Source organism: Bufo bufo, chromosome 8 (assembly GCF_905171765.1).
Source record: "Bufo bufo chromosome 8, aBufBuf1.1, whole genome shotgun sequence".
Lineage (NCBI taxonomy): Eukaryota > Metazoa > Chordata > Amphibia > Anura > Bufonidae > Bufo > Bufo bufo.
The window spans coordinates 186,961,016-187,033,104 of record NC_053396.1 but is presented as its reverse complement, the minus strand read 5'-3'; the positions used below and the strand labels follow the sequence as shown (position 1 = coordinate 187,033,104).

The 72,089-nt window shown below is 43.7% G+C and overlaps 2 protein-coding genes across 3 annotated transcripts in view; both read left to right on the top strand.

Annotated features, from left to right (window-relative positions):
• The window catches only part of LOC121009408 (cytochrome P450 2A13-like), a 210,177-nt gene extending 188,661 nt beyond the window's left edge, over positions 1-21,516 (top strand). For both annotated transcript variants that reach the window (XM_040442515.1, XM_040442514.1), the window contains exons 5-9: positions 2,604-2,780; positions 3,051-3,192; positions 12,167-12,354; positions 13,162-13,303; positions 21,282-21,516. In XM_040442515.1, the coding sequence (XP_040298449.1) occupies positions 2,604-2,780; positions 3,051-3,192; positions 12,167-12,354; positions 13,162-13,303; positions 21,282-21,466 (834 nt within the window). In that variant the 3' untranslated portion in view covers positions 21,467-21,516. The remainder of the gene's footprint in view (positions 1-2,603; positions 2,781-3,050; positions 3,193-12,166; positions 12,355-13,161; positions 13,304-21,281) is intronic.
• Positions 21,517-37,594: 16,078 nt separating this feature from the next.
• LOC121009409 (cytochrome P450 2G1-like) lies at positions 37,595-71,012 on the top strand. Its single transcript, XM_040442517.1, has 9 exons — positions 37,595-37,819; positions 38,759-38,921; positions 44,107-44,256; positions 44,905-45,065; positions 56,789-56,965; positions 57,239-57,380; positions 64,033-64,220; positions 66,682-66,823; positions 70,559-71,012. Exons 1-9 carry the CDS (start codon positions 37,640-37,642, stop codon positions 70,741-70,743), a joined length of 1,488 nt encoding a protein of 495 aa, XP_040298451.1. The 5' UTR covers positions 37,595-37,639; the 3' UTR covers positions 70,744-71,012.
• Positions 71,013-72,089: the final 1,077 nt, after the last annotated feature.

Genomic DNA, 72,089 nt, shown 5'->3' with positions numbered 1-72,089 from the left:
GTTTATCCATAATGAGGGCAGAGTATTCTCCAGTTTTGTTCTCTACTATACTTTGTAGATCTGACCACGTACACCCATATGTCTTGTATATTTGATCTAATTTACGGTAAAACGGCATGGGGTGGGTCTCGGGGTCCGGCAACTGACTGACAATTGAATACAGCTGATTTGGTGGAATGACACATATCCTCCTCCTCCTTCTTCCCGACCATCACTTGAACAACCTGCTGTGGCAGACTGAATGTGCCATCAAGATTTATCATGGGATAGAGTGCTTGAACTTGTGGGCTTACAGGCAGGACGGAGGGATCTGGGTTACCGGGGGTTAACAGTCCAGCCGTTGGCGTCGGCTGGGAATATGACGGTGTCTCATTCAGAGCTGTGGGTAGGAGGTACCAGGGAACTACAGGAATGTGGCTATGTGGGTGTGAAGAACCACATGCGAGGCACGTAACAGGGGAGGGAGGATTCTGTTGCCCACATACGGCACAGGTCTACCCCCCGCTTCTTCTTGATGACACAATTATTATAAGGTAGCTGCCCAGGCATACAGTAATATCTACAGTGGAGCCACACCTCCACTGCACTTACTATCTTTTCATCAGTAAGTTCTTTGCTTCTCATTTAACAATGCTCTCCATGTATCAACACAAAGAGTGCCACCTTTCCACATCTCATAATATTTCTCCAACCTGGGTAAACACTTTATGAAGCATTTCCCTCTCTTGTCCGCCAGGTACTGCTCCGGTAAGCAGAATCCCTTCGGGACACTTTCAACATTTCCCATAATGTAATATCTCCTGAAGACATCTAGTCCGTAACCTGTGCTTGCACCCTGTGTTCCTGAACTACCTAAGTTCATCTTTGAGTCAGACACTTAGTACACCTTTAGACCAGTTCTGACCACCTCCTCCCCTTCTACTATCCGGACAGACGCCTCTGACTGTACCGCGATGTAGGTAAATGAGGTAGGCTTCCTTATTTTGTAACTCTGTAGTTTATACACAGGTGCTCAAGGTCATAACGACGCCAGAACAACACATAAAACACAGTGTATCAAAATCTCATCAATTACTGTGGGGTTCTTACTTACGTGCCCTCAAAGGCACCGCAACTGCTGCCGCACCCCTTCCTCAGACAGATGACAAGAGGCTACACCAGAGGACACAGTATAGGCAAGATTACTCGGTTTTCTTACCTCATATCACGGGTAGCAATCCTGGTGTCCGTTGGTGCGCCCCTCCTACATCTGATCTCCGGGGGAACAGGAACAGGGGGGTCCAACCTTCGAGCCCCACGCTGGGCGCCAAAATCTTCTGGTTCTGATCAATGGTCAGGTAGGTTGATACACTGCTCCAAATTAGATAGCTAGATACGTGCATGCACAGCGAGAGAAATAACACTGACACTCTATATAAGGTCAAAGCATAGCTCTAATTTATTAGGTGGGGGATTCACATTATATACCCTCCATATTAGTGGGAGGAGTGGGCTCACATGATTGGTCTTTTAGCAAGAAGGAATGTAAACAGGCATATGTATGATAGAGGAATTCCTGACAGTTTCAAGTTTTTGCTGCAAATAGTTTCAATCATAGAATGCATACTGGGGGTTGTCTCTCAGACAGACACCATTTTGAAAGTGCCAAGCAAGTGTCCGTATGTCTGTGAAGGTTCTCATTCATCCAGGTCATGGTATATCTGTAAAGAATAAATCAAGGCAACTGGACTTACTGTAGATTTTCTTGAAAACGTTTCACTCGTTCTTCCAACGAGCTTTCTCAATTCTGAGTGACTGTACAAGAATTCTCTGGGAATAAATATGTAACTGAATCAACATCTAGTAATTATACCCAGCATGGGGTCAGAGGTCATTATACCCAGCATGGGGTCAAAGGTGTTGATTCCATTACCCTAATTTGAGTCAATCACCTACTGACTCCAATTAGGATACTGAAGGTTAACATATGCTTTAACGCTATCCTGGAGCAGCGATTTTCAGTTTTTTGCATTTTTGTTTTTCGCTCCATGCCTCCCCAGAGCCATAATTTTTTATAGCCTTATGAGGGCACATTTTTTGCAAGACAATCTGTAGTTTTTGATAATACTATTTTTGCGTGTGTATCATGGATATTAGCTGGAGTTCCAAACAGTGGGCCTCTGGCGGCTATGGCTCTCGCTCCGCAGCTGATGCCATCTTTAAAGACCTGACATCCGTCATTCATATACGGTGGATGTAGAGAAGAATTTAAAGTCAAGTTTAAAGGGAGTCTTTCACTAGGAAATTCACTGATAAACGAGGCACATAACCTTGTAGGCGTAGCTCAGCTGAATGCAATGATATCTTTCACTTGGCGATCCGTTGCTTCATTCTGGAGAAAAATGTGCAAATGAGTATTTAAGTGCCCCAAAGGTGGGCCCAAGCCTCTCTCAGCTGAGCTAGTCCTACAAGACGTATGTAGTACCTGGTTTATCTGTTGATTTGCTGGTGACAGACTTCATTTATAATGTCAATTTATATACTAACACATTTAAATATGACACTTAATTAACAAAATAATACTGATGCTATGTTTTTTTTCTGTTACTTGATTTCTCAATTAGCTCTATACCACATTCCCCTCTGTAATGCCCTACATTCCTGGTCCTCACCAGAAGATGTTCAAAATTGTCGACAACATGAAACAGTTTATAAAGGATATGGTGAAAAGCCACCGAGCCACCCTGGATGAAAACTGCCCTCGTGACTTCATAGACTGCTTCCTCATGAAGATGGAAGAGGTAACATATTTATAGGGTTCCACATCAGCAAAAAATTAAATATCTTCGAAAAAAAGATGTCTAAAGCATTCATTCTATTGGTTGCCATGGGCAACACTGCGTTTTAATGTATTAAAGTCCTAATGTATTAAATCAGCGACGAGTGTGTGGGGATTTGATAATATTTGAAAATTAAAATAACAGCAAATTATATATTTTTAAAGAAAATAAGAATCCAAAATTGGTAACAATTGATCATTAAAATAATGATGGAATTATTATTTTTTTTAGGAAAAAAAGAATCCAGACACCGAATTTCATGATGAGAACCTAGAGGGGACAATATTCGATTTATTCTTTGCTGGAACAGAGACTACAAGTTTGACATTGAGATATTGTTTTATTATACTCTTGAAACATCCGGAAATACAAGGTGATTAGTGTGATGTATTTTTATTTAAATAATACAGTACTCATACATTTGTGTGGCTATAGAAGTAATGCTGCTTTCACATCTGCGTTTTTGTTTCCAGTTTTGAGATACGGCAGAGGATCTCAAAACCAAGGGAAAACGCATCCGTTTGAAAAATACAACCAGCTGCATCCGTTCAGAATGGGTCCGGTTGCATTATTTTGAAAATGAACATGCCGGGTTTGGCATCAAATACTATTGTAAGTCAATGGGCGCCAGATCTGGTTGTTCGTGACTGAAAAAACGGATATGGCACCATTGACTTAGGCACACGACCGTAGTTCTGGTCCGCATCCGAGCCGCAGTTTTTCAAATACTATTGTAAGTCAATGGGCGCATGATTCGGTTGTTTGTGTCTGAAAAAAATTGATTTTATGCCAGATCTGGTATGTTTAGTTTCCCATGCCAAACACAAAAACACTGCTTGGGATTGCACGGCTCCCCATCATTGTACCCCTCAGATGCCGCGTTTATACATGATCGCAGAATCTGATATTAATAACATAGTGTAAAATGTAAAAAAAAAAAAATACTTACCTGATCCATTTTCTCACAATGGGCAGGCCGCCGCCATCTTGCTTGAAGATCTGGCAAAAAATCTTTCACGGCCCAAGATGACATCTACTTTGTGGACTTCAATTCGCTCATCACTATCTATAATAAACCCGGAGGTCCCCCATAGAAGTAGCGGTACTGTCACGGATGTTCCCGTGGCAGGTACCAGAAGATCAGAGAGACTGGCAACACATGGGTTAAATTGACAAGTTCGTAGTGGATCTTATTGTGTCTGTGTTTTGGCAAATGCCACACCCCTTGCTTCCGGTGTTGCTTGTTGGTAATTTACATTCGCCATAAGTAGCCGCTTCTCACTCATGGAGGTGCGGTTTATAGATATTCTTCCTGTCTTCTTACTAGCTGGTCGTTTGTACTCTGTGGTGCCTCTGGAGTTGCCAGTTTTCTACTTTAAACTAAGTCTTGTGTTTTCTTTTTGTATTGTGTTTGTTATTTTCCTTGTTGTTTGTATCTGGGCCTAAGACAGAGACTTCCATTTGTCCATCTGGGGAGGAATGGGTTGTCTCTGGTCCTAACCTTATTCCAGGGCCTTATAGGGAAATAAGGGACTAGGTATCCTGCATATGAATATTCCTACCTTTAAGGTCTAATTCATATTGATAGGTAGTTAGGGATTAGGGTTGTTTAGGAGGTGACCTGTTCTTCCCTAGTTTCCAGGCCCAGTTACTGTTCCCCTTCCCTCCTGTGTTAAGTGTGGAGTTTTTCCCCCACACTGATTGTGACACAAATACTGTCCCAACAAGTTTCCCCTTATAAATAATCAAAGGTTCATCCGGAGACCAACAGTATCAATATGGTAATAGTATGCCATATACACAAAATACATAACTGATGAAACATAAATCACTGGAGCGCCCCAGACCAGTAGACATCTGTGATGAGGTGGAGGGACTACATCAAAGATAAAGTACTTTTAACAATGTGCACACGATAATGTACTTGATATATACTTAAAAAACAACTTAGCTGATACAAGTCGATACAAAGACCAATCCAATCCTCTCACAGATGTAGGATACACGGCTGGGGGGCTCCAGGGGCAAGTAAACAGCTCCATTTTGCCAGAGACTCACATTGCTCACATTTAAATCATAAGATAATTGGCGGGTTAGCCCTCAATTCGTCAGCTCATTCCTAGGCTCCACCCCTCAAAATCCCATGACCAGAGTACAACACAATTATTGGGGAGCAAAATGAAACAAGCCACCCCAAATATCTCAACCAATAGTCCTCGGACACCACGCGTATGACTCACATGGGATCATGATAACCCCTCCCCAAAGCTTGTCAAGCCTCTTTTTGGGCATGGGAAAGCTCAACGAAGATGGTGATGCGCTCCACCTACGGCGATCATGGAGAGCATAGTCACGTGATGCAATTCGCGATCACGTGGCTCAATCCAAAATGGCTGTGCGTTCCGTGCACGATGACCGTGGAATGCATCAGGCATTTATTAAGTCTGTCTAGAAGCGCTAACCACGCATCCAGTGGCTCGAACACCATGGTACTGTGTGTCCCCCCCTACATCCATACCATCCCCTAATACACTATACATAGGGGTAGCAGGGGATGCCATATTTAGTAGATTCATGGTATTTAGAGCCATTATATGTAAATACAGACCACCAATCCTGCACATTGGGGACAGAAAAGACACTCTGTGAGGAAAATTATGTGACAGATCAATCATTCTATTTAGTGATTAGACCTCCATATAGGTAGCCACCATTAATATACTATACAAATGCAGATATAGCGTGGCAGGGTATAAACTGTGGGGGAGGAGATGCAGACCGGGCGAAAGGACTGCGTATCCCGATCTCCCCAGCAGCGCGTATATGGTCACCAGGATTACTGGTACAGTGGGAACAGGAATTAACAAATAGTTTGCTTAGGCTCATGAGTTTACTTCTTAAAGGAAGAAAAAGTTTTCTTTGAAAAATCATCAGTGAGATTAAAAGAACTAATTGACCTGGCGTTGTCCTTTATGGCTGACCCTGACTTTAATAAAAGAGAGTCTTCCCTACAGACTGCAGTAGAGAGCTTTCAGGGCCTGATTAAGGAACGCAAACACAGGCAGTTTAATAAAGACCTCAAAGTGTTCAAAGAAAACAGAGCAAACCAGCTTGATAATAAGCCACCACCCCTTATGAATCGGAGATATCATCCTAAGAACTGGAATTCTCAGATTTAGAATCCACCCATTTTAGACGTAGAACCAACTATAGATGTGGTCAAAGGGGTGATGGTAGAGGATGGTTTAACAACAGGAGATGGCCAAGGTCAGGTGGTCAGAGGGTAAGGGGGGGCGAATCATCGTCATCTTCCTCTTCACCCATGTCTTCCTTTACTACCTCTACACCCAGCGCCCGGGGGGATTTTTTAGCCCAAGGCACTCCCTACCAGTTACGGGACTGAACAATGGTGGGGGAGGAGTAATAGAAAGGGACAAATTACAAATAATTAAACTCTCTTCCCGCGTACTCAGTGAGACCTGTTAAAAAAAGGGAATATCATTTGTTCCCACGACTAAATTTGACCCTTTTTCTTGGATTAAAGTTCTTCATTTGTTTTCAAGAAAATTAAAATGGCACAAATTCATGAAATATAACAATAAACTTACGTGTGAGCAACTTGGCATTCAGGATAGTGAGTTTGCAGATCTTAAGATATTTGTGGACCTCCTGGAGGAAGGTACACGGAAACCAGGACATGGCCCTTTTACGGACCTTCGTCCAAAGAGTAAAAAACTCCCTCCCCCTATGAATTATGACTACATAGATATCCTTCTGCAAATGGGTGCTGCGGATATCGAGAAGCTATCCTTATCTGCATCATTATACCATAATCTCTCTGGTTCTGAGACTGAGGCCCTTATGAGTTTAGAAAAAGAATCTTCGATAGTTATTAAATCTACTGATAAAGGGGGTAACATTGTTATTATGGATTGCAATCAATACAGACAAATGTGCGAATGTTTGTTGAGTGATCGCGACTGCTACCGCATTTTATCATCTGACCATACCGAGGTCTTTCTTAAACAACTTGTGTCCATTCTTGATGAAAGCCTTAAAATAGGTGTCATCAGCGAGGATGAATACTGTAACGGGGTTCCAAAGGTGCACTCGGTCCCCCATTGCCCGCAGAACTGTTGCTTAGCTTTGGGAATGAGGATCTGTGTTTGACGTCATTCCCAGGGCGGCTTTACTGCTGGGTGGCTTCCTGCTCCTAAGTCTGCCTTGAGCGCCGAGCTGATCACTCAGTGCTCAACTGGTTGGTCTGTCGGTCATGTGACGCTGGCCACGTCACATGACCCTCACTCCCCACTATAAATACAGGCAGCCTGCTAGCCACAGGTTGCCTGTTAATTTCTAGGTTCCTGGCTATTTGTTGGACTGCTGAATACTCACCTGATTCCGTTCCCTGACGATCCTTTGCTTGCTCCTCCTGTACTGCGCATCCATCCCGGTATTGTGACCTCGGCTCCCACCTGACTACTCTCTTAGGACTCCTTTTGTACTTCTCTACTCTCCTGTTATTTGACCCCGGCTTCTCCTGACCATTCTTTGCTTAACCCTTTGTACTGCGTAGCTCTCTTGGTTCTGACCCGGTCCGTTCATGTTCCGTATTTTGTCTTGTCTGTCTTCCCTGCACGTATCCTAAGTTAGGGACTGTCGTCCAGTTGTCCCCTGTCATCAGGACTCGTGAGGCAAGTAGGCAGGGCCAGGGGTGAGGGTGGAGCGCAGTGGTCACTATCCTTCCCCCTGTGTGTGTGTGGACGTGACCGTTACAAATACCACTTTCTGAGGCCAAGTTAAATCCAGATAGTTACTTTTTATGGATTACCCAAGATCCACAAGGGTTTATCTCCCTTGAAGGGTCGTCCTATTGTATCTGGGGTGGACTCGATAACCCAGAATAGTGGTATTTATATCGATAAGATCCTTAAAGGGTTTGTTTCAGCCCTTCCATCCTTCACGAGGGACACAATGGACTTCCTAAGGAAAATTGAAACCATTAATCTAGAACCATCATGCTCCCTTGCGAGCATTGATGTATAGCTCTATTCCTCCTTCTAAGGGGTTGATTGCGGTAGCAGATTTTTTAAAGACATGGGCAGTCTGTTATCAATCTCATAATGAATTCATGCTGACTCTCCTTGAGTTTGTTCTGACACACAATTTTTTTCTGTTTGATTTCCATTTCTTCCACCAGCTCAGGGGACAGCTAAGGGGAGCCCCTGTGCCCCCACTTATACTAATCTCCTCCCGGGCTGCTGGGAAGATAAAGTGGTCTTCCCTGATAATCAAGTTTGGTGGTGTGACAAAATTGGCTTCTGGACACGTTACATAGACGATGTCTTTGTGATCTGGAATGGTGACCTTGACAAATTTAAATAATTTGTCAGGATGTTGAATAAGAATGAGATTGGCCTGGCTTTTACCTTTGAGTTTCATCCAGATACATTAATATTTTTGGATGTCAAGGTCACCGATGAGGTAGACAGATTTGTCACAATTACTTTTAGGAAGACCACTGCTAAAAACAGTCTTCTTCATTGGGACAGTTACCACCCTACGAACCTAAAGAAAGGGATACCCCGTGGTCAATATTTGAGGATAAAAAGAAATTGTTTAGACCCAGAGAGCTTTTATCATGAATCAAGGAAGCTCAATGACAGCGAGAGGTTATCCCCAATATTTCTTAAGAGATGCATTCCAGAATGCTGAAATACTGGAACAAATTACCCTCTTGGTCCCCAAGGAATCTGATTCCGGAGTGGGGGGTCATTAGGATTATATCCACGTTTTATGTTGAAAATCGTAAAGTAGGGAAATAATTGATAAATACTTGCCAATCCTCCGAATGGATCCGGATGTGGCTGATGTACTGTTACTTCGTCCAAGTATCACATTTAGATGAGGTCAATGCTTGCGAGACCGCCTGGTCCACAGCCACTTTTCATGCCCAGTTCCGACAGGGACATGGCTAGACAGGAAACAGTTTGGTATTTTCCATTGTGGGGCATTCTCAGCCTGTCGTTTCGTCAGAAATACATAGATAAATATATGTCTGTGAAGGTTCTCATTTATCCAGGTCATGGTATATCTGTAAAGAATAAATCAAGGCAGCTGGACGTACTGTAGATTTCCTGAAAACGTTTCACTCGTACTTCCAACAAGCTTTCTCAATTCTGAGTGACTGTACAAGAATTCTCTGGAAATAATTATGTAACTGAATCAACATCTCGTCGAATTCTTGAGTATGTCAATGACATCAAGAAAAAGAACAATTCTCCTGTGGCAAATCACATCTGGCAATGTCATAATGGAGATCTTAGGTCTGTCTTTTTCAGCATTGGAACTTATAAGAACTTTCCTCCTTGAAAAGGTGACTGGGACCGTAGAATCCTCCAAAAAGAAACAGAATGGATATACAGGTTCCGGTCTCAGGCACCTTGGGGATTAAATGAGAGACTTACTTATTCCTGCTATATTTGAGGCTAGCTCCTTTCTGTGTATAATCAGCTTTAACCTCCTTTATGAGATGGAAATTATTATCGATGCATGAATGTCACGGTGGGAAGTGGGGGGAAGTCAAAGTCAAGTATAAAGGGGGAGTAGCTAGGCCAGGACGCCGGGATCAGGGAGCAGGTCACCTCCTATTGCGTCCCTAATCCTCGCCCTAACTCCTAACCGTATGAGCAGACCTAGATGGTAGGACGGCTCATACCCTGGATACCTTTTGCCCTGAGTCGCACTGAGAATCCCTCACATAGGAGCAGGGGAGAGATGACCTGTTCTTCCCAGACACGGAGGAACAGGAGTCTCAAAGGGCCTAGCTGCAGGGAAAAGTGGAAGACTGAATACAGCAACAGAGTCGACAGGTAAGAACACCAGACAACACGCTTACCTGCCGCTGCCTCCACGACTGGAACCCGTGCATACGTACAGGAGCCCACACACCAAACAGGACTCTGTACCAACAACACCACACACAGGTATCCAGCACACCTGATACTGCCTGGGCCAAATACAGCAATGTGCATGGCAGCCCCAGGCAGCACTGCATACAGACTTATGTTTCACCCCTCCGGGAAACCAGCCCCCTTATGGAGGTAGACAAGTAAATGTCTAGCATACATGCTGGATGACAACACCAAACACACCAAACATGGAACAATAAGCTAGACATAACACACCACATACCTTACCCCACACCAAACATACACCACATGTAAGAAAGGGAAGACATAGCTGGAGAACCCGGGAACACATCTCAGATGACATCGATGTCCTACAAGGTGGCCCTCAAGGACTGGGCAGAAAGAACACCCTGGACTGGAGCAGAGCTCCAGCACCAATGATGGCTGGAGTACCACTGACTCCAGCCAGGGAGCCACAGGTAATAAAACCCAAGTGACCACACCCAGTCAGGGAGTTAACCCTTCCAGAACCAGACAGAGGGAGGAAACCACTAAAAGGGGAAGTGCACACACCAGCAAACAAGCAATACGTTACCACAGGCAACAGCATGCGTGGCAACCATGTCACGGCGCACACAGCAAAAACCGAGACACTGCCACCACATGCCATAACAGCAACACATTGCCCAGGGCAACTGCAAGCATGGCAAAAGTGTCATGGCGCACACAGCAAATGCTGTGACAATGAAGCGTCATTATTCTCATTATTTAAAAATGGTACTTCATCTGACCATTATTTTTGTATCATATTGGATATACTTTTGCAGTCATGTGTTCTGCCTTGGATGTGGATTTTACATGTGCTACATCTTCTGTATTTCTCAATAAGCATACTATTTTCCCCAAACAGAGGTTCAACAACCATTATAGAACAAAATTGGGGTTTTCTTTCCCCCGGTCTGCATTACCTCCGCCATGAATTATACCCTGCAGCACTATATCTGTATTTGTATAGTATATTAATGGTGTCTACCTATATGGAGGTCTATTCACTAAATTGAATGATAGATCTGTCACATAATTGTCCTCACAGAGTGTCTTTTCTGTCCCCAATGTGCAGGATTGGTGGGCTGTATTTACATATAATGGCTCCAAATACCATGAATCTACTAATTATGTCATCCCTTGCTACCCCTATGTATAGTGTATTAGGGGATGGTATGGATGTAAGGGGGACAACATGGTACCGTAGTGTTCTAGCCGCTGGGTGCGAGGTTAGCGCTTCTAGACAGGCTTAATGAATGCGTGGTACTCCCTGCCTGATGCGTTCCAAGGTCATCGCGCGTGGAACGCACAGCCATTTTGGATTGAGCCACGTAATCGCGGATTGCATCACGTGACCATGCGCTCCACGATCGCCGTACGTGGAGCGCATTACCATCTTAGTTGAGCTTTCCCATGCCCAAAACAAGGCTTGGCAAGCCTCATCATCCCATGTGAGTCTTAGGACGCATGGCGTCCGAGGACTATTAATTGAGATATTTGGGGTGGCTTGATTCATTCTGCTCCCCAATAATTGTGTTTTACTCTGGTCATGGGATTTTGAGGGGCAGAGCTTAGGAATGAGCTGACGAATTGAGGTCTAGCCCGCCAGTATCTTATGATTTAAAAGTGAGCCCATGTCTCTGGCAAAATGGAGCTGTTTCCTGGCCTCCTGGAGCCCCCAGCCATGTATCCTACATCTGTGAGAGGATTGGATTGGTCTTTGTATCGACTTGTATCAGCTAAGTTGTTTTTTAAGTATATATCAAGTACATTATCTTATGCACATTGTTAAAAGTACTTTATCTTTGATGTATTCCCTCCACCTCGTCACAGATGTCTACTGGTCTGGGGCGCTCCAGTAATTTATGTTTCATCAGTTATGTATTTTGTGTATATGGCATACTATTAACATACTGATACTGTTGGTCCCCAGATGAACCTTTTATTATTTATAAGGGGAAATGCAATAGAACAATATATGTTGTGTCAGAAAGTGATAGGGCTGTGTAAGGACAGGTTAGCCCAGGTACGTGGACAGAGTGCACCTACCATCTTGGTACATTTCTGGGCTGAGCAGTTTTGCAACGGCAAAAGTAGGGACAGATCTATTTTATCTTGATTTTCTGCCCCTGTAATAGAAATTGCCTGTAACCGTCCTTAATAATGACATCTTTTTGGACTATATTTATCATGGTCTATTCTGGACCTTATGTACCTTTTGTATTTTAATATATGTAGATTAAAGGTTAAGTTTTAGGGAGTTGCCCTCAGAGATTTGTGTTTTGTTACAGCACCTGTCTTTCAAATTATCCTAATACCTATTAGTGATTTTGTTAATAATGATACTAGTCTGAAAAATATGAGCAATGTTGTGTCTTTTATCTTTTTCAGAAAAGATCCATAAAGAGATTGACAATGTAATCGGGAAAGATCGTTGTCCATCAATAGAAGACAAGAGTAAAATGCCGTATACAGAAGCTGTAATCCATGAGGTTCAAAGATTTGCTGATATTGTCCCTTTAGGATTGCCTCATTCTGTCAGCAAGGACACAACCTTCAGAGGATATGACATACCAAAGGTATCTGGGGGAATAAAGCTACTCCTTTTGGAGACCGCAAAGTTGGACTTGTAAATCTTTGTAAGCCAGACAATCCTTTCTGGGAAAGGGGAAGCAGTATCCCCGCCCCCCCCCCTTCCTTCCCCCCCAATCTCTGGCAAAAACCTATTAAAAAGCTGTGTGCAGATGGGTTGCTTCTTCTTATGGAGAAGGTTCTGGTTTTGGGTTATATCCCATTCCTGATCCAAGTCATGATCCAAGGCTTCTTGAAAGGGCTACACATTGATATGTAGAGTATCTATCCTAGAGGTAGCACTAGGGAGCCAGCTTCTGTTCTCCTGCATAAGAGTTTATTATTATTCTAATCATATAACATACTCTACTACTCTTCTTAGGGCTGTTTCACATGAGCAAGTCGATTGCGGTAATCATGCTCCATGTGTGAGTGTGATCCTCCGCTCTGGACTTGCAGGAGTGCACGGCTTTATCATGATTTATAATGCTATGTGTCTCTGCTTGACCTTATTTCTACAGAATCATACTGACAGCTTTATGTCAATGACGTCATTGGCCCACAAGTAAGAAGCAGGGAAGAATCATGTGTTCGCTTCAGATGGAAAAAAATTATGAATATTCTAAAAACAAATATATAGCCCTATATTCTTTAGTTCTATATATTCATTTTTGATCCACGCCTGTATTGAGGCAGCCAGGAAATAGCCGTTTTTTAACTTGATTCGCCGCGAATATATTCGGATCAAACCGAATTTTTCCCAAAAATGAATACATTTGGAAAAAATTTGCTCATCTCTATTTACTAACTTTCAGGGTACCGTGGTGTTTCCAGTCCTGACCTCTGTGTTGAAAGACCCAAACCAATTCAAGAACCCAGAAGAGTTTGATCCTTCACACTTTCTTAACGAGAATGGTTGCTTTAAGAAACATGATGCATTTATGCCATTCTCTTCAGGTAACCTGATTAGTTGATCAACAGTTTTTAGCTAAGTTGAAAAAAAGTCTGTAACCTATGGCTGAGCTGGGTGAAATTCATATTAGGGCTTGTTCACACGACCGTGGTTTTGTTCTGTATCCGAGCCACATTTTTTGCGACTCGGGTGCAGACCCATTCCCTTCAATGGGGCTGCAAAAGATGCGGACAGCACTAGGTGTGCTGTCCGCATCCGTTGCTCCATTCCGTGGCCACGCAAAAATTATGAGTCATGTCCTATACTTGTCCGTTTTGCGGAGAAGAATAGGCATTTCTATAATGGGCCTCCTGTTCCATTCCGCAAATTGCAGAAGGCACACGGGTGGCATCCGTGTTTTGCCGATCCGCAATTTGCAGACCGCAAAACACGGTACGGTCATATGAACAAGCCTTTAACCTGGGTTTGGTATTGGAAAATATTAGAGGACGTTTGTGGTCGTGGATCTATACTGTGTTTTATGACCAAAACATTCCTTGACAGTGCTTAGAAATCAATTGCCTTGCCCTGTCTTTATAAAGACACATCATATTAATGTTACAACCATCATATGAAAAGGTCAGAGCTATTGTCCATAGTAGAAAGGTTCTTCTCATTGACATATCATAACAAAAAGGACAATGTCTTTATTAAGGCCCCTTTTACACGGGCGAGAATTCCGTGCGGGTGCAATGCGTGAGGTGAACGCATTGCACCCGAACTGAATCCTGACCCATTCACTTCAATAGGGCTGTTCAGATGAGCGGTGATTTTCACGCATCACTTGTGCGTTGCGTGAAAATCGCAGCATGCTCTATATTCTGCGTTTTTAACGCAATGCAGGCACCATGGAAATGAATGGTGATGCGTGAAAATCGCAAGCATCCGCAAGCAAGTGCGGATGCAATGCTATTTTTACTCATTGTTGCTAAGGCGACGAGGGATGAATTACCCGCCGGGACTCCATTTACTTTATTATTTTCCATTATACCATGGTAATAATGGAAAATGATAGCATTCTTTAATTCAGAATGCTAAGTAAAAGGTCCATTGTGGGGTTAAAAATTTAATAAAATGTAACTCATCTTATCCACTTGATCGCGCAGCTGGGCTCGTCTTCTTACTTCTTCTTCTTGCAGGACCTGGCTGGAAAAGGACTTTCGGTGACGTGGTGAGCGTGGTGACGTCAGTGCAGGTCCTGCTGAATGAAGATAGAAGGTTCTATTTCCAGCCAGGCAAGAAGAAGAAGAAAGAAGACGAGCCCGGCTGCGCGATCAAGTGGATGAGGTGAGTTAATTTATTTATTTTTTTAACCCCACAATGGACCTTTTACTTAGCATTCTGAGTTAAAGAATGCTATTATTTTCCATTATAACCATGTGATAATGAAAAATAATAAAATATACAAAACACCGATCCCAAAACCGAACTTCAGTGAAGAAGTTCGGGTTCGGGTCTGGGTACCACAGTCAGTTTTTTTATCATGCACGTGCAAAACTCACTGCACCCGCGCAATAAAAAACTGAACATCGGAACGCAATCGCAGACAAAACTGACTGCAATTGCATACCTACTCGCACGATTTTCCCTGATTGCAGACGCAACGCATCCGGACCTAATATGGACACGCTCGTCTGCAAGGGGCCTAAAGGGACCTTTCTATGGGCCGAGAATTGCATAGATCATTCAAAGTAATGCTCGTTAGGGATGATCTAGCAGTGTAAATGTACAGCCGATTTTCCCGATGAACGAGCAAAATGTTTTTTTATCAGGTAATTGAATAGTTTGTGCGAACACAAAAATCCTCATTTCCCGACAGCAGATTATGCTGTGTAAACACGATCTGCTTCCGGTATACAATGAGTCATGGGGAGTTATGGGGAAGAGGGATGGCGTTAGCGATCGTTCCTTACCATCTCTAGAGGAGATCGCTGCATGTAAATAAAACGGTCTCCTCCACCAGTAAGCAGCAGATTGTCAGTAAGGAATGCTTTCTTCCCAACAATCTGATGTAATATCATCCCGCGTAAAGAGACCTTAAAGGGGTTGTCCGGGTTCAGAGCTAAACCCGGACATACCCTTATTTTCACCCAGACAGCCCACCTGAGGCTAGCATCGGAGCATCTCATGCTCCGATGCACTCCCGTGCCCTGTGCTAAATCGTGCAGGGCACAGGCTTTTTTGTTTTCAATAACACACTGTCACGGAAGGTGTACAGCAAACTAAAAGACACAAAAGGAAGATCTGACTGACTGGATCCAAAACTAAGGAACCAAAGGGATAGCCCTGCAACAGACCTGGCTCTCTCCCTAACTGCTCAGCATATCCTCGTACCTCGACTGTATAACCCCTGAACACCCTATAATAGTGAGGGGACACGACCACCGGCTCCCTACACTTGATACGGAGGGAGTCAGGGTCACCTGGGATCCAGCAAACAGGAAAATACAAATGAATGAATAAAACTTATCTGTAGAAGACTCAGTAGTAGCATCCAGCATGCATACACTCCAGGAAGTTGTATAAACCGCAAAGTAATGCAGTATGGGAAGGGATTTAAAGGGATGCAATCAGTGCAACTACATGACAGCTGAGAGAGGCTAACGAGATGAGGAAACTAAAGCAAAACAAAAGAAACCTCAAGTGGGAGGTTCTGAAGAACGTCTGTCAGAGCTTCTCAGATGTCTGGTGGTGACAGTACCCCTCCTTCTACGAGTGGACTCCGGACACTCAGAGCCCACCTTCTCAGGATGGGACCTATGGAAAGCCCTGATGAGACGAGTGGCCTTAATGTCCGTCACTGGGACCCACATCCTCTCCTCAGGACCATAACCCTCCCAATGAAGGAGGTACTGGAGAGAACCGCGGACAACACGAGAATCCACAATCCTAGAGACCTGAAATTCAAGATTACCATCAACCACAATCGGAGGAGGAGGAGGCAAAGACGAGGGTACAATGGGTTGGACATAAGGTTTTAATAAGGACTTATGAAAAACATTATGGATCTTCCAAGTCTGAGGAAGATCAAGATGGTAGGCAACAGGATTGATGACGGACAAGATTTTGTAAGGCCCAATAAACCTAGGACCCAACTTCCAGGAGGGAACCTTCAATTTGATATTCTTAGTAGACAACCACACCAGATCACCAACATTCAGGTCCGGACCAGGCACACGTCTCTTATCCGCCACACGCTTATATCTCTCACTCATGCTCTTTAGATTATCCTGAATCTTTTGCCAAATAGATGACAAAGACGAGGAGAATCTGTCCTCATCAGGTAAACCAGAAGACCCCTCTCCAGAGAATGTCCCAAACTGCGGATGAAACCCATATGCACCAAAAAATGGTGACTTATCAGAGGACTCCTGACGACGGTTTTTTAAAGCAAACTCAGCAAGGGACAAAAAAGAACACCAATCCTCCTGATTCTCCGCCACAAAACAGCGCAGATATGTCTCCAGATTCTGATTGACGCGCTCTGTCTGGCCATTCGACTGCGGGTGGAAAGCAGAAGAGAATGACAACCGAACCCCCAAGCGAGAACAGAAAGCCTTCCAGAATCTGGAAACAAACTGCGTGCCCCTATCAGAGACTATGTCTGAAGGAATACCATGCAATTTGACAATGTGATCAATAAATGCCTGTGCCAGCGTCTTAGCATTGGGCAAGCCAGGAAAAGGGATGAAATGCACCATTTTGCTAAAACGGTCCACCACCACCAGAATCACAGTCTTCCCCGAGGAACGAGGCAGGTCCGTAATGAAGTCCATGGAGAGATGTGTCCAAGGACGGGAAGGAATGGGTAACGGAAGAAGAGGACCTGATGGCCGTGAATGAGGGACTTTGGCACGAGCGCAGGTCTCACAGGCTGCCACAAAACCCTCAACCGACTTACAAAGCGCCGGCCACCAGTATCTCCGAGCGATGAGATCCACTGTGGCTCTTGCCCCCGGGTGCCCAGCAAGAACAGTATCGTGGTGCTCCTTAAAAATCTTGTGTCTTAAAGCGAGAGGCACAAACAACCTCCCAGGAGGACAAAGATCAGGAGCCTCTGACTGGGCTACCTGAACCTCTGCCTCCAATTCAGGATAAAGAGCAGAGACCACCACACCTTCAGCCAAAATGGGACCCGGGTCTTCAAAATTCCCATCCCCCGGAAAACAACGTGACAGGGCATCCGCCTTCACATTCTTAACACCAGGGCGGAAGGTGACAACAAAATTAAACCTTGAAAAGAACAAAGACCATCTGGCCTGTCTCGGGTTCAGACGCTTGGCTGACTCCAAGTAGGCCAGATTCTTATGGTCAGTAAACACGGTAATAGGGTGTCTGGCTCCCTCTAGCCAATGGCGCCATTCCTCAAAAGCTAACTTGATGGCCAACAACTCCCTATCTCCCACATCGTAATTTCTCTCTGCGGAGGAGAGTTTCTTCGAGAAAAAGACACACGGTCGCCATTTGGCAGGAGAGGGACCCTGAGACAAGACCGCACCCACACCCACCTCAGAAGCATCAACCTCAACTATGAAGGGTAGAGAGATATCTGGTTGTACCAAGATGGGAGCGGAAGCAAAACTCTCCTTAATATTAGAAAAGGCCTTACGCGCCTCTACCGACCAGGAGGAAAAATCTACCCCCTTTCTAGTCATATCAGTGAGTGGTTTAACAACAGAGGAATAATTCAAAATAAACTTCCTGTAATAATTGGCAAAACCCAGAAAACGCATCAGCGCCTTCTGATTCTCAGGAAGCTCCCACTCAAGCACAGCGCGGACCTTCTCGGGGTCCATGTGAAAACCAGAAGCGGAGAGAAGAAACCCCAGAAATTGAATTTCTGGAACTGCAAACACACATTTTTCCAGTTTAGCGTACAATTTATTCTCCCGCAGGATGAGCAAGAACTGACGTAAATGTTCCTTATGAGTTTTGAAATCAGGAGAAAAAATCAAAATGTCATCTAGATAAAATAATACAAATTTCCCCATTAAATGATAAAAAATGCTGTTTACAAAATGCTGAAAGACGGCTGGAGCATTCATCAAACCAAAAGGCATAACCAAATTCTCAAAATGGCCCTCAGGGGTATTGAAGGCCGTCTTCCATTCGTCTCCTTCTCTGACCCTGACCAGGTTGTATGCCCCTCTTAGATCCAATTTGGAAAAAACTTTAGCCCCCACAATCTGGTTAAACAGGTCCGGGATCAGAGGAAGCGGATAAGGGTCACAAATTGTGATACTGTTCAGCTCCCTGAAATCCAGACATGGTCTTAAAGAACCATCTTTTTTCTTAACAAAGAAAAAAACAGCGGCAACAGGTGACTTCGAGGGTCGTATGTGTCCCTTTCTCAGACTCTCAGAGATATAAGCACGCATAGCGACCCTTTCAGGTTGGGAGAGATTGTATAAACGAGATTTAGGCAGCTTGGCGCCTGGGGTGAGATTAATAGGGCAATCGTACTCCCTGTGAGGGGGCAATTCCTGAACACCACTCTCAGAGAACACATCCGAAAATTCAGAGAGAAAAGATGGTACACCTGTTTCAGAGGTTTCTTAGTAGAAACCTCTGAAACAGATGTCGTGAGACAATTCTCTCTGCAAAAGTCACTCCAACCATTTATTTGCCTCGCTTGCCAATCAATGGTGGGGTTATGTTTAGTGAGCCAGGGTAGCCCCAACACTAGAGGAGTAGGTAATCCGTTTAGGACGAAACATGACACATCCTCAACATGAGTATCACTCACAATCAAACGTATATTGTGAACTATGACCTTTAACGATTTCTGAGAAAGTGGAACGGAATCAATAGCAAAAACAGGTATATCCTTTCCCAAAGTGCATACCAGGAAACCATGAGTTATAGCAAATTGATTATCAATAAGATTGACAGCTGCTCCACTATCTACAAAAATCTCACAAAAAATATTATTGCTCTCTAGCGCCACCCTGGCAGGTAGGACAAAACGGGAACTACAAGCAAACTGAAAACCTTCAATTTCCACATCAACCTTGCCAATAGTAACAGATGGAACGTTTTTAGAGGATTTTTTTATTTTTGTTACTTTATTACTCTCAAAAAACTGCCTGAATCTCCTAGAGGGACAAACATTAGCCAAATGATTTATACCTCCACAACAGAAACAAACCTTCCTATGAGAGCTGAATCCTCTATTGTCAGAGGCAAGCAAACCCAGTTGCATGGGCTCCTGCTCAGAGGGAATTGAGAGAGACTGAGACCCATGTGCACTGAATGAGACCGCCGCACTTTCCTTGGACTGAGTATGACAGGAAGGAGTGATCTCTCCTCTCTCTCTAAGACGCCTGTCAATACGAACAGCCCGAGACATGGCAGAATCCAAGGAGGTAGGTCTCCCATGAAAGGCAAATGCATCTTTCAATCCCTCTGAAAGACCATGGCAAAATTGACTTCGGAGTGCAGCATCATTCCAACCAGTATCAGCTGCCCATCTCCGAAATTCTGAACAGTATATCTCTGCGGACTGTTTACCCTGTCATAAAAGATGTAATCTAGACTCAGCCAGAGCAATACGATCCGGATCATAATATATCTGACCCAGGGCTAAAAAAAAATCATCCACTGAACAGAGGGGCCGTGCCCCCACCGGCAGTGAAAAGGCCCAAGACTGAGCGTTATCCCTGAGCAGCGAGATGATGATCCCCACCCTCTGCTCCTCATCACCAGAGGAATGGGGAAGTAAGCGAAAAGGGAGTTTGCAAGCCTCTCTAAAATGAACAAAATTCTCACTACCCCCGGAGAACGTATCCGGGAGCGAGATCTTAGGCTCAGAACAAACTCCATGAACGCAAGCTGAACCGGTCACCTGAAACTGTGAAACAGTTTTACGGAGATCTTCTACCTCCAATGAAAGACCCTGCATGTGTTCAGTCAAAAGTGAAACCGGATCCATGCTTGAAACGGTTTTGGCGGTTTATAATGTCACGGAAGGTGTACAGCAAACTAAAAGACACAAAAGGAAGATCCGACTGACTGGATCCAAAACTAAGGAACCAAAGGGATAGCCCTGCAACAGACCTGGCTCTCTCCCTAACTGCTCAGCCTATGCAAAATTCTCAATGATAGAAGATCGCATATCCTCGTACCTCGACTGTATAACCCCTGAACACCCTATAATAGTGAGGGGACACGACCACCGGCTCCCTACACTTGATACGGAGGGAGTCAGGGTCACCTGGGATCCAGCAAACAGGAAAATACAAATGAATGAACAAAACGTATCTGTAGAAGACTCAGTAGTAGCATCCAGCATGCATACACTCCAGAAAGTTGTATAAACCGCAAAGTGATGCAGTATGGGAAGGGATTTAAAGGGATGCAATCAGTGCAACTACATGACAGCTGAGAGAGGCTAACGAGATGAGTTAACTAAAGCGAAACAAAAGAAACCTCAAGTTGGAACTTCTGAAGAACGTCTGTCAGAGATTCTCAGATGTCTGGTGGTGACACACTGCCGGGCGGTAACTTCCACCCGGCAGTGTGTTTGGTGACGTCACCGGCTCTGAGGGGCGGGCTTTAGCTCTGCCCTAGCCGTTTTACTGGCTAGGGCAGAGCTTAATCCCACCCATCAGTGCCGGTGACGTCACCGGGGTTCCTGTCAGCCCCATGGAGAGCCCCAGTACGTCACCAGAACTCCTAAAAATGCCTTTTCCCTGCGCAATTTAGTGCAGGGCAAAGGAGAGCATCGGAGCATGAACTGCTTCAATGCTCATGTCAGGGGGGCTGTCGGGGTGAAAATGGAGGCATGTCCGGGTTCAGCTCTGAACCCGGACAACCCCTTTAAGTACACAGTACTAATGTAACAGAAATAAATATGTCCCTGGACTATCCCTTTTGTGCACTTATTGAGTTAAGAAAACTCATCAGATTTAGCTTCCCTAGAGTGGAAAACTACCAATATCCAATTTTGCTTGACTTCTTAATATGTATGCTGTATCTTCTTAGGCAAACGCTTATGTATTGGAGAAGGCCTGGCTCGCATGGAGCTCTTCCTCTTTATCACCACCATACTGCAAAAGTTCACCTTGGAGCCTACAACAGACAGAAAGAATCTGAGCATAAGACCTAAGCCCAACACCAACGCTTCAACACCTCATTCATACCAGATGAAGATTGTCCCTCGCTTCTGAGTTGAGGAAAAACTTCTTGCATAGAGGAAACCAAGAAGATCTAGAACATGCAAATAAAAGAAAGCTCTAATTTTTTAAGAGTTTTTCTGGGATTTTATAGGTCATCAATATCAGATCAGTGGGGGTCCGACACCCAGCACCCCCGCAGATCAGCTGGTTGAAGAGAAGGCTGCTCGCCATCATCAGTGCAGCACTTGCACCGCATGTGACCTTCTCTTTAACCAGGACCCCCGTCATTCTAATATTGATGAACTATCCTGAGGAAAGGTCATCAATATTAAAATACTGGAAAACCCCTTTAAGAATATCAATTAAAACACACACACACACACAAAAAAATATAAAAAATGTTAAAAAATAATATAAGAGACTACGGTACTTTCTGGAAAAATCCCTGAAAATTTATGTTGTTTTTAGTATTGGTCATGTCTGGATTATTGTACATAATATAATATAATTCTAATCTTCTTCATGATTTTTTGCTTTTGATTATTTAATTGAAGCATGTATGGTGCCTGGCTGGTACACTAAGCTAAATCATGTGTTTGGCTTCTTGAATGTGAATTATTTTGGATAAGGTTTCTTTGTGTATCTAAAGCTGTGCATACCTATGGTTAGGCCGAGTTCACACTTCAGTTATTTGATTCGTTATTTCCATTAGTTATTGTGAGCTGAAACCCATAGTGAAGCCTACTCAGAGATCAGGTGTAATGGAAAGATCCGCACCTGTTCTGTCTTTTTGACTCGCACCTGGATTTGGCTTACAATTAGGGTTGAGCGAACCAGAACTGTAAAAGTTTGTGTTCTAGTTCGATGTTCGGCGATTTAATCGTGCTTTTTGAAAGGCTGCAGAGCAGCCAATCAAGAAGCGTTCAACTCTTGTGCCCTTAGAAGCCATCCCAGCCATGCCTACTAATGGCATGGCTGTGATTGGCCAGTGCAGCATGTGACCCAGTCTCTATATAAGCTGGAGTCACATAGCGCTGCACATCACTCTGCTGTGCTTAGTGTAGGGAGAGGATGCTGCTTCTGTGAGGGAGAGAATAGAAAAGAATCTGTTATCAGAACTTGTTAACTCTGCGATCTACAGCGATTTTGTTTTGTGGGTGCAGTGCAACATTTTTGTACCCTGCCCTGAGCCCAGTGACACAGAAAATTAACTTTTATCCATCTGTTAGCTATGTGGGCGTCGGCGGCCATTTTGTGCAAGTTCAGTGCACCAGCACAGCATTTGTGCCAGGGACAATAATTTAACCCTGTTCTTTTAGTTCAGTGGGCAACATATACCCATTTTTTTAAGTGCACCTGCACTGCATATGTGCCAGACGAAGGGAAAATAATATAGGGAATCGTTCTGTGAGTTCAGGGACCCAGGGGGTGACATATTCATTGTTTTTTCTGTAAAGTACAATCCAAGTAAATCAATCTATTAAATTCTGTGGGGACAAATTATTTATTTTTTGCAAAAAAGTACATTTGCGCCCTGAACTGAATTTGTGACAGTCCAATACAAGCGTTAAATATTGTTGTTAAATTCTGGTTTTAAAATAACACCCATTTTGTGCAAGATACTACATTTGCCGCCTTTGCTGCATTTCTGAGAGTCCAATACAAGCGTTAAATACTACTGTTATATTCTGGGTTTAAAAAAACACCCATTTTGTGCAAAACCCTACATTTGGGGCCTTTGCTGAATTTGTGACAGTCTAATGCAAGCTTTAAATGTTGCAGTTATATTCTGGGTTTAAAAAAAAACACCCATTTTGTGAAAGACACTACATTTGGGGCCTTTGCTGCATTTGTGACAGTCAAATACAAGCTTTAAATACTGAAATTATATTCTGGTTTTAAAAAAAACACCCATTTTGTGCAAGACACTACATTTGCGGCCTTTGCTGCATTTCTGAGACTCCAATACAAGCGTTAGATACTGCTGTTATATTTTGGGTTTAAAAAACACCCATTTTGTGCAAAATCCTACATTTGGGGCCTTTGCTACATTTGTGACAGTCAAATACAAGCTTTAAATGCTGCAGTTATATTCTGGGTTTAAAAAAAAAACACCCATTTTGTGAAAGACACTACATTTGGGGCCTTTGCTGCATTTGTGACAGTCAAATACAAGCTTTAAATACTGAAATTATATTCAGTGTTTAAGCCCCCCTAGCTTAAACACCCTTAATTACCAGGCCACTTTTTACACTTCTGACCTACACTACTTTCACCGTTTATTGCTCGGTCATGCAACTTACCACCCAAATGAATTTTACCTCCTTTTCTTCTCACTAATAGAGCTTTCATTTGGTGGTATTTCATTGCTGCTGACATTTTTACTTTTTTTGTTATTAATCTATATTACACAATTTCTTTGCAAAAAAATGAAATTTTTCACTTTCAGTTGCAAAATTTTTCTCTAAATTTATTGTTCTACATGTCTTTGATAAAAAAAAAATGTTTGGGTAAAAAAAAAATGGTTTGGGTAAAAGTTATAGCGTTTACAAACTATGGTACAAAAATGTGAATTTCCGCTTTTTGAAGCAGCTCTGACTTTCTGAGCACCTGTCATGTTTCCTGAGGTTCTACAATGCCCAGACAGTACAAACACCCCACAAATGACCCCATTTCGGAAAGTAGGCACCCTAAGGTATTCGCTGATGGGCAAAGTGAGTTCATAGAACTTTTTATTTTTTGTCACAAGTTAGTGGAAAATGATGATTTTTATATTTTTTTTCCTTTACAAAGTCTAATATTCCACTAACTTGTAACAAAAAATAAAACATTCTAGGAACTCGCCGTATTTTGGGGTGTCATTTTACATATACCCATGCTGGGTGAGAGAAATATCTCGGCAAAAGACAACTTTTCCCATTTTTTTATACAAAGTTGGCATTTGACCAAGATATTTATCTCACCCAGCATGGGTATATGTAAAATGACACCCCAAAACACATTGCCCAACGTCTCCTGAGTACGCCGATACCACATGTGTGACACTTTTTTTGCAGCCTAGGTGGGCAAAGGGGCCCACATTCCAAAGAGCACCTTTAGGATTTCACAGGTCATTTTTTGCACATTTTGATTTCAAAATACTTCCCACACATTAGGGCCCCTAAATTGCCAGGGCAGTATAACTACTCCACAAGTGACCCCATTTTGGAAAGAAGACACCCCAAGGTATTTCTTGATGGGCATAGTGAGTTCATGGAAGTTTTTATTTTTTGTCACAAGTTGCCCACATTGCCCAACCTCTCCTGAGTATGGCGATACCACATGTGTGACACTTTTTTGCAGCCTAGATGCGCAAAGGGGCCCAAATTCCTTTTATGAGGGCATTTTTAGACATTTGGATCCCAGACTTCTTCTCACGCTTTAGGGCCCCTAAAATGCCAGGGCAGTATAAATACCCCACATGTGACCCCATTTTGGAAAGAAGACACCCCAAGGTATTCAATGAGGGGCATGGCGAGTTCATAGAAATTATTTTTTTTTGGCACAAGTTAGCGGAAATTGATTTTTTTTTTGTTTTTTCTCACAAAGTCTCCCTTTCCGCTAACTTGGGACAAAAATTTCAATCTTTCATGGACTCAATATGCCCCTCACGAAATACCTTGGGGTGTCTTCTTTCCGAAATGGGGTCACATGTGGGGTATTTATACTGCCCTGGCATTTTAGGGGCCCTAAAGCGTGAGAAGAAGTCTGGAATATAAATGTCTAAAAAAATTTACGCATTTGGATTCCGTGAGGGATATGGTGAGTTCATGTGAGATTGAATTTTTTGACACAAGTTAGTGAAATATGAGACTTTGTAAGAAAAAAAAATATATAAAAAAAAAACAATTTCCGCTAACTTGGGCCAAAAAAAATTCTGAATGGAGCCTTACAGGGGGGTGATCAATGACAGGGGGGTGATCAATGACAGGGGGGTGATCAGGGAGTCTATATGGGGTGATCACCCCCCTGTCATTGATCACCCCCGTGTAAGGCTCCATTCAGACGTCCGTATGTGTTTTGCGGATCCGATCCATGTATCTGTGGATCCGTAAAAAACATCCGGACGTCTGAATGGAGCCTTACAGGGGGGTGATCAATGACAGGGGGGGGATCAATGACAGGGGGTGATCAGGGAGTCTATATGGGGTGATCACCCCCCTGTCATTGATTACCCCCCTGTAAGGCTCCATTCAGACGTCCGTATGTGTTTTGCGGATCCGATCCATGTATCCGTGGATCTGTAAAAAACATACGGACGTCTGAATGGAGCCTTACAGGGGGGTGATCAATGACAAGGGGGTGATCAATGACAGGGGGGTGATCAGGGAGTCTATATGGGGTGATCACCCCCCTGTCATTGATCACCCCCCTGTAAGGCTCCATTCAGACGTCCGTATGTGTTTTGCGGATCCGATCCATGTATCCGTGGATCTGTAAAAAACATATGGACGTCTGAATGGAGCCTTACAGGGGGGTGATCAATGACAGGGGGGTGATCAATGACAGGGGTGTGATCAGGGAGTCTATATGGGGGGATCACCCCCCTGTCATTGATCACCCCCCTGTAAGGCTCCATTCAGATGTCCTTATGTGTTTTTCGGATCCGATCCATGTATCCGTGGATCCGTAAAAAACATACGGACGTCTGGATGGAGCCTTACAGGGGGGTGATCAATGACAGGGGGGTGATCAGGGAGTCTATATGGGGTGATCACCCCCCTGTAAGGCTCCATTCAGACGTCCGTATGTGTTTTGCGGATCCGATCCATGTATCCGTGGATCCGTAAAAAACATACGGACGTCTGGATGGAGCCTTACAGGGGGGTGATCAATGACAGGGGGGTGATCAGGGAGTCTATATGGGGTGATCACCCCCCTGTAATTGATCACCCCCCTGTAAGGCTCCATTCAGACGTCCGTATGTGTTTTGCGGATCCTATCCATGTATCCGTGGATCCGTACAAAACATACGGACGTCTGAATGGAGCCTTACAAGGGGGTGATCAATGACAGGGGGGTGATCAGGGAGTCTATATGGGGTGATCAGGGGTTAATAAGTGACAGGGGGGGTGTAGTGTAGTGGTGTTTGGTGCTACTTATTACTGAGCTGCCTGTGTCCTCTGGTGGTCGATCCAAGCAAAAGGGACCACCAGAGGACCAGGTAGCAGGTATTTTAGACGCTGTTATCAAAACAGCGTCTAATATACCTGTTAGGGGTTAAAAAAATCGCATCTCCAGCCTGCCAGCGAACGATCGCCGCTGGCAGGTTGGAGATCCACTCGCTTACCTTCCGATCCTGTGAACGCGCGCGCCTGTGTGCGCGCGTTCACAGGTAATCTTGCGTCTTGCGAGATGACGCGTATATGCGTGACTGTGCGCAGAGCTGCCACCTCCGGAACGCGATCCTGCGTTAGGCGGTCCGGAGGCGGTTAAATACTGCTGTTATATTTTGGGTTTAAAAAACACCCATTTTGTGCAGACCCTACATTTGGGGCCTTTGCTGCATTTGTGACAGCCAAATACAAGCTTAAAATACTGCAATTATATTCTGGGTTTAAAAAAACACCCATTTTGTGAAAGACACTACATTTGGGGCATTTCTGAGAGTCCAATAGAAGCATTAAAGGGGTATTCTCATCTTGCTCTTTCAGCCTCACCTGCAGTCACTCTGTTGTTCACTTCCTGGTTTTATGCAGCTAAGGCTGGGCAGGCTTAGGCTGTTTGAGTGAAGGCCGGCCACACATCCTTATGACATCACACTGAGCACTGAGTTCTTACGTGCTATTTCATGTGAATAGTATGACTCATCAGTCTGGCAGCCTGCAGTGTCTGAGGCCCCTCCCCCCTGCTGGGGAATCATCAGAGAGCCATGTGAAGTGAGCTCAGTGTACAGGAACATGTTCTGTCCTGAAGTCTAGGGGTCGATTCACACATCCGTAATTTGGGTCCGCATTCGTTCCGCAATTTGCGGACCCATTCACTTTCAATGGGGCTGGAACGGATGCGAATCCGCATTTCCAGGATCCGCATCTGTTTTTTCAGGATCTGTTTTTTCGGGATCCACAATTCCGTTCCTGAAAAAAATAGAACTTGTCCAGAAAAGGCATTTTCTATTATAGTGTCTGTGATGTGTGGTCCGCAAATTGCGGATCGCACATTGCAGGTGTCCGTGATTTGCGGATCCGCAATTTGTGGATCCACAAAACACTTACGGACGTGCAAATGGACCCTAATACAGTTTTACACATAGAACCTGTCTTATATTTTACAAACCCACTCTGTGCAGCTAAACAGTAGTTCACTACTATACATTAGTTCAAAAGCTTGTTAGCCAGTAGCCGTATGATCTGTGCTTTTGACGCCCATAAAACATGACCATCCCCCACTGACGCAGATTTTTATCCAATACAGCTCTACTACAGCTATGTATAAACCTTAGACCTTTTATCTGTAATATGCATATAAAGCTCTGCTCTGTCTTCCCTGAATCTCTTCTCTTACAGCTCTGCTACATCTGTATTATTCACCAATATCATCATTTTGTTGGAATCACTTCATATACAGCTCTGCTACATCTGTCTATTTCTCTCTCCCACCACCACTGTGCCTGAACCACCTCCTATACAGCTCTGCTACACCAGTCTTCTCTGAATCGCTTTATATACAGCTCTGCTACATCTGTCTTTTCCTCCCCCACTAGCACTGTGGTTGAACTGCTTCACATACAGCTCTGCTACACCTATCTTCCCTGAACCTCTTTATATAGAGCTCAGCTACATCTGTCGTCTGTGAGCCCTCGCATCACGGACCCATTCACTTCAATGGGTCCACGATCCGGGAGATGCGATGCACTGAGCGAAACCCCACGGAAGCCCCTCAGAGTGCTTCCGTGTTGTTTCTGGCCGTGCCTATGCATTGCAAAAAAGTAGTGCTTGCACTACTTTTTTGCGGAACGGATGGATCACGAACCCATTCAAGCGAATGGGTCTGGGATCGGTCTGCGGCAGCTGCACGGATGTTGCCCGTGCATAGGGTACCGCAAATTGCGGTCCCCAATGCATGGAACGGTCGACACACATTCATGTAGATGAGCCCTAACGGAGAGATGGCGGGGCATTTATCCGTGTAGAGAAAGCAGAAGGGGGGAATGGGAAATTCTTGCTTTGTAAAGACTCAAGTACACTCTTTGTGCCGCCATATGGTTTTATATAGCACCATAATTCAGAAGTATTCTCTCCTAGAACAGTCCATAATGCAATTAGAGGCATGCAGAGGTAGCGTATAGCCCCATAGACTTCTATTGGAGCCATATTGCAGTTCTGTTCTCTGTGTGCTGCCATATGGTGCCATTATATGGCACTATGATACAGAAGTGCCGCCATATAGTGCAAATATAGGACACTTCTATCCAGCAGTATTCTCCCCTAGAACATGTCACAATGAAAGCAGAGGCATGTGGAGGTGCAGTGTGGCCCCGTTGACTTCTCTTGGGGCCACATTACTATTTCATACAACTAGCAGCTTGTGTGGGGCAGTTGGACATCAGCCCATGCTAATGTCAGGAACTCCTGCTAATGTCAAGAAGTGCAAAGCAGGGGGCACCTTATCAGAGAAAGAGTGGGATCAGCTGTTATGTGACCTTTACTTCAAGGTGCCAGTGACAAGGGGACAGAGCACATAACGAGGTCTGCTCAGTGAGAGCTGGAGGACGCTGAGCACATTCTGTCACTACACGGCAGAGCAGAGTGTAATCGGTCACCACTCCAGCACCTCCTCGCTCTCTCCCAAGTCTGCACTGCAAACAGAGCATGCGCGGCACTGCAAACAGAGCATGCACGGCCCTGTTTCAGAAGCAGCACAAGGAAATGAACAGCCGGCCGTGCGCGTTCATGAAAGAAAGGAGAGGCCAGCCACTGGATCGATGTGGTTACTCTGCGCATGCGCGGCCCCTGCATTCGGCAGGCGAGAGGTGGCCGTAACTAGGAGAGACACAATGACAACACAGAGGTAGGAGGGGAAGGATTTTATCAAAAAGGGAGGGAATTGGCTAATACATTATATTTACAAAAATGATCACTGTTATATCATTAGCAGATTAAACAGTGATCATTGGGATGAGAATGCCCCTTTAAATACTGCTGTTATATTCTGGTTTAAAAAAAACACCCATTTTGTGCAAGACACTAGATTTGCGGCCTTTGCTGCATTTGTGACAGTCCAATACAACCAGTCAATACTGCTGTTACATTGTTGATTGACAAATTCACATTTTTTGTGACCGTGAAGTAATTGTATGAAATTCGCCTGTCACACTGCTGTGTGAAATCACAAAAAGTTTCCTCTTTATGACACCAACACTGCCTTACTGTCAGTGAACTTAATAGTTGACTATTGGCGGTTACATTGTCGCCTGACATAAACCATCTGTTAGTTTGGTGGGTGAACGCAAAGAATGAGGAAAGCGTCAAATAAGAGACGTGACCCCGGTCGTGGTGCTGCTGGTGGAGCTCCTGTTGCAGGCAGAGGACGTGGTCGATCTGTGCCAGCTACATGCACAAGTGAAACACCTTCCTCAGGTGCGAGTAGGCGACAGAACCTTCAACATTATTTAATAGGGTTGAATGCGGCACTACGAATGGTGAGGCCAGAACAAGTACAGGCGATAGTAGATTGGGTGGCTGACAGTGCCTCCAGTTCCTTCACATTGTCTCCCACCCAGTCTCCTGCTGAAAGACCACAGTTGGCACCTGCAGCCCATGTCCATTAGTCCTTCACCTCGCCCCCTTGCAAATCAGCCAAGCAGTCTGAGCCCCAAGTCATGCAGCAGTCTCTTCTGCTTTTTGATGACTCTGCTAGCAGTGTTTCCATGGGCCATCCACATATCCCTGCACCAGAAGTGGAAGAGATTGAGTGCACTGATGCCCAACCACTTATGTTTCAGGATGAGTACATGGGAAGACCACCGCAGCACATCTCTGATGATGAAAAAACACAGGTGCCAACTGTTTCTGCAGTCCGACAAGGAGGGCAGGGGTAAAGAGTGGGTGGAAGATGAAGTGGAGGATGATGAAGTACTAGACCCCACATGGAATCAAGGTCATGCGAGTGACATGTCTAGTTCGGAGGAAGAGGTGGTGGCCGCACAGAGGCACCAGCACAGCAAAAGAGGGAGCAGGTTGCAAAAGCATCTGTTACGTTCTTGGGTGACATTTTACCATTTTTGCCGTGAATGAACCCCATGCTCTACATAGTTGACAGGGACCGAAATTTTTAAAAATCGTCTGTTCCATTGGTGGGTGACATTAACCCATTTTTGCAGTTGAAAAACCCCTGCTTTGCATAGGTGACAGGGACTTAAATTTCTAAAATTTGAATTTAATTGACGGTAGCCCCCTCTTTTCTTTCGATCCTTCCGCTTTAATAACTTGTCCCACATTTCCGCTCAATCACATTTCAGCCATTGACCTCCCTTGGATGTGGTATCCCTTTCTCACGCTACCTCACAGAAAAGAACATCGAAAGTTGATAGAGAATATATACAATTGGATTGTTTAGGTTACGGGGACGTGTGATCAGGCAGAAGTTATCTAGAGTCAACAAAGCGGAAACAGGGCCTCTCCTGTATAACGTTTCCAAATCAAAAATACCCCAGTGACTTTCCCTGTAATTTTTTATTAATCATTCCAATAACAGGGCATCTTAAGAGTCCTGTATTGTTATTTATCGTCACTACCTCCCCGAGTCGGGAGTGGGTAATTGCCCTGCGCCCCCTCCTTTACTTGGAAGCTTTGGCTTCAATAATTTGTCCCACATTTCTGCTCGATCACATTTAATTTCATCCATTGACCTTCTTTGGATGTGGTATACCTTTCTCAGACTCCCTCTCTGGCATGGAACCCTGATTCCCCGTTACCTGTGATCACCATGGTAGGTGCATAAAAGAACATCGAAAGTTGATAGGGAAGATTTCCAATTGGATCAAGGCCGTCACGGGGACGTGCGACATGGTTGAGCAGTATGTGAGCACACGCCTACACGTACTGACTGATGGGTCTGCCCCCTTCAACTTCTGGGTCTCCAAATTGGGCACATGGCCTGAGCTTGCCCTTTATGCCTTGGAGGTGCTGGCCTGCCCTGCAGCCAATGTATTCTCTGAACGTTTGTTTAGCATGGCTGGAGTGGGTTATCACAGACAAGCGTAGCCGCCTGTCCACAACCAATGTGGACAAGGTCACGTTCATTAAAATGAACCAGTCATTGATCACACAGGACTTGTCCGTACCTTGTGCAGAATAGACATGTATACCGGCCTCACCCAGCCATTGTTGTACTCCAGCGCACTCTCTCTTTGTTTTATTTTTTATATTTCCCAATATTTTGGGGTATCCCCAAATTTAAAAAAATAATAAAATAAAATAAAAAATCAAAAACAAAAACTAGTGTTGGCTACCTCCTCCTCCTCCACCGCCGCTTCCACCTACACCGCTACGTCCAGCGCCTCCTTAACCTTCTACTCCACATGGACCTCCTCCTCCTAGAACAAGATTATTATTTTTTATTTTTACGTATTCTATGTTATTTAAAGTCATTTCCCTACCCACATTTGTTTGCAGAGCACTTGCCATGCTCTTAACCACATTTTGCTGCCATTTGCAGTCATCTAGCCCTTTCCATTACTTTTTTAGAGCCATTTTAGTGCTCCAAAGTTCGGGTCCCCATTGACTTCAATGGGGTTCGGGGTCAAGTTCGAGTCAAGTTCGGGTCCGGAACTCGTACTTTTTTGTGAAGTTCGCTGAATCCGTCGAACCCGAACATCCAGGTGTCCGCTCAATTCTACTTACAATCACTGATGGAAATAACTGACCAAATAACTGAAGTGTGAACTCAGCCTTAGGGCTCATGCACACGTACGTTGTTTGGGTCCACATCCCAGCTAGATTTTTTTTAGTTACGGACCCATTCACTTCTCTGTTGTTCCATTCCGTGGCCCCGCAAAAAAAAATAGAACATGTCCTACTCTTGCCCGTTTTGCGGACAAGAATAGGCATTTCTATTATGGGCGGCCCGTTCCGTTCTGCAAATGGTGGAACGCACGCGGCCGGCATCCGTGTTTTGTGGATCCGCAATTTGTGGACTGCAAAACATGGCGCGGTCATGTGCATGAGGCTTTATCGGTATGATTGTTGTATAAGACGTTTATTTCAGTGTATACAAAATAAATAGTGCGTTTGTTACTATTACCAATGCGACTCCACTACAGTGTCCATCACATCCTGCCCCAGAGTGGTAATATGGTGCTACAGGCGGTATTTCCCACAATTAGCTAGTCATGTCCAGGGCCTGTGAACATAGAATGTTTTACTATGTCTAATGCAGTGCCTTCTCTTGTGGTACACCATCTTGTATTTCCCTGTAGTATAAGGGTTCATGCACACGTCCGTTTTTTCTTTCCTGATCTGTTCCGTTTTATGAGGAACAGATCTGGACCAGTTCTGTACCCATTCATTTTCAATGGGTCCTGGAAAAAATCGGACAGCACAATGTGTGCTGTCCGTTTCCGTTGTTCCGTTCCGCATGTCCGAAAAAATATAAAACTTGTCCTATTCTTTTCCGCAAAAATCGGATCCTGGAACAATACAAAGTCAATGGATCCGCAAAAAACGGAAGACATTCGTATGTCATTACGTATGTCATCCGTTTTATGCGTATTCCGTTCCTGGAAATTAAATGGCACCTGAGGTAACACATAACTAGACTTTTATTCACTTTTTTTTTTTCAATTTTTTTTCAAAGAAATCCAAACAACTTTATTTGCTTATTGAAATTTATACATGTTTCCGTTTTTTGCAGATCCGCAAAAAACGGATGACATACGGATGACATACGGAAACATTTTCAGGAACAACGGATCCGCAAAAAACGGACTGAAAATCGGGATATAGAAAAATACTGACGTGTGAATGTAGCCTAAGGGTTCATGCACACGAACATATTTTTTTTCCATGTACGTTCTCTTTTTTTTTTTGCAGTCCGTATGCGGAACCATTCATTTCAATGAGTCCGCAAAAAAAAAAACGGAAGTTACTCTGTGCATTCCATTTCCGTATTTCTGTATGTTAGTTCCGCAAACAAATAGTACATGTCCTATTATTGTCCACATTATAGAGAAAGATAGGACTGTGCTATTAGGGGCTTCATCCGTATTTTTTGTGGATCCGTGTTTTGCGGACTACAAGATACATACGGTCGTGTGCATGAGCCCTAATACACACTCTGCACATGTAACATATCACTTTACATAAATAACATGGGGCATTAAGATTGTTCCATGGTACACTATGTAGCGTACCGTATGTAGTTTGCAGTCTGCCAAACATGGATCCGCAAAAAATACAGTGCATAATACACCTGCTGCTGATTCCAAATCAGTAATATGTATGTCACTACTCAGCCCCATTCCCAAGCTATGGGCCCCCAAACTGGCTGTGAAAAGCATAGAGAGGACCTCTGCTGGAGTCCTCTCTATTATGGTGGAAGGAACAGGAGTCCTCACAATGTATTCCATTGCTGGTTTGTGGGCAAACAAACCAGATACAAATGACTGATCCAGAGACATCAGCAGAGTCTATACATGTATTACGGTACTTATTAGTGTTGCCGGCGGTCTCTCTTTCAGTGCAGGGTGATATAGCACAGCATGCAAATAGCAAACACTTATAGGTATAGCAAGATTCATTTAACAATCCGACAGTACAACAAGGTGGAGTCGCCACCGCAACAAGGTCAACCCTGTTACACTCTTAGGGCTCATGCACATGACCGTTGTTGTTTTGCAGTCCATTTTTCATGGATCCGTTGTTCTGTATCTGAGGGTTTTTTTTTCTCGGATTTAGGCCCTCTTCTGTTCCGTTATTGCACATATCTGTATGGTTTCCGTATTTGATCCGATTTTTGCAGATCAGAAACGGAAACAGTAACTTATTAATCACCAAACACATGAGCAGTATGGGCTGGGCATAGCATTTCTACAGTATGGATCCGCAAAATACAGATGAAGTACGGATGACATACGGATGTGTTCTGTGTGTTTTCCGTACTTTTTGTGGACCATTGACTTGAATGGGGCCTCGGACCGTGATTTGAGGACAATAATAGGACATGCACTACTTTTCTGTGGAAAGGAAATTCGGAAACGGAATGCACACAGAGTAACTCCGGTTGTTTTTGAGGACCCATTGAAGTGAATGGTTACGCATTCGGTCGGCAAAAAAAAAAACATAACGGAAGCGGAAAGAAAATACGTTTGTGTGCATGAGCCCCTACACTCTGACCTGTTTTGCATGAATCCATGCTGGTTATCAGTTATTAGATTATTCAGCACTATATACTTTTGCATATCACCTCTTAGAATCTTAATAATAAAATTAAAGGTATGTGGCTACAATAAGTGATCACACCAAAGAATACACAAATATTCCCTACAGGGAAAAATGCTGGGACAAAATAATTAGTGTTGAGCGAATCGACCTTCGGATCCAAGACCAGAGTTGATTGGCTCGAAACTTCTTTTGAACGCTGTACAGAGATTCGTCTCTGTACATCATCCAAATGTATGGGCTCCAGTGAGGGAAGTTAGTTATCAATGAAGTCTCGCAAGACTTTGGTGAATAACTTCGGGATTTGATTTTTTAACTTTAAAACAGTTATCCGAATCAGTTTCGGTACCGAGATACCAGCCTGTACCAAAGCCGACTTCGAATTCCTGTTTAAAAATAGTTTTAAAGTTTAAAAATTGAATGCCAAAGACTTCGGTGATAACCAATTTCAACTCGCCCAAGCCCATATGGGTCTCTGTACAGCATTAAAACAAAGCTTTGAGCGAATCAACTTCGGATCTCGGATCTGAAGGTTGATTCGCTTATCCCTACAAAAAATAAATGTAGTGACAGATATGCTGAGCAGATAACCGACTGGATAGGTCAGAACCGGGACAGAACTAAACAGAATATAGTCATACAAGCCAAAGCCAATACCAGATGAATCTAAAGCCAAATCAGAAACCGTGACGTCCTGTCAAGTCCAAATCGTCAGGCAAAATGGGAAGTATTCAGAAAATGTTGAGGTCCAAAAATCCAGAGGTCAAAACTTAATAGCAGGGTATATGAAAAGACACCTTAATTACAGGCATTTGTGGCCAGAAGTTGCCTGCTTGAATAGAGCGCTCCCCAGGTCAACTAGAACGTCCTCTAACATGACCTGAGATGTTATGACTGATTACGACACCCCCCCTGATTGGTCGGCAAGTACCCAGACAAAGTATCCCGGCAGGGCAGCCCGTAATGGAACGTGCCTGACGGCATAATACAGTTGAGCCGAGACACAGCAACAAGAAGAGTGAACCTGCCAGCCAGGTAGGCCCGTTACCGTAGAGATGAGGCAGAAATGTCAGCAGCACTGCCCGCCAGCAGGGCACCGGCTATCATCTTTTTGTCCCTGTCACTTTGATATTACTAATGCTATCTTGGCATTACTGAGCCTGAAATGGCTTGAATACAATCCAGGAGACCTCAGAGTGTCCTACATGACTATTCAGGGCAATCTATGCACTTTAAAGTCAGGTAGAATTAATTAGAATGTGCTGAGTCCTAATCAAACTGTTTGAATCTGCCCTGAAACACATTTAAAAACAATGTCCTCATCTATAGTGTTTACTTTTTCTTAGTCACCTCCCTATTCTCCTTTCTGACCCTGTCCCCAACAAACTTCCCATTTACATCGTCCGTATCCCACTCTCTCTCTCTCTTTGCTCAATGTACCACCATTTTTGTAAAACACCCTTCCTTTCCCCCGGATTGTAGTTTAAAGACTCCTCCAGGCATCTAATCATTCATTCACCAGGACACAAATGACATTTTATGTTACTGTAAAATAATTTCACCATGCAAACTTAATAAATCCCCGTCATATCGCTCACATCAGGGGTATAATTGGATCAATAAGCTTGCATGTATTTGTACAAGTCATCTGAGGGTAATATCGATCATGTTTACCACGGGTGCAAATACAATCTGACTAACCTCTGACCATCTAGTGCTGATTTAACACTATTAATGCCAGCATGCTGTCCGATTACACCAAGTGTGAGTACATTTACTTTATTACTGCCATAGTAAAATCAAAAAAGTTCAAAAAGTAATCAGTTTCTTAGGGCTTGTTCACACGACCGTGTGAAGCACGTGCCCATGCTGTTCATTGCTGATCGCAGCATCTGAGATGACCATTGAGGGCTGTCAGAGGTTAATCTGTTAAAAAAATAAAAATACTCACCTTATCCACTTGATCGAGAAAGAGTCCGCCGCAGACATTTTGATTGAAGATCCAGGAAGAAATCTTGCGCGCTGCATGATGACAGACTCATCACTAGGGATGAGCGAAAGGACTTCGGATGAAACACCTGTAGTCGATTCGCATAGAACTTCGTTCTAATACTGTAAGGAGCAGGAGCTCCATACGGTATTAGAATGTATTGGCTCCGGTGAGCTGAAGTCATTGCTTTGCGAAGTCTCGCGAGACTTTGCGCAGTAACTTCATAAATTAATTTGTACTGTAAAAAAAAAATGGAACCTGTTTTGGCACTTGAGCAGCACAGCACATTCTTCAAAAGAACTGTACCGTGCATGAAACGATTACTTACAGTATGGTGCAGGTGTGAGATTACTGGGCCGGGTAAGTGGAGGATTTGAATGCCAAGCCCTGTTTATTGGCCAAGGCCAGGTAAGGCTTCAACAAAATAGTGATGAAGATGGTTGCAGCGATGGGTTAGAGAGTCGTCCCTCAGTGCACTTATTGATTTCAAAGGTTCTTTCTCGCAAATGTAGCAGAGGATGGGAAAAAAAAAAAGGAAGAAAAGCACCATTTTAGTTCCCTCTGCAAGTGCCTACCAAAGATTATGCTTCGCTTAATGGCAAAATCCCCAGTGACAAACTCCCTTTAAATAAATCTTGCTTATTATGCTAGTATTTACAATATATTATGCAATAGAGCTGTAATCTACACCAGCACAGCCTGCATGTCCTCAAAGATCACAGGTTATCTGGATTGCTGCCATGCTCCTAGTCATGTATAAATACAGAGGGACATAGTACAATAGTACAGCCAGAGCTGTGACAACAGGGGCGCAGGATGGCTCTGAACATTGCTTCGACTCTTCTCCTGGCTACAGGACTCACCCTCCTAATTTATCTCATTAAATGGTGGAGTAGAATCAAACAGAAGAACCTACCTCCAGGACCTACACCTCTGCCAGGCTTGGGGAACGTCCTTCAGCTAAGCACCTCAGAACTACCACAGTCTTTTATTAAGGTATGTACACTTACCTTCTATTTTACCCTAAGTAGGACATGGGTCCATATTAATTCCCACCATTAATCTCTTCAGGAAGTCAGGATGATCCAGCAATAGACAAGGGAAGCCTTAGGGAATTAATAATCCCCGCAGATGCTCTTCAAGTCCATCATCATATACAAGATATTTTATTAGAGTATGTATCTGATGCTCAAGATACCATAAACAGCAGCCTATATTCTGCTGATAAATCCAGAGTAAAAGAGGAATTTGATGCCCGGACTGCCGTCCTGTTGTGTTATGAAATCAATCCTGCCTAAAATGGGAGATACCTGATGTTAAGGAAATGATGTGCAGTATATATAAAAAATGTGTACAGAGAAAATTATAACATAGATTTCTCTGTGAAAAATTTAAGGGTCATCTACTTTCGGCAACACAGTTTTGTTAGAAGGATCCCGTGACAGTGAGTAGATGACGGTGTGCCCCCACTGCATGAAGCATCAGCAATCAGCTGTTATGTAAACCCAGCAGCAAATGTTCGATGTGCCTGTAGCACCACCACAGGGGAAATAAAGTATTACATGGTGACCACTGAAAAGAATAAGCTAAATGCAATGCATTGACCTGTTGACTTCTCCAGAGAGGTGTTCTTTGTAGCTGCTCTCCTCTCTAGCTACTGATGGAGAGCAATAAAATGCTACCATTTCCCCTGTATTAACTTTCTGATGGTTCATTACTAACCTGTGCAGAAATCATATCCCAGTCTCATGAGATCCAGAAAGGAAAGCAATTCCTACATAAGTCTCTTAGGTGAGGTCCCGGTGTTCTTGATCCCACTGGACAGGATCATCATTTCTAGTCGTACATCTCCTGTACAGACCCGTAATACTCTAATATGAAAACAGTAACAAGTGTTAAATTTACAATTTTTTCATGTTTTCTATATCTGTCTAGCTGAGTGAGACATATGGACCTGTCTATACCGTCTACATAGCCAATCTTCGGACGATAGTACTGATTGGGTACGATGCTGTGAAGGAAGCATTGGTGGACCGCAGCGATGCTTTTAGTGACAGGGGAGACATAGGAACTGGAGAATTGTTTTCTAAAGATTTTGGTAAGATGATAAAGTAAAAGAATAAAATAAGTTTTTATTTATATCAATGTGAATTATTCTACAGTATATTACTTTACAGAGGTCATACTGTACATCTCTAATGATACCTATAATATTTGACAGATGGGGGGAGGGTCATCACAGTGTATAATGCTGTGAAAGTATACTTCTCTCATAGTAAGTGTGGTATGTGTGAAAGAGGCCTAAATGTAAAACCAGCTGAACCAACCTACTAGTTGAAATGAGCGAAGTTTTGAAAAATTCAATTTGGCAACTTTGCCAAAGTTCACCAAGAAATTTGATTTGTTACAAATTAAATTTCGCGAATCACTATAAATCAGGTATACCCAGACCACTCTGCCTTAGGGTACACAGGGAGCTGCTGTGCTGCGGACAGGTTGCGGCCATGCTGCAGTGAAGAACAGCACGGCCTATTAGCCCACAGCTGACTGTCATTTAATAATGAAGAACACTGTATAGTACTACTTCAATGTTAATGGCTGCAACACCCTTAATGGACGCTTAAACAGGGGCTGTTGCTAGTATGGGGTTTGACTGATTAGGTGGGGGGACAATATGCATATTATTTGACAGTAAACACTGAATATTAATCAGCTCTGGCATACCCACTTCTCCAACCCCAGCGCTCTCCTTCCCTACAAGTGGGAGCACTTCTTCTGCCATCTGCTTTTCCAACTTTACCACATCATCTAATATCGAGAATATGTCATTAGAGAAGTCACGAACATAAAATTTTCCATTCGCGAACGGCAAACGCGAACTTCCGCGAATGTTCGCGAACGGGCAAACCGGGCGAACCGCCATAGACTTCAATAGACAGGCGAATTTTAAAACCCACAGGGACTCTTTCTGGCCACAATAGTGATGGAAAAGTTGTTTCAAGGGGACTAACACCTGGACTGTGGCATGCCGGAGGGGGATCCATGGCAAAACTCCCATGGAAAATTACGTAGTTGACGCAGAGTGTGGTAAGTTGAATTCGCAATGCGATTTATATAACCTGCATTAATCGCATTGCAAATTCAACTTAGAGCTAAGTTCCTAATGGTTGTATTGCTAGAATTGACGAATATAACGAATATAGCACTATATTCTCAATCTTCGTTATATTCTAGCAATACAACCATTAGGAACCCAGCTCTAAGTTGAATTCGCAATGCGATTAATATAACCTGTATTAATCGCATTGCGATTACAACTTAGTCAAATTTGTGACACTGCAGCTTCAGAATGAATCTAAGATGGATGCTGTCCTTGCTTTTTGATAGGAGGTGGGAGGGTCTGGGAGGGAGGCTATGCTGATTGGCTGGAATGTGTCTGCTAACTGTGAGATACAGGGTCAAAGTTTGCTCAATGATGATGTAGAGGGGGCGGACCGAACATCGCATATGTTCACCCGCCGCGGCGAACGCGAACAAGCTATGTTCGCCGGCGAATAGTTCGGGACATCTCTATATGTCATCAGGAATATCCAGCTCCTCCTCTCTCTGCATCTTGCTAACTTTTCGAGGACATGAAGACTTTGAAGGATGATTTCGAAAAGGTAAACCCAGCAAAAGATGAGGATGGTCATTATTAAGACCTGGCCTCCCTAAGAGGTGCAGACTGGATAGTATTGGTTGACATGCCGGCAGTGGAATAATAAAGGCTTCCATATTATTGGTATTGAATTACATATCTTAGTTTATGGCTGATATAGGAATAAGTAAATGGAAAAAATAAATTAAACTTTATAGAATAAGTCTCCCTGCACTCTCTCTGTAGTCTCCCTACACTCCCCCTGCACAGTCCCTGCACTCTCCCTCTCCAATATTGTTCTATTAATCAGTTTCAGCAACACTGTCCTTAGCGCATATCGCTTGCCACGTCTCTCCCTGTGCTCAGCTCACAGGACAATGGTGGAGTCCACTCAGGATGAGGGTTTTATAGGGCTGTGACATCACAGGGAATGGCTATCTGCGGATTTGGCTGACTGCATGGCATTACGGGTGATCTTGTGTTCCCGGGCTTCTTACTTTCACTTTGTAACATATGCAGTCACCATTTTAGGAAAACCTGATTTGTTACCACAAAGAGAGAGAAAATTCGGATTTGTTTCTATTCAAAGTTTTCCTAAACTTCAGACCGAATTCCTTCTCTTCAAATGCTTCACCTCGCTTAATACTACCTACTACTTCTAGTTACTGTAATGGTTCCCACTGTGGATGATAAAATGTTGCTGTTTTTGGATGAAAATGCCTATGATTTTCTAAATCTGGACAACTCATTTAATGAATGTGTCATCAGAAAATTTCCTACTGTTTAAATCAAGTTTTATTTTTGTTTTTAAAGAATTGTTGGCGATTTTGATTTAAAATAAATGTTAAAATGTTGCAGTTTTTGCGCTGGCTTCTAAAGGTGTCTGGTTGGTCAAGAGCCAATAACTTCGTCACGAAGCACATTTTTTTTGTAAGTAGCAGGTACAATGACAAGGAACTGCGAAAGCGCCACCCCCGTCATTGTACCCCTTAGATGCCGCGTTCATACATGATCGCGGCATCTGAGTGTAAAATTAACTAAAAAAAAATTTAATCAAACTAACCAACTCCATCCGTTTGCAACGGGCCAGCCGCCGCCATCTTGTTTATAGATCTCGGCAGAAATCCTGTGCGGCGCGAGATTACGTCATCACGCCAGCCAGCAGGATGATGTAATCTAGCGCTGCATGAGATTTCAGCCGAGATCTTGAAGCAAGATAGAGGCTGGCGGCCCATCGCGAGCAAATGGAGGAGGTAAGTTTGCATTTTTTAGTTTTTCACACTATTTCAGGTTAAATCGATTCGCTGACACGAAGCACAAAGAAATTCTTCTGCTAGGCGAATGAAATTCATCCTGAAATTTGAATCGAATTCCACTTCGTGGGTTCGATTCACTCATTTCTAGTGTTTATGTGTTGTCAATGGGGATAGAGGAGAACAACGCTTCTATACACCTCTTATGCAGTTTATCTCCAGGAAGAAAAGCTTGAGTGAAAAATGAATTTGCCTGACCCTTCTACCGTATATAGAGTCCTGATCAAAAGTTTAAGACCACTTGAAAAATGGCAAAAAAAATCATATTTAGCATGACTGGATCCTAACAAGGTTCCAAGTAGAGCTTCAACATGCAACAAGAAGAAATGGGAGTGAGACAAAACATTTTTTGAGCATTCAATTTTATGAAAACAACGAATAAACTGAAACAGGCTGTTTTTCAGCTGATCAAAAGTTTAGGACCACATGCCTTTAAAAGGCCAAATCTGTGCAAAGATGTGGATTCATTGTCATTTTATGTCAGGTAGTCACACGTTGTGATGGCAAAGGGAAAAAAACTCTCCCTTTTTGAACGTGGTCGGGTTGTTGAACTGCATAAGCAGGGTTTCTCACAGCGCACCATCGCTGCTGAGGTGAAACGCAGTAAGACAGTCATTTGGAATATCTTAAATGATCCTGAGGGTTATGGAACAGAAAGGTCAAGTGGAAGACCCAAAAAAATGTCATCAGTACTGAGCTGGAGGATCCAATTGGCTGTCCGTCAAGACACTAGACGATCCTCGACCCAAATTAAGACCCTTACTAGTGCTGACTGCAGCCCCATAACCATCAGACGGCATCTGAGACTGAAGGGCTTCAAAAACAAAAACGTCTTCAAAGACCTCGTCTCCTTGAACGCCACAGAACTGCTCGTTTGGACTTTGCAAGAGAGCACAAAACATGGGACATTCAAAAGGTGGAAGAAAGTTTTATTCTCTGATGAGAAAAAATTTAACCTTGATGGTCCTGATGATTTCCAACATTACTGGCATGACAAGCAGATCCCACCTGAGATGTTTTCTACGCGCCACAGTGGAGGGGGCACCATAATGGTCTGGGGTGCTTTTTCCTTCAGCGGAACAATGGAGCTTCAGGAAGTGCAGGGGCGTCAAACGGCCGCTGGCTATATCCAGATGTTGCAGAGAGCATTCCTCATGACTGAGGGCCCTCGTCTGTGTGGTAACGACTGGGTTTTTCAACAGGACACCGCTACAGTACACAATGCCCGCAGGACAAGGGACTTCTTCCGGGAGAATAACATCACTCTTTTGGGCCATCCTGCATGTTCCCCTGATCTAAATCCAATTGAGAACCTTTGGGGATGGATGGCAAGGGAAGTTTACAAAAATGGACAACAGTTCCAGACAGTAGATGGCCTTCGTGCGGCCGTCTTTACCACTTGGAGAAATGTTCCTACTCACCTCATGGAAACGCTTGCAGCAAGCATGCCAAAACTATTTTTTTAAGTGATAAACAATAACGGCGGAGCTACTCATTACTGAGTTCATGTTTGGAAGTTGGATTTTTGTTTTGGGGGGGTTTAGTTTTTTTTGGAGGTGTGGTTCTAAACTTTTGATCAGCTGAAAAACAGCCTGTTTCAGTTTATTCGTTGTTTTCATTAAATTGAATTCTCAAAAAATGTTTTATCTTCCATTTCTTCTTGTTGCATGTTGAAGCTGTACTTGGAACCTTGTTAAGATCCAGCCATGCTAAATATGATTTTTTTGCCATTTTTCAAGTGGTCTTAAACTTTTGATCAGGACTGTATGTAATCTTAGTCTGGAACCCTCTATACACATAATACTGTTGGCTGCACCCTTTGAAAAAGGGCCATTTGTCCATTATTACTCTTAGAAATGTATGGTTCCTAAGCCTTATGATAAACTGACACTTCATCTTTCATAGAGATCACTTTCCAGTAGTCATTTACTACTGTAATCAAAGGCAGGATTACAAAGACAGATAACACCTATATACAGATAACACAGTATCCAATAGTCACAATCGGTGACTTTAAAGCTCATGAACTTCCATCTTTGTACAGTGACCACTGCACAGAGCATGCTGAGAAAATGTTCCCATAGACGACAATAAACATGTCTTATGTATTGACTCTGCAGACTATATGACTGCTGTAAAGCATGTCTCTAAATGTTGTTAAAAGCAGTTCAGGCAAGATGGCCGCATCATAATCATGTACAATAAATTAAATAAATCTACCATCAGAAAACAAGAACAGATTATTAAAAAAAATGAGAATCTGCTTCAGTATTTGGTTTTATTTGGTAAAAAATATAGTATATTCCCTTTAATTTTTATTTTTTTACTTATAGGGGTCATTGCAAGCAGTGGGGAAAGGTGGAAAATTCTTCGTCGTTTTTCTCTGACAACGTTGAGAAATTTTGGAATGGGAAAGAGGAGCATTGAAGAAAGAATCCAAGAAGAAGCCCGGTGTCTTGCTGAAAAATTTATGAAGGATAAAGGTGGGTAAAGTTCCAAAGATATCTGTCTCCTACACTCAGGCCATACATATTAGGCCTCCTGCAAAACCGCAGAACCGCAAAATAGGGATACCTTCCGTGTGCAATCTGAATTTTTCTCAGTCCTATAAATTGAAATAGCTATTCCTGTCCGCAAAAACAGACAATAGGACACGTTCTAAAATTTGTAGGACATATATACGAATGCGGACAGCACATGGGTGATTTTTTATTTTTTTTGAGGACCCATGGAAATGACAGGTCTATGTGCACAAGACACACCATGAGTGTACAATAGGTGTGGGCCCTACCTTTGGGATATGCTTCTATCTCCAGTACAGGACATGGTCGTGCCCAGATTGGAGTGGAGAAGAGGCTGAGCATGCACAGCTCTCTGCCAACAACTCAGTGGTACTGTACTTTCAAAAATAGCTGAGCAGATGGACTTGGCTACTTTTGGAAGTGCTATTAAAATGAACGGAGAGAGCAACACAAGCACAAATACCTCTCCATTCCCAAATCGAGGCAACAGGGCCCCTTTCTGTAGACAGACGGGACCCATACCTATCTGATATTTATAGGATAATAGGATAGATAAGAGTACCCATTTAAAGCAGTAATTTACCACTTTTCTTTATTTTTTCCTAACAGATGCTCCAATTGACCCAACATATATATTACGAGCTGCTGTTTCTAATGTCATTTGCTCCGTTGTGTTTGGTGAAAGATTTGACTATGAAGATGAAAAGTTTTTGACTCTTATATTATATCTTCACAATCTTCTCCAGTTGTTAAACACCCGTTCAGGGCAGGTAAATGTTACAAACTGTCTAACAGGTATATGGGTGCAATGTAATTACCCAGAATTTACACTCTGGAAATGTCTGCCTACCATCTGTCCATTTCATATTTCCAGGCACAGCAACCTGCTAACCTCTTTGGGGAAAGTATAGTAATGCACAATGGATGGACCTATGACTGAATGTCATTGTTTGGACGCCTTTGCTTAGATCAGGGGTGATCACAGTCTTGGTTCAAAATTAAAACAGAACATCAAAATAAAGCTAGTTTCACACTTGTGGCAGGGAACTCCGGCAGACTGTTCCGGTAGAGAACAGCCTGCCAGAGTTCTCCAGATCCTGCATTGCTGGACACTACCGCTTTCCCACCAGACCCCATTGACTATAATGATTCAACTTCTACCCGGTAAATATGCTGATAATCAGACAAAAACCACTGTGTGCTGAGTGCTGTGGCATTGCCTTCTGGACCTGTCAGTCAGATAACCCGGCCGCAGGTGTAAAAGAAGCCTAAGGAATCTTTGCAGTGTTCTGGTTCTGATCAATGGTCAGGTAGGTTGATACACTGCTCCAAATTAAATAGATACGTGCATGCACGGCGAGAGAAATAACACTGACACTCTATATAAGGTCAAAGCATAACTCGAATGGGGGCTTCACATTATATACCCTCCATATTAGTGGGAGGAGTGGGCTCACATGATTGGTCTTTTAGCAAGAAGGAATGTAAACAGGAAATAAGTTTAAGGCATATGTATGATAGACTCAGAGGAATTCCTGACAGTTTCAAGTTTTTGCTGCAAATAGTTTCAATCATAGAATGCATACTGGGGGTTGTCTCTCGGACAGACACCATTTTGTAAGTGCCAAGCAAGTGTCCATTATATTCCATAACAGTCCCCCCTTGGATTCTTGATTGTAGAACTTTCCCTGCCTAGTGAACCCCTGGGAATACCATTCACAATCCTCTTCACCCACAGTGGCGACAACCTACCCCTTTTTGGGTAGACTCCAGGTTAATCGGACTTATGATAGTACCCTGGGATTCATCTTTCCCTATCTCGGTATGACATCGTAATTGGTGGGGGAACTTGTGTTGAATTCTTTGGTTTCCATTTCTTCTTCACCATATAGCAGCATGATGGGCTGTTCAGTAGTTCAAGTCCCAATTTTTTCACATATGTTTTGGACACAGGGTACAATGCAACATAACACTACTGACATTAATACTAGCATCAAGACTATCACCATACCAATCTGGGTGAGAACGGCACATATTTTTGAACCGTCCGAAGTACTCATCCCATGGGTCTGTTATCCCTGGGTTACGTTTTAATTCCTCTGACAGGTTAGTAAGCTTGTTTATTGCTTCAGTTACCTTCCCTTTGGGGCCAGTGTTATATGGGATGTAGGTGCAGCAAGTTTCCCCAATCATTTTACAAACTCCCCCAGTCTCAGCTAGGATCATATCTAGGGCGATCCTGTTCTGAAAGGCCACAGCAGAAGTAGCCTCTAACTGTTCTGCAATTCCTTTTAGGGCATCACGAGTGTAGTTTACAAATCTTTGCTGATTATAATATATGTCGTTTATCCAGTCTACGTTCTTGTTGATTGTCACTATTGGGAGTATGGATTCAAATCTAGCTGCCACCTGATCTCTGGCCTTAAACTCGTTGGGGACCCCCCTTGGGACTCCTATTGCGTCTATATACACATGTGGGTCAAAGCTCCCCTGTGGGGAGGCCTCCCTTTTTGACCTCCCTGAATAGGTTTTTTGAGTATACCCTCTAACTGTTGGGTCATCTTCTAGTATGTGAAGGGGCATTATGGCTTTCGCTAGGGCGCATTCACCGGACCAATTGCCTTCTAACCTAGTTCTTATTTTTCCGTCTCCACAGATCCAATAGATGTCCCCCAAAGATACCCTCTGATTCTGTGTTTCAGTGGACAGGTTGCTGTAGGATGAGCAGTACCCTTCTGTGAAGTTGCCCAAGAATCTCTGACTGCCAGGGTTGAAGTAACAGGTGTAGTTACCGGGGTATATGGTTATGCCTTCACCTGGTTTGGGGGTTTTTACTACCAGGGGGTATTTTTCTTTCCACTTTTCACAGGCAGAGTCATTCACGCTAGTGTTGGTATATAGGCTGAGGAAGCAGCTTTCAGTCTCAGGAGGCAGATGTGTGTGTCAGCATTGTATTTCATCCATTCTAATCACAGGTTGGTGTCAGAAAATCCTGCCTCGGCAGCCATAGTATCTTCAAAGGTGGGGTCTGCTATGGCTGTCATCTGCCGAAGGGAGGTAGTGTAGGGTTTGGACGGACCCTTCTCTATCTTTGCGAGATTATGTAGGTCTTTCAGGTGGAACATGCCCATGCCCCCAGCAGTTACCACCCCCATCCAGGTGCCTATAAGGTATGTCCCTGCGTCATTGAGGCTGGGGTTTTCTATTGTGAGGGTAAGTGGCATGTTGGAGCCTGTCTGTCCATTTGGGTGGCATCTTCCACTCTTAAACAGTGTCATGCGGGTAAGCAAGGATTTACCCATTTTGTCTTTTTTGTCTCAGGCACTCTGAGGTCTGTATCCCCATGGTTCACCCGTGTTCCAACCAACTGCTCCCCACGAGTTACACTGTTCCCCATACTGGTTATCAGTGACACCGATGTATGTGGATCTATGGCTGCCAGTCTGGTACATGCTACATTGCCATGCTGGTGTTGGGCACAATACTAGACTGCAGTAATCGAATTTGAAGGTAGCCACGTGCGTACTGGAGGAATTAAACCAGAAAGTGGTCAATATGTAGCCATCCTTTTCTTTTTGTTGGGTGATGGCCACTTATCCTCCTGTCTTTGGAAGATTCTGTGTATATGTGACCGTGTAGGTGTAGACAAAAAGTAGCAGAGTGATAACTGTTGCAAAAGGAATCATGCAGATTCAGCGGTGGTTCCCTCGGTATCTGGAGCTGACACTCGTATTCTTTTGCAGTGTGATGCATGGATTCAGTTAGGTCTCCCCTCGAGTTTTACAGAAGTTAGGGTGGTCAGCAGCACTTGGTATGGTCCCTTGTATCGTGGTTCGAGGGTGCTTCTGATATGCTTCTTGACCACCACCCACTCTCCAGGTTTCAGAATGTGGCTTCCTTCTAGGGAGTAAGGATCTGGAATGGAAGAGAAAACTTGTGCATGTATGTTAGACAATTTGGCAACAGATTCATAATGCATTTGTAACTGTTGCAGGAAATACTGTCCCATTCTTGGCCCTGTCCCAAATAGGATCTCGTATGGTGTCCGTTTGTGTGGAGGCCTTAGTGTGTGCCTAACGGAAAAGAGTGCTATAGGCAAGCACTGAACCCAATTGAGCCCTGTCTCCCTGGTCATCTTCAACATTTTTGACACCCCATTCAATCTTTCAACTTTGCCGCTGCTTTGGGGCCTGTAGGGGGTGTGATACGCCAGGTGCGACCTTACCATTTCCTAGACTTCTTGGGTTAATCTGGCAGTGAATGCTGGGCCCTGATAACTCTCAATGACCTCAGGTACTCCGAACCTACAGACAAGCTCCTGCATCAGTTTTTTAGCAGTGGTAGTTGCTGTCTGATTTCGGACGGGCTAGGGCATTTCCTCTGGCCTCAGGATTGTCACTTCCTGTATGGGCCATTACCTTGATCACTGCCACTTGAGTGGGCAGGAGTACTGCTGCCATTAGGGCTACTACTGCTGAGGCATTTTTGATTGGGGTTCCTGCGGCTGTGATGTAATCCTGTGCCTTCCATATTAGTCCAAAGTCATGAACCACTCCAAAGGCATATCTGGAATCCGTGTAGATATTAGCGGTGGAATCTTTTGCCATGAGGCAGGCTTCAGTGAGGACAATAAGTTTAGCCTCCTGTGCTGACTGGTCTGGGCGCAATTGTTCTGCACACAGCACTTCATGCTCACTAGTGACTGCCATGCCTGTATGGAATTTCCCTTTGTCATCGGCGTACCTTGAGCTGTCCACAAAGAGAATCCAATGAGGGTTTGTCAGAGGAGTGTCTTGGACCGATGGTGGTGTTCCTACTTCAGCTTCCATCATTGTGAAGCAATCATGATCCTGTTCCTGGTAAAGAGAGTCAGTTGAGGTCCATAGTTCTTCTTCCTGAAGATCTTCTTCAGCATGCAGATCAATAATATCTTCAAAAGCTTCTCCTGAATATCTAGTATACTTCCCCCTTGGATGAGGAAGGAGTGCAGCAGGGTTAAGGATGTGACATTTCTGAATGGTGACATTATTTTGCAGAAGCAGACTACACTGCAGCCGGAGGTGGCGTTGTGCAGTGAGGTGTTTGGGTTGTGTCTGCTGGAGGATGGCAGAGATGTCATGCGGAGCCAAAATAGGAAGTTGGTGCCCAAGCACAACATCAGATGTGACGTCAAGAAGAGAGCTGGCAGCATGGACAGCTCTGACACAGGAAGGGGCAGCTCTGGCTACAGGGTCAAGGTGCTTAGAGTAGTAGCCCAGCGGTCTGTTGCGTCCACCATGAGTTTGGGTAAGAACTCCAGTAGCGTGACCTTGACGTTCCATGACATACAGCCTGAAGGGAAGGCTGTAGTTAGGAATCCCAAGGGCCAGAGCAGTTGCAATTGCTGTCTTCAACTTGTCAAAGGACTCATTAGCCTCCCTTGTTAACTGGAATGGAGAGGTTGCATTCCGGGGAATAAGTCATATAGGCGCTGCATCCGCACTGAGGCATCGGGGATCCAGGGTCGGCAGTAGGAAATGAGGCCTAAGAATGTCTGCAATTGGTGTGGAGTGTCTGGTATCCGTATGTTTGAAACCGCCTTTTTCCTGGAATCCATCAAGTGTTTACAACCTTGGGCAATACAGTGTCCAAGAAAGACTACCTTGGGTAAACACAATTGAAGTTTGGTTTGAGATACTTTGCAGCCCGATTTGGCCAGGAACTGTAGGAGAGAGATTGAGCTGGACAGACATTCCTGAAAGCTTGAAGCACAAAGAAGGGGGTCATCCACGTATTGTAGGAGTTCGACCTTCTGGTTGTCTGCCTGCCATGGTTGGAGCACAGAGGACATGGCTTTGCTAAAGCATGAGGGGCTATTCTGTGCTCCCTGAGGCATCACAGTCCAAGTGTATTGCTTGCCTGCATGTGTGAATGCGAAGAGATATCGACAATCTTCTTTTAGAGGAACAGAGAAGAAGGCGTTAGCCAGATCAATCACAGTGAAGGTATTGGCAACCGGTGGAATTCCAGACAGCAGGGTGTGTGGATTAGGTACAACAGGGGTTTCTAATACAGTTGCTTCATTGACTGCTCTCAAGTCTTGTACTATCCTGTATGTCGGGGATTTTCCTCTCTCTGGCTTTTTCCGTACCGGGTACAGGGGCGTGTTGCATGGAGAGGTGGCATCCACTAATGCTCCATTTTGCAACAGGGCATGTACCTGCTGCGTAATGGCATCCTGCTGTTGCATTGAAAGCAGGTATTGGGCCTTGTAAGGCAGCATGTTAGGGTCTTTTAGTAAAACCGAGACGGGAGGGACATTCAGGTGTCGTATGTCTTGGGGCCCCTTAGCCCAAAGGTATTCTGGGATATGTCTTTGTTTGGTGGAGTTACAATGTCATCACTGATTGTTCTGAGGGCCATTAGGAGGCAACTTTCCTCGGGGCACAGGGTTGTCCCAAGGAGTACTGTTCCATCTTGCTGAAATTGTATGTCGGCCCTTATTTTCTGGAGGAAATCCGCCCCCAGATGAATAAAGGAACAAGTCGGGCTAACAACGAACTGGGTCATGATGCCGCTGGGTAAGCGCAGCTGTGGTGAGGTGATGGAAAGGGATTTTGTGATTGGGTTGTGTTGCACAACCCCCTCTAACCCTGAACACGGTAGTTGAATGTTCGTGAGCCAGGGTGGGAGGGCGGCGGTTTCACAGAGAACGCTGCGGGCTGCACCAGTGTCTACAAGAAATGACAATCTTTCTCCAGCTACATCGAGTGTCACTCGAGGGGCGGGACCAGCAGGAGGGGTGTGAACCGCCATGTAGGTGTTATCCCCTCCCGGCACTGGCTTGCGGGTGTCCTATTGGTTGTTGGGTGGGGGCGGTGGCATGCTTTCCTGCTGCTGCTGTTGCTGCCACCATTGCTGATAGGAGGGCCAGAGGTGTTGACTGCGACAGTTCCTTTTTATATGTCCCGGTTTTCCACACCCATAGCAGGTACGTGTGGGGGGGTCGGTATTAAGGTAGAAGCGCGTATGCCAACTTACCACAAAACATAGCCATTAATGAATAATATCTAAGTTTGCACGCCTGCGTAGTACACAAAAAGATAGTGTTCCGGAAAAAGTGTCTAAGTCCGCGCGCGAATGTACGTGATGTATCACAAGGTCATGGATCGGGAGCATAAGAAAATATCTATAAATTTGCACGCATGCGCGAATGTATATATAAGACATTGCGGGAGTAGAAACGGGAGGAATTAGAAAACTTCTACAAGTCCGCGCGCATGTGCGAGGCTACATGACACATCGCAAGATGATGACACATTTAGCTCTGACGATTATGAACCTATTAGAAGAACAAGGCGTGGCACTAAGTAAGAAATATATGACGATCTGGCATATCATTGGTAGTTGAAAACATGTGATAAAATACGAATCTTTAAGAGATGGTCTCCGCCCCAACACTCCCCCGAAGACGCTGGGTGTCCAGCAAAACATGTCGGGATGCAGGGTGTATGAGTGTCAATTTTAACTCAGAGGCAGTGAGGGAGCTCGACAATAGGAGTGAATGTATAGCTATATAGGCGACAAGAGATTACTGCTATAAGCAAATACAGGCCATAAATAATAGTGGCAACAAACAGCAGCTGTGAAACAACAGTGATTATATTGATCAATAAGACAGAGCTGCCCACACCACTGATAGTTTTAATTTGTCTATGTATACTATGGATAGTGATAAGTGATTTTAAAAGTAAATAAATAAAAGTAAACTTTTAGTCAACTTAAACAGTACAGTCGTGGCCAAAAGTTTTGAGAATTACATAAATATTGGAAATTGGAAAAGTTGCTGCTTAAGTTTTTATAATAGCAATTTGCATATACTCCAGAATGTTATGAAGAGTGATCAGATGAATTGCATAGTCCTTCTTTGCCATGAAAATTAACTTAATCCCAAAAAAAACTTTCCACTGCATTTCATTGCTGTCATTAAAGGACCTGCTGAGATCATTTCAGTAATCGTCTTGTTAACTCAGGTGAGAATGTTGACGAGCACAAGGCTGGAGATCATTATGTCAGGCTGATTGGGTTAAAATGGCAGACTTGACATGTTAAAAGGAGGGTGATGCTTGAAATCATTGTTCTTCCATTGTTAACCATGGTGACCTGCAAAGAAACGCATGCAGCCATCATGGCATTGCATAAAAATGGCTTCACAGGCAAGGATATTGTGGCTACTAAGATTGCACCTCAATCAACAATTTATAGGATCATCAAGAACTTCAAGGAAAGAGGTTCAATTCTTGTTAAGAAGGCTTCAGGGCGTCCAAGAAAGTCCAGCAAGCGCTAGGATCATCTCCTAAAGAGGATTCAGCTGCAAGATCGGAGTGCCACCAGTGCAGAGCTTGCTCAGGAATGGCAGCAGGCAGGTGTGAGCGCATCTGCACGCACAGTGAGACTTTTGGAAGATGGCCTGGTGTCAAAAAGGGCAGCAAAGAAGCCACTTCTCTCCAAAAAAAACATCATGGACAGATTGATCTTCTGCAGAAAGTATGGTGAATGGACTGCTGAGGACTGGGGCAAAGTCATATTCTCCGATGAAGCCTCTTTCCGATTGTTTGGGGCATCTGGAAAAAGGCTTGTCCGGAGAAGAAAAGGTGAGCGCTACCATCAGTCCTGTGTCATGCCAACAGTAAAGCATCCTGAGACCATTCATGTGTGGGGTTGCTTCTCATCCAAGGGAGTGGGCTCACTCACAATTTTGCCCAAAAACACAGCCATGAATAAAGAATGGTACCAAAACACCCTCCAACAGCAACTTCTTCCAACAATCCAACAACAGTTTGGTGAAGAACAATGCATTTTCCAGCACGATGGAGCACCGTGCCATAAGGCAAAAGTGATAACTAAGTGGCTCGGGGACCAAAACGTTGACATTTTGGGTCCATGGCCTGGAAACTCCCCAGATCTTAATCCCATTGAGAACTTGTGGTCAATCCTCACGAGGCGGGTGGACAAACAAAAACCCACTAATTCTGACAAACTCCAAGAAGTGATTATGAAAGAATGGGTTGCTATCAGTCAGGAATTGGCCCAGAAGTTGATTGAGAGCATGCCCAGTCAAATTGCAGAGGTCCTGAAAAAGAAGGGCCAACACTGCAAATACTGACTCTTTGCATAAATGTCATGTAATTGGCGATAAAAGCCTTTGAAACGTATGAAGGGCGTGTAATTATATTTCACTACATAACAGAAACAACTGAAACAAAGATCTAAAAGCAGTTTAGCAGCAAACTTTGTGAAAACTAATATTTGTGTCATTCTCAAAACTTTTGGCCACGACTGTACATGATCCAAAGACGTATTTAGGTCCAGTTGGACCATCAATTAGCTTGCTAAAATAGTAAATGTTGACATGTACTGTGAGGTCAATTGATATATAGTTGGGGGGCGGTCCCCACTCTCCTCCCCTGACATGACGGCAATCACAGCGCCCTGGTTCTCTTGTTGTTCCTTTCAAGTCCTTTGGCAACTTGTTTGAGTATGTCTATGGGTAAAGTCTTCCACTCGGGGAGACATGTGGTTAGTGCTTTGTTGATGTCCGGTCTCAGACCCTCAACAAAGGAACGTGATAGAAGCCTCATGTGTATGGGCTCGTTCACGCTGAACCCCATGTCCCTATAATTTTGTTTCACTCTCTGCACAAATTTTTCCACTGATTCCATCCTGTCCTGAGTCATGTCTTGCAGCATGGATGACTGGTCAGCTAACTTGTCCTTCCACCATTTTTCCAGTCTTGTTATGAAGTCATACCCCGATCCCGAGGTACGGTCATCATATCCGCCTTCTGGCTTCTTGAGTTTATCCAGAATGAGGGCAGAGTATTCTCCAGTTTTGTTCTCTACTATACTTTGTAGATCTGACCATGTACACCCATATGTCTTGTATATTTTATCTAATTTACGGCAAAATGGCATGGGGTGGGTCTCAGGGTCCGGCAACTGACTGACAATTGAATACAGCTGATTTGGTGTGAATGACACATATCCTCCTCCTCCTTCTTCCCAACCATCACTTGAACAACCTGCTGTGGCAGACTGAATGTGCCATTAGGATTTATCATGGGATAGAGTGCTTGAACTTGTGGGCTTACAGGCAGGACGGAGGGATCTGGGTTACCGGGGGTCAACAGTCCAGCCGTTGGCGTCGGCTGGGAATATGACGGTGTCTCATTCAGAGCAGTGGGTAGGAGGTGCCAGGGAACTACAGGAATGTGGCTATGTGGGCGTGAAGAACCACATGCGAGGCACGTAACAGAGGAGGGAGGATTCTGTTGCCTACATACGGCACAGGTCTACCCCCCCTTTTTCTTGATGACACAATTATTATAAGGTGGCTGCCCAGGCATACAGTAATATCTTCCTGTCTTTTCATTATATGTCTGTTCTCCCCGTCCGTTCAAATTCTTTGCTGCAGTCAAGCCACACCTCCACTACACTTACTATCTTTTCATCAGTAAGTTCTTTGCTTCTCATTTAACAATGCTCTCCATGTATCAACACAAAGAGTGCCACCTTTACACATCTCATAATGTTTCTCCAACCTGGGTAAACACTTTATGAAGCATTTCCCTCTCTTGTCCGCCAGGTACTGCTCTGGTAAGCAGCATCCCTTCGGGACACTTTCAACATTTCCCATAATGTAATATCTCCTGGAGCAGTTTAGTCCGTAACCTGTGCTTGCACCCTGTGTTCCTGAACTACCTAAGTTAATCTTTGAGTCAGACACTTAGTACACCTTTGGACCGGTTCTGACCGCCTCCTCCCCTTCTACTATCCGGACAGACACCTCTGGCTGTACCGCGATGTAGGCAAATGAGGTAGGCTTCCTTATTTTGTAACTCTGTAGTTTATACACAGGTGCTCAAGGTCATAACTACGCCAGAACAACACATAAAACACAGTGCATCAAAATCTCATCAATTACTGTGGGGTTCTTAATTGCGTGCCCTCAAAGGTGCCCCAACTGCTGCCGCACCCCTTCCTCAGGCAGATGACAAGAGGCTACACCAGAGGACACAGTATAGGCAAGATTACTCTGTTTTCTTACCTCATATCACGGGTAGCAATCCTGGTGTTCGTTGGTGCGCCCCTCCTACGTCTGATCTCTGGGGGAACAGGAACAGGGGGGTCCAACCTTCGAGCCCCTAGCTGGGCGCCAAAATGTTCTGGTTCTGATTAATGGTCAGGTAGGTTGATACACTGCTCCAAATTAGATAGATAGATAGATACGCGCATGCACAGCAAGAGAAATTACACTGACACTCTATATAAGGTCAAAGCATAGCTCTAATTTATTAGGTGGGGGCTTCACATTTTATACCCTCCATATTAGTGGGAGCAGCTGGCTCACATGATTGGTCTTTTAGCAAGAAGGAATGTAAACAGACATATGTATGATAGACTCAGAGGAATTCCTGACAGTTTCAAGTTTTTGCTGCAAACAGTTTCAATCATAGAATGCATACTGGGGGTTGTCTCTCAGACAGACACCATTTTGTAAGTGCCAAGCAAGTGTCCGTATGTCTGTGAAGGTTCTCATTTATACAGGTCATGGTATATCTGTAAAGAATAAATCAAGGCAACTGGACTTACTGTAGATTTCTTGAAAATGTTTCACTCGTTCTTCCAACGAGCTCTCTTAATTCTGGGTGACTGTACAAGAATTCTCTAGGAATAAATATGTAACTGAATCAACATCTGGTAATTATATCCAGCATGGGGTCAGAGGTCATTATACTCAGCATGGGGTCAAAGGTGTTGATTCTATTATCCTAATTGGAGTCAGACAATCACCTACTGACTCCAATTAGGATAATGAAGGTTAACATATGCTTTAACGCTATCCTGGGGCATCGATTTTCCATTTTTTGCATTTTTGTTTTTCGCTCAATGCCTCCCCAGAGCCATAATTTTTTATAGCCTTATGAGGGTACATTTTTTGCAAGACAATCTGTAGTTTTTGATAATACTATTTTTGCGTGTGTACCATGGATATTAGCTGGAGTTTCAAACAGCAGGCCTCTGGCGGCTCTGGCTCTCGCTCCGCAGCTGATGCCATCTTTAAAGACCTGACATCCATCATTCATATACGGTGGATGTAGAGAAGAATTTAAAGTCAAGTTTAAAGGGAGTCTTTCACTAGGAAATTCACTGATAAACAACGCACATATCCTTGTAGGCCTAGCTCAGCTGAATGCAATGATATCTTTCACTTGGCGATCTGTTGCTTCATTCTGGAGAAAAATGTGCAAATGAGTATTTAAGTGCCCCAAAGGTGGGCCCAAGCCTCTCTCAGCTGAGCTAGTCCTACAAGACGTATGTCGATCTGTCGATTTGCTGGTGACAGACTTAATTTATAATGTCAATTTATATACTAACACATTTAAATATGACACGGAACTAACAAAATAATACTGATGCTACGTTTTTTTTCTGTTACTTGATTTCTCAATTAGCTCTATACCACATTCCCCTCCGTAATGCCCTACATTCCTGGTCCTCACCAGAAGATCTTCAAAATTGTCAAAAACATGAAACAGTTTATAAAGGATATGGTGAAAAGCCACCGAGCCACCCTGGATGAAAACTGCCCTCGTGACTTCATAGACTGCTTCCTCATGAAGATGGAAGAGGTAACATATTTATAGGGTTCCACAGCAGCAAAAATTTAAATATCTTCGAAAAAAAGATGTCTAAAGCATTCATTCTATTGGTTGCCATGGGCAACACTGCACTTTTTATTTACTCCAAGTCCTAATGTATTAAATCAGCGACGAGTGTGTGGGGATTTGATAATATTTGAAAATTAAAATAACAGCAAATTATATTTTTTTAAAGAAAATAGGAATCCAAAATTGGTAATAATTGATCATTAAAATAATGATGGAATTCTTTTTTTTTTTAAGGAAAAAAAGAATCCAGACACCGAATTTCATGATGAGAACCTAGAGGGGACAATATTAGATTTATTCTTTGCTGGAACAGAGACTACAAGTTTGACATTGAGATATTGTTTTATTATACTCTTGAAACATCCGGAAATACAAGGTGATTAGTGTGATGTATTTTTATTTAAATAATACAGTACACATACATTTGTGTGGCTATAGAAGTAATGCTGCTTTCACATCTGCGTTTTTGTTTCCAGTTTTGAGATACGGCAGAGGATCTCAAAACCAAGGGAAAACGCATCCGTTTGAAAAATACAACCAGCTGCATCCGTTCAGAATGGGTCCGGTTGCATTATTTTGAAAATGAACATGCCGGGTTTGGCATCAAATACTATTGTAAGTCAATGGGCGCCAGATTCGGTTGTTCGTGTCTGAAAAAACGGATATGGCACCATTGACTTAGGCCTCATGCACACGACCGTAGTTCTGGTCCGCATCCGAGCCGCAGTTTTTTAAATACTATTGTAAGTCAATGGGCGCAGGATTCGGTTGTTCGTGTCTGCAAAAAATTGATTTTATGCCAAATCTGGTATGTTTAGTTTCCCATGCAAAACACAAAAACACTGCTTGCGATTGCACGGCTCCCCGTCATTGTACCCCTCAGATGCCGCGTTTATACATGATCGCAGAATCTGATATTAATAACACAGTGTAAAATGTAAAAAAAAAATAATACTTACCTGATCCATTTTCTCACAATGGGCAGGCTGCCACCATCTTGCTTAAAGATCTGGCAAAAAATCTTGCACGGCCCAAGATGACATCTACTTTGTGTACTTCAATTCGCTCATTACTATCTATAATAAGCCCGGAGGTCCCCGATAGAAGTAGGGGTACTGTCACGGATGTTCCCGTGGCAGGTACCAGAAGATCAGAGAGACTGGCAACACATGGGTTAAATTGACAAGTTCATTGTGGATCTTATTGTGTCTGTGTTTTGTTCTTACTAGCTGGTCGGTTGTACTCTGTGGTGCCTCTGGAGTTGCCAGTTTTCTACTTTAAACTAAGTCTTGTCTTTTCTTATTGTTGTTGTTTTCCTTGTTGTTTGTATCTGGGCCTAAGACAGAGACTTCCATTCGTCCATCTGGGGAGGAATGGGTTGTCTCTGGTCCTAACCTTATTCCATATATGGAAATAAGGGACTAGGTATCCTGCATATGAATATTCCTACCTTTAAGGTCTAATTAATATTGATAGGTAGTTAGGGCCCAGATTAGGGTTGTTTAGGAGGTGACCTGTTCTTCCCTAGTTTCCAGGCCCAGTTACTGTTCCCCTTCCCTCTTGTGTTCAGTGTGGAGTTTTTCCCCCACACTGATTGTGACACATATACTGTCCCAACGCGTTTCCCCTTATAAATAATCAAAGGTTCATCAGGAGACCAACAGTATCAGTATGGTAATAGTATGCCATATACACAAAATACATAACTGATGAAACATAAATCACTGGAGCGCCCCAGACCAGTAGACATCTGTGACGAGGTGGAGGGACTACATCAAAGATAGTACTTTTACCAATGTGCACACGATAATGTACTTGATATATACTTAAAAAACAACTTAGCTGATACAAGTCGATACAAAGACCAATCCAATCCTCTCACAGATGTAGGATACACGGCTGGGGGGCTCCAGGGGGCAAGGAAACAGCTCAATTTTGCCAGAGACATGTGCTCACATTTAAATCATAAGATACTGGGCGGGTTAGACCTCAATTCGTCAGCTCATTCCTAAGCTCCACCCCTCAAAATCCCATGACCAGAGTACAACACAATTATTGGGGAGCAAAATGAAACAAGCCACCCCAAATATCTCAACCAATAGTCCTCGGACGCCACGTGTATCAGGACTTACATGGGATCATGATAACCCCTCCCCAAAGCTTGTCAAGCCTCTTTTTGGGCATGGGAAAGCTCAACGAAGATGGTGATGCGCTCCACGTACGGCGATCATGGAGAGCATAGTAACGTGATGCAATTCGCGATCACGTGGCTCAATCCAAAATGGCTGTGCGTTCCGCACGCGATGACCGTGGAATGCATCAGGCAGGAAGTGCAGCGCATTTATTAAGCCTGTCTAGAAGCGCTAACCACACATCCAGTGGCTCGAACACCATGGTACTGTGTGTCCCCCCTACATCCATACCATCCCCTAATACACTATACATAGGGGTAGCAGGGGATGACATATTTAGTAGATTCATGGTATTTAGAGCCATTATATGTAAATACAGCCCACCAATCCTGCACATTGGGGACAGAAAAGACACTCTGTGAGGAAAATTATGTGACAAGATCTATCATTCTATTTAGTGATTAGACCTCCATATAGGTAGCCACCATTAATATACTATACAAATGCAGATATAGCGTCGCAGGGTATAAACCGTGGGGGAGGAGATGCAGACCGGGGGGAAAGGACTGCATATCCCGATCTCCCCAGCAGCGCGTATATGGTCACCAGGATTACTGGTACAGTGGGAACAGGAGTTTACTTCTTAAAGGAAGAAAAAGTTTTCTTTGAAAAATCATCAGTGAGATTAAAATAACTAATTGACCTGGCGGTGTCCTTTATGGCTGACCCTGACTTTAATAAAAGAGAGTCTTCCCTACAGACTGCAGTAGAGAGATTTCAGGGCCTGATTAAGGAACGCAAACACAGGCAGTTTAATAAAGACCTCAAAGTGTTCAAAGAAAACAGAGCATACCAGCTTGATAATAAGCCACTACCCCTTATGAATCGGAGATATCATCCTAAGAACTGGAATTCTCGGATTCAGAATCCACCCATTTTAGACGTAGAACCAACTATAGATGTGGTCAAAGGGGTGATGGTAGAGGACGGTTTAACAACAGGAGATGGCCAAGGTCAGGTGGTCAGAGGGTAAGGGGGGGGCAAATCATCGTCCTCTTCCTCTTCACCCATGTCTTCCTTTACTACCTCTACACCCAGCGCCCGGGGGGATTTTTTAGCCCAAGGCACTCCCTACCAGTTACGGGACTGAACAAAGGTGGGGAGGAGTAATAGAAAGGGATAAATTACAAATAATTAAACTCTCTTCCCGCGTACTCAGTGAGACCGAGAGCAATCTGTTAAAAAAGGGAATATCATTTGTTCCCACAACTAAATTTGACCCGTTTACTTGGATTAAAGTTCTTCATTTGTTTTCTAGAAAATTAAAATGGCACAAATTCATGAAATATAACAATAAACTTACGTGTGAGCAACTTGGCATTCAGGATAGTGAGTTTGCAGATCTTAAGATATTTGTGGACCTCCTGGAGGAAGGTACACGGAAACCAGGATATGGGTCTTTTACGGACCTTCGTCCAAAGAGTAAAAAACTACCTCCCCCTATGAATTATGACTACATAGATATTCTTCTGCAAATGGGTGCTGCGGATATCGAGAAGCTATCCTTATCTGCATCATTATACCATAATCTCTCTGGTTCTGAGACTGAGGCCCTTATGAGTTTAGAAAAAGATTCTTCGATAGTTATTAAATCTGCTGATAAAGGGGTTAACATTGTTATTATGGATTGCAATCAATAAAGACAAATGTGTGAATGTTTGTTGAGTGATCGCGACTGCTACCGCATTTTATCATCTGACCCTACCGAGGTCTTTCTTAAACAACTTGTGTCCATTCTTGATGAAAGCCTTAAAATAGGTGTCATCAGCGAGGATGAATACCACTTTCTGAGGCCAAGTTAAATCCAGATAGTTACTTTTTATGGATTACCCAAGATCCACAAGGGTTTATCTCCCTTGAAGGGTCATCCTATTGTATCTGGGGTAGACTCGATAACCCAGAATAGTGGTATTTATATCGATAAGATCCTTAAATGGTTTTGTTTTAGCCCTTCCATCCTTCACGAGGGACACAATGGACTTCCTAAGGAAAATTGAAACCATTAATCTAGAACCATCATGCTCCCTTGCGAGCATTGATGTAGAGTCGCTGTACAGCTCTATTCCTCCTTCTAAGGGGTTGATTGCAGTAGCAGATTTTTTAAAGACATGGGCAGTCTGTTATCAATCTCATAATAATTTCATGCTGACTCTCCTTGAGTTTGTTCTGACACACAATTTTTTTCTGTTTGATTTGCATTTCTTCCACCAGCTCAGGGGACAGCTAAGGGGAGCCCCTGTGCCCCCACTTATACTAATCTCCTCCCAAGCTGCTGGGAAGATAAAGTGGTCTTCCCTGATAATCAAGTTTGGTGGTGTGACAAAATTGGCTTCTGGACACGTTACATAGACGATGTCTTCGTGATCTGGAATGGTGACCTTGACAAATTTAAATAATTTGTCAGGATGTTGAATACGAATGAGATTGGCCTGGCTTTTACCTTTGAGTTTCATCCAGATACATTAACATTTTTGGATGTCAAGGTCACCGATGAGGTAGACAGATTGGTCACAACCACCTTTAGGAAGACCACTGCTTCATTGGGACAGTTACCACCCTACGAACCTAAAGAAAGGGATACCCCGTGGTCAATATTTAAGGATGAAAAGAAATTTTTTAGACCCAGAGAGCTTTTATCATGAATCAAGGAAGCTCAATGACCGCGAGATGTTATCCCCAATATTTCTTAAGTGATGCATTCCAGAATGCTGAGATACTGGAACAAAGTACCCTCTTGGTCCCCAAGGAATCTGATTCCAGAAGGGGGGTCATTAGGATTATATCCACGTTTTATGTTGAAAATCGTAAAGTAGGGAAATAATTGATAAATACTTGCCAATCCTCCGAATGGATCCGGATGTGGCTGATGTACTGTTACTTCGTCCAAGTATCACATTTAGATGAGGTCAATGCTTGCGGGACCGCCTGGTCCATAGCCACTTTTCATGCCCAGTTCCGACAGGGACATGGTTAGACAGGAAACAGTTGGGTATTTTCCGTTGTGGGGCATTCTCAGCCTGTCGTTTCATCAGAAATACATAGATAAATATATGTCTGAAGGTTCTCATTTATCCAGGTCATGGTATATCTGTAAAGAATAAATCAAGGCAACTGGACGTACTGTAGATTTCTTGAAAACGTTTCACTCGTTCTTCCAACGAGCTTTCTCAATTCTGAGTGACTGTACAAGAATTCTCTGGGAATAAATATGTAACTGAATCAACATCTCGTCGAATTCTTGAGTATGTCAATGACATCAAGAAAAAGAACAATACTCCTGTGGCAAATCAAATCTGGGAATGTCATAATGGAGATCTTAGGTCTGTCATTTTCAGCATTGGAACTTATAAGAACTTTCCTCCTTGAAAAGGTGACTGGGACCGTAGAATCCTCCAAAAAGAAACAGAATGGATATACAGGTTCCGGTCTCAGGCACCTTGGGGATTATATTAGAGACTTACTTATTCCTGCTATATTTGAGGCTAGCTCCTTTCTGTGTATAATCAGCTTTAACCTCCTTTATGAGATGGAAATTATTATCGATGCATGAATGTCACGGTGGGAAGTGGGGGGGAACAATGTCACGTAGAATGGGGATGGTATGGATGTAACGGGGACAACCTGGTACCATAGTGTTCTAGCCGCTGGATGCGAGGTTAGCGCTTCTAGACAGGCTTAATAAATGCGTGGTACTCCCTGCCTGATGCGTTCCAAGGTCATTGCGCGTGGAACGCACAGACATTTTGGATTGAGCCACGTAATCGCGGATTGCATCACGTGACCATGCGCTTCACGATCGCCGTACGTGGAGCGCATTACCATCTTAGTTGAGCTTTCCCATGTCCAAAAAGAGGCTTGGCAAGCTTTAGGGAGGGGTTATCATCATCCCATGTGAGTCTTAGGACACATGGTGTCCGAGAACTATTGATTGAGATATTTGGGGTGGCTTGATTCATTCTGCTCCCCAATAATGGTGTTTTACTCTGGTCATGGAATTTTGAGGGGCAGAGCTTAGGAATGAGCTGACAAATTGAGGTCTAGCCCGCCGGTATCTTATGATTTAAAAGTGAGCCCATGTCTCTGGCAAAATGGAGCTGTTTCCTGTCCTCCTGGAGCCCCCAGCCATGTATCCTACATCTGTGAGAGGATTGGATTGGTCTTTGTATCGACTTGTATCAGCTAAGTTTTTTTTTAAGTATATATCAAGTACATTATCTTATGCACATTGTTAAAAGTACTTTATCTTTGATGTATTCCCTCCACCTCGTCACAGATGTCTACTGGTCTGGGGCGCTCCAGTAATTTATGTTTCATCAATTATGTATTTTGTGTATATGGCATACTATTACCATACTGATACTGTTGGTTCCCAGATGAACCTTTTATTATTTATAAGGGGAAATGCAATAGAACAATATATGTTGTGTCAGAAAGTGATAGGGCTGTGTAAGGACAGGTTAGCCCAGGTACGTGGACAGAGTGCATCTACCATTTTGGTACATTTCTGGGCTGAGCAGTTTTGCAAGGGCAAAATTAGGGACAGATCTATTTTATCTTGATTTTCTGCCCCTGTAATAGAAATTGCCTGTAACCGTCCTTAATAATGACATCTTTTTGGACTATATTTATCATGGTCTATTCTGGACCTTATGTACCTTTTGTATTTTAATATATGTAGATTAAAGGTTAAGTTTTAGGGAGTTGCCCTCAGAGATTTGTGTTTTGTTACAACACCTATCTTTCAAATTATCCTAATACCTATTAGTGATTTTGTTAATACTGTAATGATACTAGTCTGAAAAATATGAGCAATGTTGTGTCTTTTATCTTTTTCAGAAAAGATCCATAAAGAGATTGACAATGTAATCGGGAAAGATCGTTGTCCATCAATAGAAGACAAGAGTAAAATGCCGTATACAGAAGCTGTAATCCATGAGGTTCAAAGATTTGCTGATATTGTCCCTTTAGGATTGCCTCATTCTGTCAGCAAGGACACAACCTTCAGAGGATATCACATTCCAAAGGTATCTGGGGGAATAAAGCTACTCCTTTTGGAGACCGCAAAGTTGGACTAGTAAATCTTTGTAAGCCAGACAATCCTTTCTGGGAAAGGGGAAGCAGTATCCCCGCCCCCCCCCCCTTCCCCCCCAATCTCTGGCAAAAACCTATTAAAAAGCTGTGTGCAGATGGGTTGCTTCTTCTTATGGAGAAGGTTCTGGTTTTGGCTTATATCCCATTCCTAAGTCATGATCCAAGGCTTCTTGAAAGGTCTACACATTGATATGTAGAGTATCTATCCTAGAGGTAGCACTAGGGAGCCAGCTTCTGTTCTCCTGCATAAGAGTTTATTATTATTCTAATCATATAACATAATGTACTAATCTTCTTAGGGCTGTTTCACATGAGCGAGTCCATTGCGGGAATCACGCTCCGTGTGTGAGTGTGATCCTCCGCTCTGGACTTGCAGGAGCGCACGGCATTATCATGATTTATAATGCTATGTGTCTCTGCTTCACCTTATTTCTACAGAATCATACTGACAGCTTTATGTCAGTATGATTCTGTGGAAAAAAGGCCATGCAGAGACACATAGCATTATAAATCATGATAATGCCGTGCGCTCCTGCAAGTCCAGAGCGGAGGATCACACTCACACACGAAGCGTGATTCCTGTAATGGACTCGCTTGTGTGAAACAGCCCTTAACGTTTTGACTGTCTTAGCTGTCTACCTTTTGCTATCTTTTAAGCTAACAAATCATGCCAGACATTTTATTTCAAACCTTGCTCTGCTGTTATTGAAAATGTATATGTAGGCTTCATGGCTAAGCAGGCTATCTACCTTTAGGGGATAGCCATGCTGAGGAAGGTGTGCTGATATCTCAGCATCTTGGTTCAATTCTTCCTATCAATTGCTAACTAGACCCAGTTTTTAACATGTTTACTAACAGAGATGAGCGAATCGAAGCTGACGAAGTGAAATTCGATCCGAAAACCAAAATATATTTGCTGTTCAGCGGTGCAATTATCTGTGGTAAAGCCTTTTGTGACGTGTATTATCGGAAAAAGAAAATATATATTTGCTGCTCAGCGGTTCAGTTATCTGTTTTAAAGCCTATTTTTCCGTGTATTAGTGGCAAACCAAAAGTATATTTGCCGGTCAGCGGTGCAGTTATATGATTGAAAGCTGTGTGTAGTGTAAAAATTGAAATAAATTAGGGCCTATTTGCCGTTCAGCGGTACAGTTATATGTGGTAAATCCCTTTTTGCGTTCTGGACCAAATTATGTAGTGGTGACATTCCGAATTCCATCATCCTGTCATTGGTGAAATTTTTTATTGCAAACATGCTGATTCCTTCATATATCTGTCTACACTATGTCCACACTCTAGCAGCCAGGTACTGGATATAATAACTTCATACTTGTAATTAGCAATTTTCAGAGTGGTCTCCCTAACGGCAGGCAAAAACCTCTTTGTACAGGATGCTTTCCTAAACTCTGCTCCACAATGTCCATAGAGGAATGTGGTAATACACAACCACGCATATAGTCGTCCGGTTGTGTCCAGGCGCTTTTAGGCTTCTCCCGGTCACTGGTGCTTGTGGAGCCCATGAGCTAACGCTGCTTCTATCTCCACTAGACTCACTCTATATCCATAAGCAACTCTGGTTTGTGCTAGGTAGCTGTAAGGATGGTTTCCATGCTCCCTCAGCCTAGCCACAGCCAAGGGGCTAAAATGGCAGCTACATCCTGGACAGGTGCTGCTCCACACCTCCTCACACATAACTAGCTTCCTTCATGTTCTCCCTCGTATTAGCAAACCCTCTGAAACATATAAAAGGGGTGCCAGCACCGCCTAGGGGTGAATAGATGTAATGACCCTCTCATCTAAAACAGCATGTTATAAGGAAGTTACAGTTTACACAGCAATACATTGACATGCTATATACAGAAGTTTGAAGTGCTCACGACTAGTGTTGAGCACGGATATTAGAATAGCGAATTTTAATCCTGAATATCGGCACTCGGAGAATTCGCAAATATTTAGAATATAGTGCTATATATTCATAATGACGAATATTTGTCATTTTTTTTCATGGGCCAATGACGTCATTGGCCCACAAGTAAGAAGAAGGGAAGAATCATGTGTTCACTTCAGATGGAAAAAAATTACGAATATTCTAAAAACGAATATGTAGCCCTATATTCTATAGTTCTATATATTAGTTTTTGACCCACGCCTGTATTGAGTACCTGCCATCTGCATGTCATACGGACTCACAGTATTATTTCACTACCACAGCAGACTCCCTATGCGTGTTACTGCAAGGCACAGTGTTCTATACCACTATACAGGCTCTCTGCAGCCAGGAAATAGACGTTTTATAACGCGATTCGCCACGAATATATTCGGATCAAACCAAATTTTTCCCAAAAATGAATACATTTTGAAAAAAATTGCTCATCTCTATTTACTAACTTTCAGGGTACCGTGGTGTTTCCAGTCCTGACCTCTGTGTTGAAAGACCCAAAACAATTCAAGAACCCAGAAGAGTTTGATCCTTCACACTTTCTTAACGAGAATGGTTGCTTTAAGAAACATGATGCATTTATGCCATTCTCTTCAGGTAACCTGATTAGTTGACCAACAGTTTTTAGCTAAGTTGAAAAAAAGTCTGTAACCTATGGCTGAGCTGGGTGAGCTTCATATTAGGGCTTGTTCACACAACCGTGGTTTTGTTCTGTATCCGAGCCGCAATGGGGCTGCAAAAGATTCGAACAGCACTAGGTGTGCTGTCCGCATCCGTTGCTCCATTCCGTGGCCCCGCAAAAATTATGAGTAATGTCCTATACTTGTCCGTTTTGCGGAGAAGAATAGGCATTTCTATAATGGGCCTCCTGTTCCATTCCGCAAATTGCAGAAGGCACACGGGTGGCATCCGTGTTTTGCCGATCCGCAATTTGCAGACCGCAAAACACGGTACGGTCATATGAACAAGCCTTTAACCTGGGTTTGGTATTGGAAAATATTAGAGGACGTTTGTGGTTGTGGATCTATACTGTGTTTTATGACCAAAACATTCCTTGACAGGGCTTAGGCTACTTTCACACTAGCGTTCAGAGCGGATCCGTCTGGGGTCTGCTCAGACGGATCCGCTCATATAATGCAGACTTGGGATCCGTTCAGAACGGATCCGTCTGCATTATATTGTGGAAAAATTTCTAAGTGTAAAAGTAGCTTCAGACGGATCCGTCCAGACTTTACATTGAAAGTCAATGGGGGACGGATCCGTTTGAAGATTGAGCCATATTGTGTCAACTTCAAACGGATCCGTCCCCATTGACTTACATTGTAAGTCTGGACGGATCCGCTTGCCTCCGCATGGCCAGGCGGACACCCGAACGCTGCAAGCAGCGTTCAGGTGTCCGCTTGCTGAGCGGAGCGGAGGCTGAACGCTGCCAGACTCATGCATTCTGAGCGGATCCGCGTCCACTCAGAATGCATTAGGGCAGTACGGATGCGTTCGGGGCCGCTTGTGAGAGCCTTCAAACGGAACTCACAAGCGGACACCCGAACGCTAGTGTGGAAGTAGCCTTAGAAATCAATTGCCTTGCCCTGTCTTTATAAAGACACATCATATTAATGTTACAACCATCATATGAAAAGTTGTTGTTCATAGTAGAAAGGTTCTTTTCATGGACATATCATAACGCATTGCACCCGCACTGAATCCTGACCCATTCACTTCAATAGGGCTGTTCAGATGAGCAGTGATTTTCACGCATCACTTGTGCGTTGCGTGAAAATCGCAGCATGCTTTATATTCTGCGTTTTTAACGCAATGCAGGCACCATGGAAATGAATGCTGATGCGTGAAAATCGCAAGCATCCGCAATCAAGTGTGGATGCAATGCTATTTTTACTCATTGTTGCTAAGGCGACGAGGGATGAATTACCCGGGACTCCATTTACTTTATTATTTTCCATTATACCATGGTAATAATGGAAAATGATAGCATTCTTTAATTCAGAATGCTAAGTAAAAGGTCCATTGTGGGGTTAAAAATTAAATAAAATGTAACTCATCTCATCCACTTGATCGCGCAGCCGGGCTCGTCTTCTTGCTTCTTCTTCTTGCAGGACCTGGCTGGAAAAGGACCTTCGGTGACGTGGTGAGCGTGGTGACGTCAGTGCAGGTCCTGCTGAATGAAGATAGAAGGTTCTTCTATCTTCATTCAGCAGGACCTGCGCTGACGTTACTGCGCTCACCACGTGGTGAGCGCGATGATGTCACCGAAGGTCCATTTCCAGCCAGGTCCTGCAAGAAGAAGAAGAAGAAAGAAGACGAGCCCGGCTGCGCGATCAAGTGGATGAGGTGAGTTAATTATTATTATTTTTTAACCCCACAATGGACCTTTTACTTAGCAACCATGTTATAATGAAAAATAATAAAATATACAGAACACCGATCCCAAACCCGAACTTCAGTGAAGAAGTCCGGGTTCGGGTCTGGGTACCACAGTCAGTTTTTTTATCACGCACGTGCAAAACTCACTGCACCCGCGCGATAAAAACTGAACATCGGAACGCAAGTGCAGACAAAACTGACTGCAATTGCGTACCTACTCGCACGATTTTCCCTGATGCGGACCTAATCTGGACACACTCGTCTGCAAGGGGCCTAAAGGGCCCTTTCTATGGGCCGAGAATTGCATAGATCATTCAAAGTAACGCTCGTTAGGGATGATCTAGCAGTGCAAATGTACCACCGATTTTCCCGATGAACGAGCAAAATGTTTGTTCATCAGGTAATTGAATCGTTTGTGCGAACACAAAAATCCTCATTTCCCGACAGCAGATTGTGCTGTGTAAACACAATCTGCTTCCGGTATACAATGAGTCATGAGGAGTTATGGGGAAGAGGGATGGCGTTAGCTATCGTTCCTTACCATCGCTGGAGGAGATCGCTGCATGTAAATAAAACGGTCTCCTCCACCAGTGAGCAGTGAGATTGTCAGTAAGGAATGCTTCCTTCCCAACAATCTGATGTAATATCATCCCGTGTAAAGAGACCTTAAAGGGGTTGTCCGGGTTCAGAGCTGAACCCGGACATACCCTTATTTTCACCTAGACAGCCCACCTGAGGCTAGCATCAGAGCATCTATGCTCCGATGTGCTCCCGTGCCCTGCGCTAAATCGTGCAGGGCACAGGCTTTTTTGTTTTCAATAACACACTGCCGGGCGGTAACTTCCACCCGTCAGTGTGTTTGGTGACGTTTTACTGGCTAGGGCAGAGCTAAATCCCACCCATCAGTGCCAGTGACGTCACCGGGGTTCCTGTCAGCCCCATGGAGAGCCCCGGTACGTCACTAGAACTCCTAAAAATGCCTTTTCCTTGCGCAATTTAGCGCAGGGCAAAGGAGAGCATCGGAGCATGAATTGCTTCTATGCTCATGTCAGGGGGGCTGTCGGGGTGAAAATGGAGGGATGTCCGGGTTTAGCTCTGAACCCGGACAACCCCTTTAAGTACACAGTACTAATGTAACAGAATTAAATATGTCCCTGGACTATCCCTTTTGTGCACTTATTGAGTTAAAGGGATTCTGTCACCTCGTATAACACAAATTTGCTCCACAGCTTACCTTGAATCGGCTGTGCTGTTTTTTTATTGTAATCCGTCCAGCAGTTTTGCAGAAAAACGACTTTTATAAAACCCTGAAGGTGCCCAGAGGGGCGTTATGTTCCCCTTTGTGTGCCCAGTAACGCCCCTCTTACTGTGCCCAAAACGCCTTCCTCCAGAATCCCTAACCGCCCACAGCGTCTCATCCCTCTCCTTCCCCTCCCTGACGGCCGAGCGAAGTCTCGCACGAGCATCGGACGTCACTGGGCTCGGCGCATGCCCAGTGACGACGATGAAGCTCCTGCCCTCAGCCTCCAGCAAATCGCATTGGCGCAGCCCTCAGTGGGTACTGCGTCTGCGCGAGACTTCGCTCGGCCGTCAGGGAGGGGGAGGAGAGGGATGAGATGCTGTGGGCGGTTAGGGATTCTGGAGGAAGGCGTTTTGGGCACTGTAAGAGGGGCGTTACTGGGCACACAAAGGGGAACATAACGCCCCTCTGGGCACCTTCAGGGTTTTATAAAAGTCGTTTTTCTGCAAAACTGCTGGACGGATTAGAATAAAAAACAGCACAGCCGATTCAAGGTAAGCTGTGGAGCATGACTGGTTTACAATCTGAATTTGTGTTATACGAGGTGACAGAATCCCTTTAAGAAAACTCATCAGATTTAGCTTCCCTAGAGTAGAAAACTACCAGTATCCAATTTTGCTTGACATCTTAATATGTATGCTTTATCTTCTTAGGCAAACGCTTCTGTATGGGAGAAGGCCTGGCTCGCATGGAGCTCTTCCTCTTTATCACCACCATATTGCAAAAGTTCACCTTGGAGCCTACAACAGACAGAAAGAATCTGAGCATAAGAGCAGAGCCCAACACCAACGCTTCAAGACCTCATACATACCAGATGAAAGTTGTCCCTCGCTTCTGAGTTGAGGAAAAACTTCTTGCATAGAGAAAACCAAGAAGATCTAGAACATGCAAACAAAAGAAAGCTCTAATTTTTTAAGAGTTTTTCTGTTTTTTTTTTAGGTCATCAATATCAGATCGGTGGGGGTCCGACACCCAGCAGCCCCGCAGATCAGCTGGTTGAAGAGAAGGCTGCTCGCCATCATCAGTGCAGCACTTGCACCGCATGTGACCTTCTCTTTAACCAGCTGATCGGAGCCCCGTCATTCTAATGTTGATGACCTATCCTGAGGAAAGGTCATCAATATTAAAATACTGGAAAACCCCTTTAAGAATATCAATTAAAACACACACACACACAAAAAAAAAATGTTAAAAAATAATATAAGAGACTACGGTACTTTCTGGAAAAATCCCTGAAAATTTATGTTGTTTTTAGTATTAGTCATGTCTGGATTATTGTACATAATATAATATAATTCTAATCTTCTTCATGATTTTTTGCTTTTGTTTGTTTAATTGAAGCATGTATGGTGCCTGGCTGGTACACTAAGCTAAATCATGTGTTTGGCTTCTTGAATGTGAATTATTTTGGATAATGTTTCTTTGTGTATCTAAAGCTGTGCATACCTATGGTTAGGCTGAGTTCACACTTCAGTTATTTGATCTGTTATTTCCATTAGTTATTGTGAGCTGAAACCCATAGTGAAGCCTTCTCAGAGATCAGGTGTAAAGGAAAGATCCGCACCTGTTCTGTCTTTTTGACTCGCACCTGGATTTGACTTACAATTAGGGTTGAGCGAACCAGAACTGTAAAGTTCGGGTTCGTACTGAACTTTAGGATTTTTGGACCCCGAACTTTTCAGTAAAAGTTTGTGTTCTAGTTCGGTGTTCGGCGATTTAATGGTGCTTTTTGAAAGGCTGTAGAGCAGCCAATCAACAAGCGTTCAACTCTTGTGCCCTTAGAAGCCATCACAGCCATGCCTACTAATGGCATGGCTGTGATTGGCCAGTGCAGCATGTGACCCAGCCTCTATATAAGCTGGAGTCACGTAGCGCTGCACGTCACTCTGCTGTGCTTAGTGTAGGGATAGGATGCTGCTGCTGGGAGGGAGAGAATAGGACAGAATCTGTTATCAGAACTTGTTAACTCTGCGATCTACAGCAATTTTGTTTTGTGGGTGCAGTGCAACATTTTTGTACCCTGCCCTGAGCCCAGTGACACAGAAAAATAACTTTTATCCATCTGTTAGCTATGTGGGCGTCGGAGGCCATTTTGTGCAAGTTCTGTGCACCAGCACAGCATTTGTGCCAGGGACAATAATTTAACCCTGTTCAGTGGGCAACATATACCCATTTTTTAAGTGC

Coding starts and splice junctions, on each gene's coding strand:
- LOC121009409 (XM_040442517.1), top strand. CDS start 37,640: ATGGCTCTGAACATTGCTTCGACTCTTCTCCTGGCTACAGGACTCACC. Junction 38,922..44,106: donor ATTGTTTTCTAAAGATTTTG/GTAAGATGATAA, acceptor TTTTACTTATAG/GGGTCATTGCAAGCAGTGGG. Junction 66,824..70,558: donor ATTTATGCCATTCTCTTCAG/GTAACCTGATTA, acceptor TTATCTTCTTAG/GCAAACGCTTCTGTATGGGA.